This window comes from Rhododendron vialii, chromosome 3a (genome assembly GCF_030253575.1).
Source record: "Rhododendron vialii isolate Sample 1 chromosome 3a, ASM3025357v1".
NCBI classification, from domain to species: Eukaryota; Viridiplantae; Streptophyta; class Magnoliopsida; order Ericales; family Ericaceae; genus Rhododendron; species Rhododendron vialii.
The window spans coordinates 731,858-792,805 of NC_080559.1; the positions used below are offsets into that span (position 1 = coordinate 731,858).

General features: G+C 36.5%; 6 protein-coding genes and 1 pseudogene across 10 annotated transcripts; 4 read left to right on the forward strand and 3 right to left on the reverse strand.

Moving 5' to 3' along the window:
- Positions 1 to 7,179: 7,179 nt before the first annotated feature.
- Positions 7,180 to 11,347, forward strand: LOC131320745 (terpene synthase 10-like). The gene is made up of 8 exons (XM_058351577.1): positions 7,180 to 7,578; positions 7,666 to 7,924; positions 8,085 to 8,463; positions 9,118 to 9,336; positions 9,675 to 9,813; positions 9,907 to 10,155; positions 10,911 to 11,250; positions 11,287 to 11,347. The coding sequence occupies exons 1-7, from the start codon at positions 7,195 to 7,197 to the stop codon at positions 11,208 to 11,210; spliced, it is 1,929 nt and encodes a 642-aa protein (XP_058207560.1). The 5' UTR covers positions 7,180 to 7,194; the 3' UTR covers positions 11,211 to 11,250; positions 11,287 to 11,347.
- Positions 11,348 to 17,205: 5,858 nt separating this feature from the next.
- On the forward strand, positions 17,206 to 22,226 carry LOC131320746 (terpene synthase 10-like). 2 transcript variants are annotated; one of them, XM_058351578.1, is made up of 7 exons: positions 17,207 to 17,564; positions 17,660 to 17,918; positions 18,033 to 18,411; positions 18,737 to 18,955; positions 20,131 to 20,269; positions 20,367 to 20,615; positions 21,868 to 22,226. In XM_058351578.1, the coding sequence occupies exons 1-7, from the start codon at positions 17,256 to 17,258 to the stop codon at positions 22,162 to 22,164; spliced, it is 1,851 nt and encodes a 616-aa protein (XP_058207561.1). In that variant the 5' UTR covers positions 17,207 to 17,255; the 3' UTR covers positions 22,165 to 22,226. The 2 variants fall into 2 exon arrangements, with proteins under 2 accessions (XP_058207562.1, XP_058207561.1); XM_058351579.1 differs by lacking the exon at positions 18,737 to 18,955 and having other exon boundaries at positions 17,206 to 17,564.
- A 3,483-nt stretch (positions 22,227 to 25,709) lies between these two features.
- On the forward strand, positions 25,710 to 30,804 carry LOC131320747 ((-)-alpha-terpineol synthase-like). Of its 2 annotated transcripts, XM_058351580.1 has the most exons (7): positions 25,710 to 26,012; positions 26,112 to 26,370; positions 26,485 to 26,863; positions 27,191 to 27,409; positions 28,572 to 28,710; positions 28,808 to 29,056; positions 30,314 to 30,804. In XM_058351580.1, the coding sequence occupies exons 1-6, from the start codon at positions 25,779 to 25,781 to the stop codon at positions 28,808 to 28,810; spliced, it is 1,233 nt and encodes a 410-aa protein (XP_058207563.1). In that variant the 5' UTR covers positions 25,710 to 25,778; the 3' UTR covers positions 28,811 to 29,056; positions 30,314 to 30,804. The 2 variants fall into 2 exon arrangements, with proteins under 2 accessions (XP_058207563.1, XP_058207564.1); XM_058351581.1 differs by lacking the exon at positions 27,191 to 27,409.
- Positions 29,003 to 30,613, forward strand: LOC131319333 (myrcene synthase, chloroplastic-like). Its single transcript, XM_058349540.1, has 2 exons — positions 29,003 to 29,056; positions 30,314 to 30,613. Exons 1-2 carry the CDS (start codon positions 29,003 to 29,005, stop codon positions 30,611 to 30,613), a joined length of 354 nt encoding a protein of 117 aa, XP_058205523.1.
- Positions 30,805 to 33,376: 2,572 nt separating the features above from the next.
- LOC131320750 ((-)-alpha-terpineol synthase-like) lies at positions 33,377 to 37,233 on the reverse strand (annotated as a pseudogene).
- A 10,203-nt stretch (positions 37,234 to 47,436) lies between these two features.
- On the reverse strand, positions 47,437 to 52,229 carry LOC131320749 (terpene synthase 10-like). 2 transcript variants are annotated; one of them, XM_058351582.1, is made up of 7 exons: positions 51,958 to 52,229; positions 51,598 to 51,859; positions 50,844 to 51,222; positions 48,647 to 48,865; positions 48,406 to 48,544; positions 48,072 to 48,320; positions 47,437 to 47,956 (listed from the first exon to the last, which is right to left on the reverse strand). In XM_058351582.1, exons 1-7 carry the CDS (start codon positions 52,192 to 52,194, stop codon positions 47,660 to 47,662), a joined length of 1,782 nt encoding a protein of 593 aa, XP_058207565.1. In that variant the 5' UTR covers positions 52,195 to 52,229; the 3' UTR covers positions 47,437 to 47,659. The 2 variants fall into 2 exon arrangements, with proteins under 2 accessions (XP_058207565.1, XP_058207566.1); XM_058351583.1 differs by lacking the exon at positions 48,072 to 48,320.
- Positions 52,230 to 55,296: 3,067 nt separating this feature from the next.
- On the reverse strand, positions 55,297 to 60,734 carry LOC131320751 (terpene synthase 10-like). Of its 2 annotated transcripts, XM_058351584.1 has the most exons (7): positions 60,402 to 60,734; positions 60,043 to 60,304; positions 59,279 to 59,657; positions 56,534 to 56,752; positions 56,283 to 56,421; positions 55,935 to 56,183; positions 55,297 to 55,829 (listed from the first exon to the last, which is right to left on the reverse strand). In XM_058351584.1, exons 1-7 carry the CDS (start codon positions 60,627 to 60,629, stop codon positions 55,533 to 55,535), a joined length of 1,773 nt encoding a protein of 590 aa, XP_058207567.1. In that variant the 5' UTR covers positions 60,630 to 60,734; the 3' UTR covers positions 55,297 to 55,532. The 2 variants fall into 2 exon arrangements, with proteins under 2 accessions (XP_058207567.1, XP_058207568.1); XM_058351585.1 differs by lacking the exon at positions 55,935 to 56,183 and having other exon boundaries at positions 60,402 to 60,725.
- Between the last annotated feature and the right edge of the window lie 214 nt (positions 60,735 to 60,948).

The following is a 60,948-nucleotide window of genomic DNA, read 5'->3' on the forward strand; positions in this document are numbered from 1 at the left end:
AAAAATAATCGGAGTCGCTCATATTAATCAATATATTTTGTTTAAAGTTTCCATAAAAAATTAGCTTCATCTAACATCAATAAAAACATTTACGAAACATCCAAAATCACTTCAGAATTTAGGCTACATTTTGAAGCAATTAAGAACGTTTCATAAATGCCCTTATCAATGTCGAATGGAGCTGGTTTTTTCAAAAACATTAAACAAAATATATTGAACAAAATGAACGGTTTCGATTATCTTTTTTAGACCTGAGACGGGTCTAAAAGCGTTCTGTTTGTGCACTTACTGCTATACCAGTAGCAGCTACTTTTAACCGGTTGGCAAGTAGAAAGGTTTTCTATCGGATACGGAGTAACTTGCAAGGGAAGTAAAGCTTTGCTAGAGGTACATACACATAGGTATATATATAACGCGTATATACGCATTTTTAACTCATCTCGGTTCTTCAAAATTGATCTAATTGTTTATTTTGTTCAAAATAGGTTGTCTAGGACCGCTATGAAAAATAAACTCTATCCGAAATCAGTAAAGACATATACGAAATATCCAACTTTTCTTCATAAGCTAGGCCTTGATTATCTCTTACAGGGACCCTAAACAAATCATTTTGAATAAAATGAGTGGCTCGGATCAGTTTTTTAAGACTCAATGTGGGTGCAAAATGCGTATGTACGTGATGTATGTACTCATAGACTTTTCCGGGATAAGAGCAATGCTAATGCATTATTTCATCAGCAAATTACCTTTAAGGATAAAAAAAAAATGCATGTTAATTCCCATGAAGGATGAATTTATACTTTTATTTACCTCTAAGGATGATCTCGTTCTAAAAATTACCCTTTTACCCTTGAATAAATACAATTTCATATATTTACTGTTTGTTCATCACTCCCTCCCACCTCCACCCACCATTCATTTCCATCCGCTGACTACCTCCGGCCAGGCACCTGGACTCTTGGAGCATGTGAATTTCATCAGCTTTCAAACTCGTGAATTTTATTAGCTTTGAGCTCGTAAATTTCACTGAGTTTCATTAATTCTGAAATTTCAAACTCGTGAATTTTACTGGATTTCAAAACAAAACAATCACCTAGTGAATAGAAAAAATTAAAAAAATTATTTTTACCAAAATATTTTGGAAAATAACCACTTTTAAGCCCCCAAAAAAAGGTCACCTTTTTTTTTTGCTTTAAAGTGACTTTTTTGGGGGCTTAAAAGTGGCTATTTCCCAAAATATTTGAGTAAAAGTAAAAAAAAAATTACTTTTTTGATTTGTCTTGTCAAGACGAATCAATAATCCATAAAAATTTGGCACAAAACTAGCAAACACGAAAAAAATTGAATAATGACAAAATGTGCTCTTTTTCTAAAAGTACAAAAAGTGTTAGTTGAACAGGTCTTATTTTAGTTAGTGGAACACATCCTTCATCGATATAAATCAATAAATGTGATGGGCTCCATACAAACACTTTACACTTGCGTCTATGGAGTGTAAAATGCGGTGTCGATAAACTTTTTCGAGAAGTAATTGCAAGTAACAGCGGCCATCTTCAGTACGCGTTCGATGCATTGGTGTCGTCGGGACAAAGACTTGTGACCAAAAAAAATATGTTAGGCAATCCAGGAACTATCAATCTTCTATTTGGGACCATGACTGTGCAGTCTCTAAATAGTAAATATGTGGTATATATATAGGGCATATAGGCGTTATCTCATTATAATTTGAATTGTGTGCCATTATAATTTGACGCATTGTATCGTAACAACAACAACAACAAAAAGTTGGTTTGGGCCGGCCCAATGTAAACAGGCTTGGCCCAATTAGGTTGCATTTGGGTTCTTTTGGATTTGGTTTGGCGTGACTACTGCGTGAGTTTGAGTTGATTCAAACATTAGGAGTAGTTTGGGTCTTGTTGGCGTCTTGGTAACAGGATTTTTATCAAAATTGATGGGTAAAATAGTAGGTTAAAATCTTGTGAGTAGAAGTTCTTCCATGCATTTCTTTCCTACTGTATTATGCTAATTTCATTTTGAATCTTTCGTGATGAATGAAATTAATTTTACCTTATAAAAAAACAAGAAAAAAAGTTATTTTCCGAGAGCAGGAGTTTCGTTCACAGTAGATGGGGAAGACGAGGGTATTTGCTTCAATCTACATTAACCATTAACAGAAGTTATGGTGCATTTTAGTCCACAAACCATGGGGACGTTATGTAAGGCTCTAGTTGAACTCGGTTGTTCACGAGTAGATTGAGGCCTAGCTCGTTTTGGGCTCGACAAGTTTTGTTAATAACGAGTTGAGCTCGGGTTTTAAGTTTGAGTTAGTTGTAATTCGACTCGTTTATAAAAAGTTCATCTCATTTACAGAGACTTTGCTGGTTTAGTAAATGAAAAGATCGAGCTCAAACACCTCAATATTAAGCGACTCGAGCTTGAGCTCAATTATTTGGGCTCGACTCGATCGAGCTCGTGTTAGATTGGTTTTGAACAAGTTGAGCTTGAGCACTACGAAGTTTGACTTCACTCGACTCATTTGTAACCCTAATATGTGAATATTTTGTCGGTGAAACAATAAGGGGATAGTATTTTCCAATTCAGGTATCTGTCAAAAGTGATACTCCTATATATATATTCCCAATCCGTATCCAGCCAAATCTTCAATACAAATATCTTTCATCCTCTACTTTTTTCTATTTCCGGTACATGGGGACAGCATTTCATTTTCTTCTTTAATAAGAGTGGTGGGACTGGTAGAACCTGACAAACCCGTCGTTGTGGAGGGGTTAATTTGTTGTTTTAATTTGCTTCTTGGTTTCTTGTCTATGGCTGTTGATGAAAATGAATGCCTTATTCACTTCACTATTCTACTCAAAAAATATTTTTCAATTCAATCATTACACTTAATTTCTCATTCTATTTCTTTTCATTTTTTACCTCTCTCTCCAATCATTACTCTCATTTCTCTCTTCACTCATTATCCCAAAACACTACTTAAATCACAAACAAAACAAAGCAAATCACAAGGCCCCCGACCTGACCTCACAAAATCTATGCATGATCTTTAGCACGGGCGGAGCTAGTATGTGGGGAGGTGGCACGTGCCACTAGGAATGGCAACGGGGCGGGTTTTTGCATACCCCGACCCGAAAATCATTTATCGACCGTGGCCCTGCCCCGACCCTGACTGGGTTTTTTTGGAGTACTCCCGTTCCCGCCCCGATCGGGGAACTGGTTTACCCGCCCCGCCCCGTAAAAATTAAAGTATAAGTAAAAAAGTAGAAAAAAAAATGCTAAATAAGAATAAAAATTATCCAAAAAATAAAACTTTTGAAATTATTTTTGCGTTTTTTGGTATCGCGATTTTATCTAAACTTTAATTGCAATCAATATTTTAGATACTTCATTCCATTTCTTTATGTGTAGAATTTATTATAAATATTTTAAGAAATTTTTTTAAAAAATCCACTAAACACCAATAAATATCAATTTTTATTTTTTTTAAAAATTTAATTAGCATACTTGACAGTGAAGAGACATTATTTTTTGAATTAATGCTAAAAAAATGAAAGGACGTGTATATAAGTGTGTGTGTGTGTGCCGGTGCAGGGCACTTTCGTCACTAAATAGACTAAAATAGGTGCAAATTCGAACATCACCACAGCCCACTTGCCTCGAACCCGGGCGGGTTTGAAAAATTTTACCCTGATCCTGACCCGATACTCGAAAATGGGGTAGAAAACCCACACCGTTCGGGGTGTGGCGGGTACGATTGTCATCCCTACGTGCCACCCCCAGTTTAAAAAATAAATAAATAAATTTATATATTTTACACATAATAAGGTTAAATATAAAAACTTGAAAAATTATGAATAGCACCTTGGTAGAGTGGCAGTATTTTGTTTTCTGGAGCATTGCGCCGGGGTTCGAAACCCCTGCCACCCATGTGTGTTTCTGTTTTTCAAAAACACACACTCTCTCTCTATCTCTCACTTGTTGCACAAGTTTCTTACAAGATTTGTATTTTTTTTCTCACAAATCGGAAAGGGACTTGACCTATTTGGAAATTAAATTTTTTCATGACCCATTTGAACACATAATTTTGTTTGTAGACTAATGTGGTTTCGACTATGTATTTATAGGTATAAAAAAACTAATACTTTATACAAATACTGTAAAAAAGCCCACGATATAATCTAATTATATGACTTCACACTTATATTTTTTTCATATTTTTTCGCATAACATGTAATTAGATTTTTATTGAACGGTGCCACCCTCGCGTTTGAATTCTGGCTGCGCTCCTAATATTTAGGATAAGTACCGACAAACTAGGAACGGCAATTGGCATTTCATTTGATTTGATTTTGAAGGTGTGCGGTGTGTGGGCCTCACCCCATTTGTGAGTATGTGTAAAGGGTTGTTAAGCCAAATGACTATTTTTTTTGGTCCCTTTTTAAATTTTTTTGTATTTGCTAGTTTTTCGTTAATTTTTTGTGAATTATTATTTCTTCATAACGAGAGCAATCTAAAAAGTAAAAATTTACGAGCAAAACCTAAATTTTTTTAACAAAGGCAAAAATAAGCCAATTTTTTGTTGGTGAAATTCTGTATTGTCATTAATTCCCTCCAGACAGTACTTCTCCAGAACCTTCAAAATCAAATCAGATTTTGTCATATCAGAGTGGCTGTGATTTTGCCTACAGAATAAAATAAATAAACATGTGTTGCGTCTTAAACCGTTATTTGTTGAAAATTTATTCTATGCTCTAGAGCACCGTCATAGGTTGTTCCAAGTGTCTTCTTTAATTAACACATATGTTGTCGATCATACCTCAACGTGTGGTGGATAACTGAATAATTACTCGTGTTTGGGAGGTCTAATCTAGTCTGTGTCTTTTTTGGCTAAATTACCACTCATAAGAGCATCCTCAATTCACTCTCATAAGAGTACCTATGGGATACCGAGGGGCTCGTGGAGCCTACTCTAGGTCATGATTTGAGCCATTTAACAAAAAAATAAAAAAATTGAGTAGACCCGTAAAAAATCATCTCAATCCAATCTGTATAAGTGTTCGATCCAATCTTTTCATTTTTTCATTCAATTTACAGGTCGAGTGGACCTGCCTGCGGTTGGTACCTATCACTGTCGGTACCAATAGCCGTAGGACATTTTAGAATTAAGCACAGACAGGATTGATTCAAAATGGCAATAATGCAGTTGATAATCCAAACGAGCACCATTTTTAGCCAAAAAAATAATGCAGTTGGGGCCTATTAGGCCAAACAACCACAATTTTTTTAATCGGCAAAAAAATATTCGTAATATCTCAACTGACCCCTCGCCAGTCAAATTTTCTACTACTATACAAACAAATTAAGCTGCTAACAAAAGCTACAGTACATTCGTTACATGATTTTTATAAACGGGGCGGTTCCGGGGACACCCAAAAAAACACCTAAAAAAACACCTCATAGTTCCCGATCAAATTTTGACGATCCAAGCCGCTCAATGTGATCAGAACGTGATTTTAAGGGTATTTGTGAGAAATCAATAAAAAAAATGACTGGGAAGGGCTTGATCCGAACAGTTTCGAACAGTTTTTTATTAAACGGTTCAAATAAAAACTGCTCAAATCAAGCCTTTCCCGATCATTTTTTTTGTTAATTTCACCCGAGCACCTTTAAAAACACATTTTGCACACATTGAACAGTTCGGATCATAAAAATTTCATCGGAAACTATGAGTTTGAGATTTAGGGTGTTTTTTTAGGTGTTTTTTTGGGTGTCCCTTGAACCGTCCTGTTTTATAAATGCAATTTTTTTTGAATAAAGACAGAATCAAAAAGTTGTGGTTAACAACTTCTTATTTGTTAGTAGAAATACCCCTAAGTTAGCTTACAAGACAATTCACATACAAAAGAAAACCCAAGAAATTAAAACCCATTTTGGGAATAGTTTAACTGATCCGACCAATTTACCATTCTTACTTTGTGCGGGGCTCACAATATAAGACATGCACCAGGTCCTCACGTGGCTTTGATTATGTGAAGAAAAGCGAAAGATGTATTATTGATTGTATTATCAAATATAACCCTAACATGCCTTTATATAGGCTACATTGTTCTTGATCACTAAGAAATCTAAACCAAATAGGAAACATGCATTATAAAGAAATCAGCCCAACTAGGAAACATGAATAATATAACCTACAAAACATGGTAACATAATATTTCTAAATATTATGCTAACACATCCCCTCAAACTCAAGTGGATCTATCAACTTGAGTTTGAAAAAGCCAAGAGAAACCAGGAGCAGCCATGCCAAGCTAAGCCAAGCCAAGAGAAATCAAAAGACGCCAAGAAAGAGAAACAGCCAGGAGAACCAAAAACAGCCATGAGCAAGAGAAGCCATGCAGTAGAGATTTGAGATGAAATTCGAATGCACGAGCCGGTTACATATTATTATCAGTGCCCGGCAGACGGCGACGAAGTTTAGGCCGCCCGCCAAGAGCGAAAATTCCATAGGGCTTAGGTCTTATAACTCTGATATCATGTTAAATATGAGAAACGATGTATTTTTTATTGTATTATCAAACATAACCCTAACATGCCTTTATATAGGCTACATTGTTCTTGGCCACTAAGAAATCTAAACCAAATAGGAAACATGCATTATAAAGAAATTAGCCCAACTAGAAAACATGAATAATATAACCTACAAAACATGGTAACATAATATTTCTAAATATTACTTTGATTAAAATAAAAAAAGGTCCAAATCAGTGATTTAATACAAATCTTGTAATCAATTTGTAGCTTTTATTAAAATAAAAAAGGTCCAAATCAGTGATTTATACAAATCATGTAACCAGGTCCTCATGTGACTTTGATTAAAATATAAATGAAAAATATGACGGCACAGAATGTGTTTACACATTTCACAAACTATAGGGTGTTATATGTATACATATATAAGCGGTGTATCCACACATAACCCAAAAAGCCAAACCACATGAGTTCAACGTGAACTTTGCACTAGAATATATACATGAGGGGTCAGGAGAAACCATGCAAGTAAAATACGAGTATCTCTCTTGCCGACAATACAGTTGATCAATCATCAAAATTATTGCACCAAAACTAGCCGACCACTCCTCCTCAATAAAACATAAGCAGACAAATGCTAAATAGATGACCATGTATCGTATGACCTCATCATTCCCCAACACTCCAGCAAAGTACGTTTCCAACTATTATGCTCGAAATATCTTGGTTTTTAGTATAAAATTCTTGAGCAGCAACACATCATCTTTGCTAGAAACTAATCAGCGCAATATTATGGCTCTTGCACTTACATCCACAGTTCCTACCTCTCTTTACACCCACTTTAGGCTAACATCTCAAGTCTTTATCCCACCAGTAAAATCTATTTGTGGCCAAGTTTCGCACACCGTTCGATGCAATATCGGTGTCAACCAGAAGACTTCTAATGAAAAGATTGTCAGGCGATCCGCAAACTACCAACCTCCCATTTGGGACTACGACTATGTGCAATCGCTAAATAGTAAATATGTGGTATGTCAAGTTGTTATTGATGTTATTTATTTCTTTATTTTGTTTCATCTGGATGCATTGCTTACAAGTGAGAATATTGTTTTGTAGGGAGACAAGTATGTAACACGGGCAACGAAGTTGAAGGAAGATGTGAAGAAAATGCTTAAAGAAGTAGCGGATCCACTGGATGGACTTGAGATCATTGATGACTTGCAAAGGCTAGGAGTGTTTTACCACTTTGAGGAGGAAATCAAGAGAGTCCTTGAGAGCATATACAACAGCAAACGTGATGGGAATGAAGATGGTTTGCATGCTACATCTCTCAAGTTTAGACTTTTGAGACAACATGGTTATGATGTCCCTCAAGGTACTAGCAACGGTGTCCTCAATTTGTTCACCAAGTAATAACGACTACTAGAGAGAGAGAGAGAGAGAGAGAGAGAGAGAGAGAGAGAGAGAGAGAGAGAGTAATGCTTTTAGCTAGCTTTGCATCTTAATGATATATAATTTGCCAACTTTGAGTGCAGAGGTATTTGACAATTTTATGGACGAGACGGGGCATTTCAAGGCTTCCCTCTGTGATGATATAAAAGGAATGCTATATTCATACGAAGCCTCATTCCTTTCATTTAGGGGTGAAAGCATATTGGAGGAGGCTAAAGATTTTGCTACAAAAAATCTCAAACAATACCTTGAGAGAAAGAACATTGATCAAGATCTTGCCTTGTTGGTCAGCCACGCCTTGGAGCTTCCACTACATTGGAGGATGCCAAGGTTGGAGGCAAGGTGGTTCATCGATTTGTGTGAGAAAAGACCAAATATGAATCTTACGTTGCTTCAACTTGCTAAATTGGATTTTAATATGGTGCAAGCAACTCACCAAGAAGATCTAAAGCATGCATCAAGGTGAGATACGCTTTCACACACACAACTCTGTCATCATATAGGGAATGAAATCATGCAAACATACACATGCAATACGCGGTTGAGGATGCATGGGTAGACCAATGGCTAGGCCATTGAGGCGTTTGACTTAGGCCTCCTAGGGAAGGCCCCATTTTTGTTTAGGTGATCCAAAAAAGTGTAAAACTTTGTCCTTTTAATCGCTTGTTTACTGCTTCGGCCTCAATCTGACGAGTGATTTTTCAGTGCCGAGCGGGTATATTCTACGTGGTACACGTTCGGCGCATTCGAGCCATTTAATACACTTTTGAACGGCTCGGATTGAAACCCTTTCTCTTCTCTCACCCCAATACTTTCTCTCTCTCTTTTTTCTCTCCAAATCTGAGCCGTTCAAACTTGCAATGGACGGCTCAGATACGTGAGCGGACATCACGTGGTACCCCTGGGCACTGAAATTTTTTCCCAATCTGACACAAGCTTTTATGAGAAATTAGATTTCCTTAATTTGACGTGCGTGTATTTATCAATCCACTATGTTTGATGCGAAATCTGTTGATGGGTTTCAACTTGGACCACATGTAGTATAATACTATGTTCTCATGTGTTTCTTCTATGTTATTGTTCCTTATATATATGATGGTTTCGTATTTGATTTAGGTGGTGGAACAGAACCGGTTTGGGAAACAAATTGAGCTTTGCTAGGGACAGGTTGATGGAGAATTTCTTATGGCCCATTGGACAAAATTTCAAGCCTCAATTCTCAAATTTTAGGAGAAACATGACAGTTGTCAATGCTCTTATCACAGTCGTCGATGATGTCTACGATGTTTATGGCACACTAGATGAACTAGAAATTTTTACTGATGCCATTGAAAGGTTGGTTGCAGAGGTGTACATATTTGAATATGATCAATATATAATTGGATGCTTCTTAGCTTTCTTAAGATTAATAGCACTCAGTCTCGTACAGTGTATTTTTTTTGAGGTTTTTGAATAATAAAATAGTGTTTTTTTTGCATAAATTTCCAACTTAGCACTTACCAATTTAGATATCTTACTTAGTTATTTCAATTGGTGCAAGAAAATTTAAAAAACATATGCACGTATCTCATTATTTTTGTATGCAAAAAATGATATGAGTTTCACAAAATAAAAAATATATATTTGTACGATCGTGAGAGTAATTATGAAGTACTTTAATTTGATACTTTCAGGTGGGACATCAGAGCAATGGAACAAATTCCAGACTATATGAAGATATGTTTCCTCGCAGTCTTCAACTCGATTAATGAAATGGGTTACGAGACTCTTAAGGAGCAGGACGTTCACATCATCCCTCACCTCCAGAAATCGGTATCAAACTGCTCCAGGAATTACTTCTTTCTCATTCTTAGTTAGATTTCAAATAACTTCTTAATTTTTAGCCATGCTACTCTGATTTCTTAGTGGACAGATATGTGCAAATCTTATTTGAAGGAGGCAGAATGGTACTACAGCGGATACACACCAACCATTGAAGAATACATGAGCAATGCATGGATTTCAATTGCAGCTCCTACGATGCTAACTCATGCTTACTTTTTGTGCACAAATCCCATCAATATGGAGGGTTTGGACTGGTTAGTGGAATACCCCAATATAATACGGTGGTCGGCCACTATTTTACGACTTGCAGATGATTTGGGAACATCACCGGTAAGCACGCTACAATATTATTCCTTGCACCATCTTATAGCTTTTGCATTATTTTCAGGGACATACCCATATGGGGTCCCATGGGCGACTCGACCTGGTAAAATTATACTACTAATATCGTTAATTATTTCAATTATAGTCGGTAAATTTATGATAGCGTTTCAATAAATCTGTCCCTGGTTATGTTAAGTTAATTATTACAAATTAGTAGCGTGTTAAGTTTACTAATTATTACAAACTTATCTGTTAAGTTTAATAATTTGCGTGCCTCCAATAATGCGAATATATGGATCCGTCCCTGGTCATGTTTTTTGTTCTTAAAAAAAATGATTCATAGGCTCCACTTGCGGACCCGTCCTAGAACTTAGCCAGTTGTTTTGTTCAGCCCTCTGTATAGATCACTCACGAAAGGAATAAAAGATCAACTAGCTAGCCTGATACTTTTAACTGGAAAAAATGACTTGTGACTTCAAAATTGTCTGACAAGAGAACTTTTTAAACTTAGGCCTGCAATTTCTTGAAGATAATTACAAGAAAATCACATCATTACAACAATATGACCGGTTTAGATTATTTTATCTATTAGATATTTTGTTATGATACAAAGAGACCAATGCTTCGAATCACTGGGATGAGGCACACCACGATGGGATCCAAGTGCCCATCCTGTGAACTAATTAAGGACAATCCATCCAATAGATACCTATAGCTTGCCTTTTCCAATGTTGATTCTTTCATCTTTTGTACTTTTTCAGGATGAGATGAAGAGAGGTGACACTCCAAAATCAATACAATGTTATATGCACGAAACTGGTGCATCAGAGGAAGATGCCCGGGATCACATCAAATACTTGATTGGGAAGACATGGGAGAAGATGAATGAAGACCGATTTGCAGATTCTCCTTTCTCCCAAACTCTTGTTGAAATTGCAATGAATCTTGCTAGGGTGTCCCAGTGCATGTACCAATACGGAGATGGCCATGCTGCTCAAGGTTGTGAGACTAAAGATCGAGTGTTATCTTTGTTTATCAATCCCATTCCGCTTGAATATTAACAACAACACTATTTAGAATAATGCTTGGATATGCGGACAGGTTTTTTTTTTTTTTTGGTTCGTTGGAAATTGATAGGTTAATGCTTGGATGCATGCATCGATCTGTGTCTAAGTGAACGTATCGGCTTTTATTGTGATGTAATGTGTAACCTTATATAAGGCAGCCTTGTATATGCATGTAAAGAGAGAAATTTATTCACGGAGGCGCAATCTCAGTCATCCATTGACGCAATTAATGGCTGAGATTCGTTATCAATTTTGACCGATCACAATTAATTGTTACTGGTCACAATTGATTTTCAATCCGAACCGTCCAAAAACACTTTGGACGCATGTGATTGGCCTCCGTAAAACTAGAGAAAACAAACTAGAGGAAAAACAGGTGCCCCCTCCCCCTCCCTCTCTCTCCTTATTTTGTTTCCTTCGGCCTCCTGCAACGGGGCCCTAAACCAGTGGGTCTATCCCACAAAATTCGCCTTATTATTCACAAAAAAGCCAGTAACATACAATAGCTGCAAATTTACTCTGTGTGCTAGTGGTGAATCCATCACGGAATCGGAAACCTGTAGTGCAAAGGTGCACTACAGGGACTGCAAGACACATTCAAGTCGTCCAATAATGTTTGCAAAGTTCTGGATTTAAAATAAAGTCCAGGGATGAGAAAAAGTCTTTTCCGAAAGAGTTTATTTTTTAATTCGAACCGTTCAAAGCACTTTTGGACGGTTTGGATGTGCTCTGCAGGATGCATTACAAAAAGTGCCCGGCAAAATCCCCAAATCTCTTCTCACACAGAATATTATGGATCCTACCCCAATATGTGGTGGGTAGATACTTGGGGCACTGAATAATTACTCGTGTTTGGGAGGTTTAATCTAGTCTCACTTCTTTTTTGTTTTTGTGGCTAAATTAATTACCACTCATAAGAGCATCCTCATTGCACTCTCTACAAATAGCTCCTAAATTGAATCCTAAAGTGTACACAAAAGCATAACTGGGCTCCAAATTTCACTCCTGAGCTTTTTAATTTAGAGATTGTATGTGCACTCAACAGACTAGCAAGAGCATTCTCTATTTTGTGAACAAAACCCTTATCTTTTGAAAATTCCATAATAATTAAAAAATATTTAAAGATTGTAGATCCCACTTAGGACTAGCTACAATGCCACCTAATTAAATTTAACAAACGTGGTAGGAGCCATCCTCGGAGACTTGTTTGCCCATTGGCAGCCACAATTAAGTAAATGGTTTGCTAAATATTAAGAGCTAGCCTCACTTAGGAGGCATTTAATTAGGGCATTGAGGATGCTCTAAGGCGTTTATAAGGTTGCTAAAGCCATAGTGGATGCCAAATTTGACAAGGACGTTACTTTTTTAAATTTGTCATATCATTCAAAAAAAAAATTCTCCCTAATGGTGACCTGAGTTCGAGTCCCACGGGGAGCAAGTTTGGGGTTCAAAGCTATAGAAAGCCTTTGAACCCCCCATTAACTAACATACTAACACCCACTTACTCAAGCTGATGTATACCGTATGACAAACAAAAAAAAAAAACCTGCACAAAAAATAAGATGAATTTAATTAATTAATGGTCTAGATTCCAGATCTTGCTACTGAACAGGTGTAATAACATTCTTGTTTTTTATAACTTTTTTGGCACTGACACAAGACACAAAATTTCTTTGCCATTTTATTGTCATCGGGTGCACTTAACTTTAGCCAAAATGTCACCGGAAATAGTCCAAACAGCATAGCTCTTAGCACAAAGAGGAAAAAATGTTTTAAACATCCCAACACAGACTTACAATTGAGATTTATTTATAATTAAGCACAAACAAGATTGAGTGTGTGTTCCATTAACTCAAATAATTACTTATTTTTTTGAATTGAATGTGATATATTGTGAGGGAATGATCTTTCTCAAAAAGCGAAAAATAAGTAGTTAACAAATAAAAACTTTACCGGAATGGGCCTGAGAGTCAAGATGATGACGAAATATTGTGGCAATTTAAGAAATTGCCACTATAAAAGTAACTATTTAGTGACAACAATACTATAAAAGTAACTATTTAGTGACAACAATACAGTTTGTACAAGGTTGGCCAACTAAGAAAAAATGCATGAGTGTCAGGACCCAACTATGACGATCCACATCTTTTTTGTTGTCCAAAAACATAAACAAGCTGTTTAAGTCCAAAAATTTGAAGTAATTGGGCCCTAAAACCAAAATAATCTATAACAATATGTTAGTAATTTTTGTCCCAACCCGGTTCATGCCTAGGACATTATTCAACTTATGATCGTAATTTCCAATAAAAACTTAATTCATAAGATTTTGTTTAGTTGGAGAAAGTTCAATCTACCATCAGATAGCATTTTCTTAAAGGGCAGTGGCTCCTGGATTGTAGGCGTACTAATTAACATATTAGGGAAAAATTAGCAGCAGTAGCAACAGTAGTTAGTAGTAGTAGTAGTAGTAGTATGCTAATAAGAAGAAGAAGATGAGGAGGATAACAAACAAAAAAGAAGAAGAGAGGTTAAATAGTGTGTGCCCACATGCACACACTATTAACTTTCTAAGAAAATTTGATATTTTATAGTTGATTACGAAAGCTCTTGAATTTGAAAACTTCAAACAGGTCCAGGCGGATTATAAATTTGAGAACTTGAGTTTTTTGTGTGAAGATGATACATATAATTAAGGCATTCATATACAAGGAAAAATTAATTTGTGCTCACTGAAAAAAGATAAGAATTTTTTTTATTCCCAAAGAAAATTTTATGCAATCATAAAAATAGAAATGTGAAATCATAGAATACAAAAGTTGATAGAATAGAAACACACCAGTAGTATGCTAAATGTGACTTAATTAAAAATATGTACATACACATATCTATCCTATGTACTAAGCAAATGCATCTTTTAAAAATAAAATAAAATTCTCTCTATTTTGTGGCATTCTCTTACTCCCTATGTCCCAATTTAAGTGTCCACTACGGTTCTGCGTGCAATTTTCAATGACTTATATCTCTCAATATATATTATGTTTTATATTTTTAAAATCATTGTCTTATAGAAATAATTGAGATCTATCAAACAAGATCTATATTGCATATTTTTAGCAATATACATTAAGAGATATAATCAATTGAAAATTACACGCAAAACTGTAGTGGACACTTAAATTGGGACGGATGAGTAATAAAATTCATTTTCTTCTTCATTTTTTAAAATACAAAAAAAAAAAAAAAAAATATATATATATATATATATATATATATATATACACACACACACAAATTATCAAGTAAGAGATCCCTCACTTTGTTAAAATGCGGGACTTTCATTTTCCGATCAAATTTTGAAAATCCGAACCGTTCAATGTGTGCAGAATGTGATTTTAAGGGACCTTGCGAGAAATCAGCAAAAAAAAAAAGACCGGGAAGGGCTTCATCCGAGCAGTTTTTTTTGAACCGTTCAATGAAAACTGCTCGGATGAAGCCCTTCCCGGTCATTTTTTTTGCTGATTTCTCGCGGAGACCCTTAAAATCACGTTCTGATCACTTTGAGCGGCTCGGATCATCGAAATTCAATCGGGAAGGAAAGTCCCGCATTTTAAAAAAATAAGGGATCCCTCACCGGAACCTGACTGATATATATATATATATAAAGTTAGTAGAAAGAAGCTTTCAAACCCTTACATCTGAACCATTCTCTCATCAAAACTTTTACGTTTAATATTGAATCACAAATAATAAGTGGTAAATAACATAAGCAAGTCTTTGCCCGTAACTATATATGCATAACAACAAACATATTTTTTTTCTTGCTTAGGACGTTTGTTTATATTTTGTATTATATATGTATCTTGTGTTATCAAGAATTATTGATTTTAGGGAAAGTGTAAGTAAGACTGACTATTAATTTGTTTGTCTACTACGGTTCATTTTCGTTGGTTCCTGCTGCTATTTGTTTGCTTTTATATATTGGGTATGGAGATATATGATTGTCGACAATAACAAAGTTGGAATGCTTTTTTTTTATTGTGATGTCATCATGCCCTCGATCTCATTATCTTTATTCGTACGGGTAAACTTACACATTGTGGAAGCATAAATATTGTATTTCTAGGCTTGCCTACTGGAGTAGAAAATTTGGCGCCCACTTTGGCGTAAATTGGATTTTGCAGAAAGAAAGGATGGGGACAAGGAGCCCCTCATTTTGGAAAGAGATGTACCATACTTGTACCTCTTTTGCCTTCTATTAATACAAGTTGTGTTGTTTGGTTACCATTTTTTGTAGTTCTTTTTTCTTTTTTGCCATGGGAGAATAAGCGGGGTGTTAGTATGTTAGTCAATGGGGGTTCAGAGACTATTCATAATCTTGAACCCCAAACTTGCTCCATGCGGGGCTCGAACACTGGCTACCATTTGGGAGACACACGAGTAAACCAACTCAACTAAGCTTGGTTTCTCAATTTTTTTTTTGTAGTTCAAGAATGAAGTTTTGCAATATTGCCACTTAAGGGAATAGTCAATGACGAGGGAGTATTTGAATGGCTGAATTTGGTGCACGTTGTTGGGTTATAATGGCCGGGAGGGTTTCATTCTACCACTACATCCAATTACACATCCAATTATACATTTACATTCACAATAAAGGTGGAACCCACACACACTACACACCCAATGTGTGTGAGACCTACCCCTATCGTGAGTGTGGGTGTGGTGTTGGGTGTGGTGTTAGAATTATTGTTCCACATTTGAGTTTGTCGGGAAGATAATAACTGGGAATTGATTTGCCACTCCCCATTTTGCAAATCCCATTCTCCTTTCGTTTCTTTTTTGCCTTTATCCACTTAAATTTACTATTACCATTTATTCAATACACTTTTTCACCCATTCAAATGACGACATTATAAATTCAGGTGGATAAAAACAAAAAGGGAGTATGGAAGGGGCAGAAAGTCTAGGCTTACTGCACAGTTTGACCCCATGCGCATGGAGTCCACTCTGGGTCCCACAAAAATACATAAGATCAGAATATACCCATAAATAAAAATAAAAATTATTGGGCACGATAAAAAATCAGCTTCAACGGATATCGGTAAATATTTTTTTTTAGATTCGTAGGATGAAACTCAACTCCTCAGTTTCACTCCTATGAATCCTGAAAAAATAATTATCGATATTTGTTGGAGCTGATTTTTTACAAGGTGCCATAAAAAATTCTTTTGAAATTTATGGGTATTTTTTCGTATTTTTGTGAGACACAGAGTGAGCCCCACGCGCGTGCGGTCAAACCGTATGGTAAGAGTAGCACAACTGTAAAAAGGAAGTGTGAAAATCATTTTTCTTAGTAATATTCGATATATGAAAAAATTTGTCTTGGAAGCAGGGGATAAGTACGAATGGTACTGGGATGATTGATCAATTCTGAGTTTCTATTATATGTGAAGGTGTTACGAATTCTTAGCAATGGCCTCTAAGCCAGAAACTCGACCTGCACCTAGCAATCAACGGTCATGCAGCCTATGAAATTCACTAAACCTACGGTCGCGATCAAACTTGAGGTACCGGAAATATAGAATATGCATTCCAAATTTCGATCTGAGTATTTTCTTCATTATCTTTACTTATCAGTACCGTAATTAGAAACTGAAAGAGTAAAAAACACACAAGGCCAGATAAAAGTTGACAAGATGCCAATTAAACACCTAATACTAGAATCCCAAAACACCAAAAATAATTATCCTCGAGCTACTATCTTCCTTGTTCTTTTTCCCTGGACACAATTGAGAACATATTTAGGTCCCGTTCTGCTATGATTTTTTTATTTTTTAAGTACTTATTTTTCTATTTTACGAGAGCGATCGACCATTCTCTCATAATACACCACTTTTAATTCAAAACGTAAGTACTTATTTTAGTTAGTAAAACGTACAATACACCCTTAACTCCTACTATCATCCTCATGCGGCTCTTTCCTAGGCACAATTCAAATTAATGACAGCTCACGAATTCCCTTCCCCATAAATTGCCTTCACCATGCTTTTAACAACCAGAAAAGCGACAACCACAACGTACATCTTTGCTAGATTAGAAACTAATCAGCGCAATATTATGGCTCTTGCACTTACATCCACAGTTCCTACCTCTCTTTACACCCACTTTAGGCTACCATCTCAAGTCTTCATCACACCAGTAAAATCCATTCGTCGCCAGGTTCCGCACACCGTTCGATGCATTGGTGTCAGCCCGAATGCTTCCGATGAAAAGATTGTCAGGCGATCCGGAAACTGGCAACCTTCCATTTGGGACTACGACTACGTGCAATCGCTAAATAGTAAATATCTGGTATGTCAAGTTGTTATTGATGTTGTCATTTAATTTATTTCTTTATTTTGTTTCATCTGGATGCATTGATTGCAAGTGAGAATATTATTTTGCAGGAAGACAAGTACGTAATGCGGGCTACGAAGTTGAAGGAAGATGTGAAGAAAATGCTTACAGAAGTGGTGGATCCATTGGATGGACTTGAGATCATTGATGACTTGCAAAGGCTAGGAGTGTTTTACCACTTCGAGGAGGAAATCAAGAGAGTCCTTGAGAGCATATACAACAGCAAACGTGATGGGAATGAAGATGGTTTGCATGCTACATCTCTCAAGTTCAGACTTTTGAGACAACATGGTTATAATGTCCCTCAAGGTACTAGCAACGGTGTTTTCAACTTTTCACTACATAACACCGACTACTAGAGAGAGATATATACTCTTCGATTTGTATCTTAACCATATAAAATTTTGCTAACTTCGATTGCAGATGTATTTGAGAATTTTATGGACGAGACAGGGCATTTCAAGGCTTCCCTTTGCGAGGATATAAGAGGAATGCTATATTTATACGAAGCCTCATTCCTTTCATTTAGCGGTGAAAGCATAATGGAGGAGGCTAAAGATTTTGCAACCAAAAATCTTGAACAATACCTTAAGAGAAAGGACATTGATCAAGTTCTTGCCTCGTTAGTCAGTCATGCCTTGGAGCTTCCACTACATTGGAGGTTGCCAAGGTTGGAGGCAAGGTGGTTCATCGATATGTGTGAGAGAAGACCGAATATGAATCCTACGTTGCTTCAACTCGCTAAACTGGATTTTAATATGGTGCAGGCAACTCACCAAGAAGATCTAAAGCATGCGTCAAGGTGAGACACGCATTTACACACACATACATACAACTCAGTCATCATATAGGGAATGGAATCATGCAAACATACGCAATACACGGTTAAGGATGCATGGGCGGACCAATGGCTAGGCCATTGAGGGCTGACTTAGGCCTCCTAAACACGGAAGGCGCCATTTTTGTTTTGGTCCATCTAATGTTTTTAATTGCTTGCTTGCTTACTGCTTCGGCCTCAATCAGTTGATGGGTTTCAACTTGGACAACGTTTAGTAATATGTTCTCATGTGTTTCTTCCATATATGTTATTGTTCCTTATATATACGATGGTTTCGTATTTGATTTAGGTGGTGGATCAGAACCGGTTTGGGAAAAAAATTGAGCTTTGCTAGGGACAGGTTGATGGAGAATTTCTTATGGCCTATTGGACAAAATTTCAAGCCTCAATTCTCAAATTTTAGGAGAAGCATGACAGTTGTGAATGCTCTGATCACCACCATCGATGATGTCTACGATGTTTATGGCACGCTAGATGAACTAGAAATTTTCACTGATGCCATTGAAAGGTTGGTTGCAATGGTGTACATATTTGAATATGATCTATAGTTGAATGCTTCTTAGCTTTCTTAAGATTAATAGCCCTTAGTCTCGTACAGTGTAATTTTTTTTTTTGTTGTTGAGGTTTTTGAATAATAAAATAGTGTGTTTGTGTGCATAAATTTCCAACTTAGCATGCACCTAGTACTGGCCCTGATATTTGGGTTGCCCAAGCCCGACCTCAAACTTGGTTACCCACTTAGTATTATTTTATAAAAAAAAGAAAAACAAACTAGTAAATTATACAAAAAGAAAAACAAGGTTTTATTGTGCTAAAAAATTCAAAATCAAAATGTAATCCGGGTTACGGCGCGGTGCTTTATGATGAGAACGATCCAATTCAAAGAAAACAATTTCTTCTTGTATTTTTTGAATCAAATTCTTCAATTAAATCATCATACTTTAATTTATCTAAGAACTCGTTTTTAATTGAAATCATAGCCAATTCACTTAATCTTTCTTGTAACATGGTAGTCCAAAGGTAAGTTTTTATTGACTTCAATTTCGAAAAGCCCCTCTCTGCCGAAGCAACTGTAATCAGTATAGTCAACAAAATCCGATAAACAACCTATACCATTCGAACTCACTAGTAATTTTTTCATTGCATCTTTTCGTTGCTTGAGTACTTTTCAATTAAAAAACCCGGATTTTTGTTTCCCAAACCTCACTCTATTCTTGTCATTTTCATTCTTGATCATAGTACCTATAATACAAATCATAATTTATTCTATGAAACTAAGATGGGTGGAAAATCAAGATAAAATGTAAGCTATGTATGTAATGAGTATAATTTTTATTGATTTACCCACGTAGTGTTGATGATTATACAAATACATTTTCGATGATTATTCCAAAGGCGCAATATTATTTAGTGTTAATGAATATTAAAACCCCTAACAATGTAAGCAATCCATCTAACTAATTAATGCTTTAACACAATATACAAATCCCAAAATCCCCCTAATTTTTGGAGCAATTAATTCGTAACACGTACAAAGCAAACCAAACAACCCATAGTTAATTTTCTTAACAGTACTAACTATAATAATACATCTAAATGACTTACCTGTAATTACTTGTGAAATCTGAGAATAATTTGCCTTTTGTTCGTGAGAGTAATTGTAAAGTACTTTGGTATTTTCAGGTGGGATATCAGTGTAATGGAACAACTTCCAGACTATATGAAGATATGTTTCCTTGCTCTCTTTAACTCGATTAATGAAATAGCTTATGAGACTCTTAAGGAGCAGGACGCTCACATCATCCCTCACCTTCGGAAAGTGGTACGTATCAAACTGCTTCAAGAATTACTTCTTTCTCATTCTTAGTTAGATCTCAAATAACCTATTAACTCTTGGCCATGCTACTCTGATTTCTTAGTGGGCAGATTTGTGCAAGACTTATTTGAATGAGGCAAAGTGGTACTACAGCGGATACACACCAACTCTTGAAGAATACATGAGCAATGCATGGATTTCAATTGGAGCTCCTACTATGCTAACTCATGGTTACTTTTTGTGTACAAATCCGATCAATACAGATAGCTTGGATTGGTTAGTGAAATACCCCGATATAATGCGGTGGTCGGCCACTGTTTTACGACTTGCAGATGATTTGGGAACATCATCGGTACGCACGTTACAATATTATTCCTTGCACATCTTAGCTTTTGCATACGTAAAGTCTAGTGGACTAGATGGCGAACCAGAGAGTGCTTAGCTTATCCGATCCATAGGCTCTGTTATGTTCAGGGACCTACCCATATGGGTCCCATGGACTCATGCTTCCACTCAGGCCCCGTTCGGCTAAATAAGCTAATTGGCTTATTTTTTTTATCCCTATTTAACTTTTTTTTCGTATTTGTTAGTTTTTCGTCAATTTTTTTGGGGATTATTACATCATCATGACAAGAAGATTCTAAAAAGTAAAAAATTATAATCGAAATCTTTTTTAATAAAGACGAAAAAATTGGCTTATTGACTTATTTTTGTCTTTATTCAAAAAAATTAGGTTTCGATCGTAATTTTTTACTTTTTAAATTTCTCTTATCATAGATTTCTCTTATCATGACGATGCCATAATCCCCAAAAAATTAACGAAAGACTAACAAATACGAAAAAGATTTGAATAAAGACAAAAAAAATAAGCCAGTTGGCTTATTTAGCCGAACGGGGCCTCAATCTTGTAAAATTATATTACTAGTAGTGTTAATTATTTTAATTATAGTCAGTAAATTTATGATACCATTCCAATAAAATTACTTTAGATTTCCTTTATGCAAATATTTATAAACTATTTCGTAAAGTGAACTGGTAGCTCTGGATATAACTCAGTTTTTGGCTTGGTAGTTTTTAGAGTACTAAATTTTCACACCTTGTTTTTGGGCACGCACACTTTTTTCCGTTAATTATAAAATGGAGTTACATATCTAGTGACCAATAAATTTTTTTACCGACCAAAAATATATTACATAAGAAATAATAAACATACATGTTAAATTTACTAATTTGTGTGCCTCCAATAATGGGAATTTTTTAATCCGTCCCTGATCATGTTCTTATGTTTTAAAAAAAATGATTCATAGGCTCCACTTTTGGACCCGTCCTAGAACTTCGAGCCATTTAATTTGTTGAGCACTCTCATATAGATCACTCACGAAAGGAATAAAGATCAACTAGCCTGATACTTTTAACTAAATAATGTCACAATTTGTGACTTAAAAATTGTTGGCAAGAGAACTTTTTAAACTAAGACCAGCAATTTCTTGAAGATGATTACAAAAAACCACATCATTATAACAACATGACAATCGATCCCATAGATACGTATAGCTTGTTTTTTTTGATGTTTAAGATTTTTTTTATCTTTTGTACTTTTTCAGGATGAGATGGAGAGAGGTGACAATCCGAAATCAATACAATGTTATATGCACGAAACTGGTGCATCAGAGGAAGATGCCCGGGATCACATCAAATACTTGATTGGAAAGACGTGGGAGAAGATGAATGAAGAGCGATTGGCAGATTCTCCCTTCTCCAAAATTCTTGTTGAAATTGCAATGAATATTGCTAGGGTATCCCAGTGCATGTACCAATACGGAGATGGCCATAGTACTCAAGGTCAAGAGACTAAAGACCGAGTGTTATCTCTGTTTATCAATCCTGTTCCACTTGAATAGTAACATCCCTCCATAGATATTTTCCTAATATAAGAATATGTTGGTTGTAATGAATAAATGTGGAGCATGGTTTTCATGCTTATGACATGTGTATTGGCTTTTATTGTGATGTAATGTGTAAACATTATATAAGGCAGCCTTGAATATATGCATGTAAAACTAGAGAAAACAAACTAGCTAGAGGGAAAACAGTCCTCTCTCTCTCTCTCTCTCTCTCTCTCTCTCTCTCTCTCTCTCTCTCTCCTCTCTCTCTCTCTCTCTCTGTCTCTCTCTATATATATATATATATATATATATATTTATATATTGTGTTTCCTTCGGCCTCCTACAACGGGCCCTATCAGGACTATTAATTCTCTGTAGTGTTTTTAATTTTTTACCATCGTCCCCAGCATACCATTATTCAACCTCCTCCTCCGAGTAATTATTCAGTTACGTTATTGGGCACCGCCAAGTGGTGCCCCAACACGCTTTCCCACCATATATACCTTCTTGCAGGGTCCGTACACTTATTACAACTCCACATTTGTGCGCTCATGTTTGTGTACGTCCAAAATGGGTGAGGGAGTAGATTAATTCTCCCCTGAAAACTGAGTACTCCACTAGTTAGTGATCGATTGCAGATAATCGTAGTCCCAAATGGGTGGTTGGTAGTTTACGGATCGCCTAACAATCTGGTGTTCACAAGTATGACGGCTACTAATTAACAGCCGTTCATTGAAGTATACGTAGAACTAATCGATCGGTTATGGACTGATACTCGTGAGTAAACTGATTTGAGCTGGTAGCCTAACGGGAGAGTAAAGAGAGGTACGGAAATGCCAAGGCCAAGAGAAAGAGCCATTGCGATCATGTGTTGGTGTTAAAGTGTATTAATATTAGAAACCACTTTTGTATTTGTGGTAAAGGTTCATTATATTGCTCCATATTTTGTATTTGTAAACAGCGAGATTGTCCAACAAAATGTAAGGGTGTGTTACTGTGGTGGAGCTTTGGCCTCAACTTGCGCAGGGTGCATGGTTCAAACAAACACAACTTCTTAGTCAGGGTGTTGTATCTGAGAGGGTACAAGTCATATTTGGAGTTATGTTGCATCGGTAAGTAGTGGTTCAAATTTCAATCAGTCGCAGTAGATGACTTGAATTTCCTTAAAGATGATGAGATATCTGCATGCATGCACCTCGGTTCGATATTTTTGTAAATCAAATCCATTATTATGATAATTGCGTAATATATATCCAATATGTTTTACTAGGTGTAAGTGGATATGTGTACTCATTGAGATTTATTAATGAGAATGGATGAGACTGATGTGGAGTAGGTGAATTGGGCTAAATAAAAACCAGATTTGTCCGAACTGTGTAAAAATTAATCTTGTGTGTTCTCGTGATTTGATTATGGTTTGATTTATAGGCTCAATATTTACATTTTTGATAAAACCACCAACATAATGTTTAAATTTGAAAACAAATAAAGCTGCAAATATCATTCATTACATGATTTATATAAATCATTGATTTGGACCTTTTTTATTTTAACCAAACCACGTGAAAGGACCTAGTTCCATGTCTTATATTGTGAGCCCCGCACAATTAAATAAGAATGACAAGTTGATCGGATCAATTAAACTATTCTCAAAATGGGATTTAATTTTTTGGGGTTTTCTCTATAAATTGTCTTGTAAGTTAACTTAGTTGAATATTATAAGTTAGGGAAAATTTTATCCCTCTATTTTGCAAAATGCAAAGTAAAATGTACGTAAGATTTTAGAAATAATCCCTCTAATTTGCATAAATTTCAATTTAGTCCTTCGTGAGAATGAATGACAATTTTATTCTTCATTTCTGTTTGTTTCATTGACGCCATCAGCGAGAGGAACAAAACTAAGACATGATATAAAGTATAGGGTTAAAACTAACCCAATTAGTATTAGAGGGACAAAAATAAGAATTCATGCAAACTAGATGGATCATTTATAAAATTAACCCTAAAAGTTATGGGGTTTTAAATACTGTTAACAGTTACTTAACGTATCGATTTTTGTGCCTTTTAGTACTGTTGCACCCTGACATACCAATGAGACGATAAATCGCATGCGTGTCCATCAATTTGTGTTGTGCATCGTTTGTTTCTGATTCACGAACCGGTTCACAGTGCAGATATTCCACTACCACTTCTAATATAATAGGCCCTTCAAAAGTATTTTAATCACGAATTAATTTTAAAAAATTTACAACTGTTTTCAACTAATTCCACTATGTATTGTTCGATGCTCTTGATACAATTATGGCACTATCAGTCACATTATGTTTTTTTTTTTGCTCGGCAAAACGAAGATTTATTGACTCGAAAAGGGTACATCGAGAGAGGAACTCCTTAAGCACAGAAGCTTAAGGAGAAAAGGAAACAAAAACAGAATGACAAAAAAACCATCCAACAGATAATTGGACCGCACCACTCCAAAAAAAAAATTGAAATAAAAAAATTATACTTTCACCTCCCTCATTCCATCAAGATAACCCTTAAAATCTTCCACCGAGTGTACCTTAATATCAAACTTCATCTTGACCCACATTGCTACTCTGGTCTTAATTAGCTCCACTAGATCCTCCTCTCGCCAAGAACCATTGTTGAACACCATACCATTCCTAGCCAATCATATGGACCAAATTGTTGCCTGGAACGTTGTCTCCCACAAAAACTTCTCCAAATTTTTGAAACCACTACCCAACCACCAAGTAAAGAGATCTAACAGTGAAGCAGGGCAGACTCAATTGAGATGCCACCAATCAAAAAGCAATGACCAAACACCCCAAGAAAATTGACAGTGAAGAAAGAGATGCTCCGGCATTTTTAAGTGTAAAGAGCAGAAGGGACACAAACTCGATTGGCCCCCAGGGATCAAATTTCTATGGAGGAGAACCGACCTCGTTGGCACTCTGTCTTGAAGGTGTTATGAATTCTTAGCAATGGCCTCTAAGCCAGAAACTCGATCTGCACCTAGCAATCAACGGTCATGTAGCCTATGAAATTCACTAAACCTACGGTCGCGATCAAACTTGAGGTACCGGAAATATAGAATATGCATTCCAAATTTCGATCTGGAGTATTTTCTTCATTATCTTTATCGGTACTGTAACTGGAAACTGAAAGACTAAAAAACACACAAGGTCGGATAAAAATTGACAAGATGCCAACTAAACACCAAATATTAGAATCCCAAAACATCCTAAATAATTATCCTTGAGCTCCTATCCTCCTTGTGCTTTTTCCCTAGACACAATTAAGAGCATATTTAGGCTCCGTTCTGTTAAGGTTTTTTATTTTTTAAGTATTTATTTTTTGTTTTACGAGACAGATCATTCTCTCATAATACATCATTTTTAATTCAAAAAATAAGTACTTATTTTAATTAGTAAAACGTACAACACACCCTTTAACTCCTACTATCATCCTCGTGCTCTTTCTCTTTCCTAGACAACAATTCAAATTAATGACAGCTCGATCACGAATTCGCTTCCCTATAAGTTGCCTTCACCATGCTTTTAACAACCAGAAAAGCGACAACCACAACGGACATCTTTGCTAGATTAGAAACTAATCAGCGCAATACTATGGCTCTTGCACTTACATCCACAGTTCCTACCTCTCTTTACACCCACTTTAGGCTAACATCTCAAGTCTTCATCACACCAGTAAAATCCATTCGTGGCCAGGTTCCGCACACCGTTCGATCCATTGGTGTCAGCCCGAAGACTTCCGATGAAAAGATTGTCAGGCGAACCGCAAACTGGCAACCTCCCATTTGGGACTACGACTACCTGCAATCGCTAAATAGTAAATATGTGGTATATATGTCAAGTTGTTATTGATGTTGTCATTTAAATAATTTATTTATTTTGTTTCATCTGGATGCATTGCTTGCAAGTGCGAATATTATTTTGCAGGGAGACAAGTACGTAACACGGGCTACGAAGTTGAAGGAAGATGTGAAGAAAATACTTACAGAAGTTGTGGATCCATTGGATGGACTTGAGATCATTGATGACTTGCAAAGGCTGGGAGTGTTTTACCACTTTGAGGAGGAAATCAAGAGAGTCCTTGAGAGCATATACAACAGCAAACGTGATGGGAATGAAGATGGTCTGCATGCTACATCCCTCAAGTTCAGACTTTTGAGACAACATGGTTATAATGTCCCTCAAGGTACTAGCAACGGTGTTTTCAACTTTTCACTACATAACACCGACTACTAGAGAGAGATATATACTCTTCGATTTGTATCTTAAACATATAAAATTTTGCTAACTTCGATTGCAGATGTATTTGAGAATTTTATGGACGAGACAGGGCATTTCAAGGCTTCCCTTTGCGAGGATATAAGAGGAATGCTATATTTATACGAAGCCTCATTCCTTTCATTTAGCGGTGAAAGCATAATGGAGGAGGCTAAAGATTTTGCAACCAAAAATCTCGAACAATACCTTAAGAGAAAGGACATTGATCAAGTTCTTGCCTCGTTGGTCAGTCATGCCTTGGAGCTTCCACTACATTGGAGGTTGCCAAGGTTGGAGGCAAGGTGGTTCATCGATATGTGTGAGAGAAGACCGAATATGAACCCTATGTTGCTTCAACTCGCTAAACTGGATTTTAATATGGTGCAGGCAACTCACCAAGAAGATCTAAAGCATGCGTTAAGGTGAGACACGCATTTACACACACATACATACAACTCAGTCATCGTATAGGGAATGGAATCATGCAAACATACGCAATACACGGTTGAGGATGCATGGGCGGACCAATGGCTAGGCCATTGAGGGCTGACTTAGGCCTCCTAAACACGGAAGGCGCCATTTTTGTTTTGGTCCATCTAATGTTTTTAATTGCTTGCTTGCTTACTGCTTCGGCCTCAATCAGTTGATGGGTTTCAACTTGGACAACGTTTAGTAATATGTTCTCATGTGTTTCTCTTCTATATATGTTATTGTTCCTTATATATACGATGGTTTCGTATTTGATTTAGGTGGTGGAACAGAACCGGTTTGGGAAAAAAATTGAGCTTTGCTAGGGACAGGTTGATGGAGAATTTCTTATGGCCTATTGGACAAAATTTCAAGCCTCAATTCTCAAATTTTAGGAGAAGCATGACAGTTGTGAATGCTCTGATCACCACCATCGATGATGTCTACGATGTTTATGGCACGCTAGATGAACTAGAAATTTTCACTGATGCCATTGAAAGGTTGGTTGCAATGGTGTACATATTTGAATAAGATCTATAGTTGAATGCTTCTTAGCTTTCTTAAGATTAATAGCCCTCAGTCTCGTACAGTGTATTTTTTTTTTTTTTTTGTTGAGGTTTTTGAATAATAAAATAGTGTGTTTGTGTGCATAAATTTCCAACTTAGCATGCACCCAGTACCGGCCTTGATATTTGGGTTGCCCAAGCCCGACCTCAAACTTGGTTACCCACTTAGTATTATTTTATAAAAAAAGAAAAACAAACTAGTAAAATATACAAAAAGAAAAACAAGGTTTTATTGTGCTAAAAAATTCAAAATCAAAATGTAATCCGGGTTACGGCGCGGTGCTTTATGATGAGAACAATCCAATTCAAAGAAAACAATTTCTTCTTGTATTTTTTGAATCAAATTCTTCAATTAAATCATCATACTTTAATTTATCTAAGAACTCGTTTTTAATTGAAATCATAGCCAATTCACTTAATCTTTCTTGTAACGTGGTAGTCCAAAGGTAAGTTTTTATTGACTTCAATTTCGAAAAGCCTCTCTCTGCCGAAGCAACTGTAATCAGTATAGTCAACAAAATCCGATAAACAACCTATACCATTCGAACTCACTAGTAATTTTTTCATTGCATCTTTTCGTTGCTTGAGTACTTTTCAATTAAAAAACCCAAATTTTTGTTTCCGAAACCTCACTCTATTCTTGTCATTTTCATTCTTGGTCATAGTACCTATAATACAAATCATAATTTATTCTATGAAACTAAGAGGGGTGGAAAATAAAGATAAAATGTAAGCTATGTATGTAATGAGTATAATTTTTATTTATTTACCCACGCAGTGTTTCGATGATTATTCCAAAGGCGCAATGCAGTATTATTTAGTGTTAATGAATAATAAAACCCTAATAACAATGTAAGCTATCCATCTAACTAATTAATGCTTTAACACAATATACAAATCCCAAAATCCCCCTAATTTTTGGAGCAATTAATTCGTAACACGTACAAAGCAAACCAAACAACCCATAGTTAATTTTCTTAACAGTACTAACTATAATAATACATCTAAATGACTTACCTGTAATTACTTGTGAAATCTGAGAATAATTTGCCTTTTTCTTCGTGAGAGTAATTGTGAAGTACTTTGGTATTTTCAGGTGGGATATCAGTGCAATGGAACAACTTCCAGACTATATGAAGATATGTTTCCTTGCTCTCTTTAACTCGATTAATGAAATAGCTTATGAGACTCTTAAGGAGCAGGATGCTCACATCATCCCTCACCTTCGGAAAGTGGTCCGTATCAAACTGCTTCAAGAATTACTTCTTTCTCATTCTTAGTTAGATCTCAAATAACCTATTAACTCTTGGCCATGCTACTCTGATTTCGTAGTGAGCAGATTTGTGCAAGACTTATTTGAATGAGGCAAAGTGGTACTACAGCGGATACACACCAACTCTTGAAGAATACATGAGCAATGCATGGATTTCAATTGGAGCTCCTACTATGCTAACTCATGGTTACTTTTTGTGTACAAATCCGATCAATACAGATAGCTTGGATTGGTTAGTGAAATACCCCGATATAATGCGGTGGTCGGCCACTGTTTTACGACTTGCAGATGATTTGGGAACATCATCGGTACGCACGTTACAATATTATTCCTTGCACATCTTAGCTTTTGCATACGTAAAGTCTAGTGGACTAGATGGCGAACCAGAGAGTGCTTAGCTTATCCGATCCATAGGCTCTGTTATGTTCAGGGACCTACCCATATGGGTCCCATGGACTCATGCTTCCACTCAGGCCCCGTTCGGCTAAATAAGCTAATTGGCTTATTTTTTTTATCCCTATTTAACTTTTTTTTCGTATTTGTTAGTTTTTCGTGAATTTTTTTGGGAATTATTGCATCATCATGACGAGAAGATTCTAAAAAGTAAAAAATTATAATCGAAATCTTTTTTTAATAAAGACGAAAAAATTGGCTTATTGACTTATTTTTGTCTTTATTCAAAAAAATTAGGTTTCGATCGTAATTTTTTACTTTTTAGATTTCTCTTATCATAAATTTCTCTTATCATGACGATGCAATAATCCCCAAAAAATTAACGAAAGACTAACAAATACGAAAAAGATTTGAATAAAGACAAAAAAAAAAAAAAACCAGTTGGCTTATTTAGCCGAACGGGGCCTCAATCTTGTAAAATTATATTACTAGTAGTGTTAATTATTTTAATTATAGTCAGTAAATTTATGATACCATTCCAATAAAATTACTTTAGATTTCCTTTATGCAAATATTTATAAACTATTTCGTAAAGTGAACTGGTAGCTCTGGATATAACTCAGTTTTTTGCTTGGTAGTTTTTAGAGTACTAAATTTTCACACCTTGTTTTTGGGCACGCACACTTTTTTCCGTTAATTATAAAATGGAGTTACATATCTAGTAACCAATAAATTTTTTTACCGACCAAAAATATATTACATAAGAAATAATAAACATACATGTTAAATTTACTAATTTGTGTGCCTCCAATAATGGGAATTTTTTAATCCGTCCCTGATCATGTTCTTATGTTCTAAAAAAAATGATTCATAGGCTCCACTTTTGGACCCGTCCTAGAACTTCGAGCCATTTAATTTGTTGAGCACTCTTATATAGATCACTCACGAAAGGAATAAAGATCAACTAGCCTGATACTTTTAACTAAATAATGTCACAATTTGTGACTTAAAAATTGTTGGCAAGAGAACTTTTTAAACTAAGACCAGCAATTTCTTGAAGATGATTACAAAAAACCACATCATTATAACAACAACATGACAATCGATCCCATAGATACGTATAGCTTGTTTTTTAATGTTAAAGATTTTTTTTTTCTTTTGTACTTTTTCAGGATGAGATGGAGAGAGGTGACAATCCGAAATCAATACAATGTTATATGCACGAAACTGGTGCATCAGAGGAAGATGCCCGGGATCACATCAAATACTTGATTGGAAAGACGTGGGAGAAGATGAATGAAGAGCGATTGGCAGATTCTCCCTTCTCCAAAATTCTTGTTGAAATTGCAATGAATATTGCTAGGGTATCCCAGTGCATGTACCAATACGGAGATGGCCATAGTACTCAAGGTCAAGAAACTAAAGACCGAGTGTTATCTCTGTTTATCAATCCTGTTCCGCTTGAATATTAACATCCCTCCATAGATATTTTCCTAATATAAGAAAATGTTGGTTGTAATGAATAAATATGTGTTTGAATGAGTTGTTTGATGGAGCATGTGAAGTGTAATAACTGATATTGGAGCATGGCTTTCATGCTTATGACATGTGTATTGGCTTTAATTTATTGTGATGTAATGTGTAAACATTATATAAGGCAGCCTTGTATATACGCATGTAAAACTAGAGAAAACAAACTCTCTCTCTCTCTCTCTCTCTCTCTCTCTCTCTCTCTCTCTCTCTCTCTCTCTCTCTCTCTCTCTCTCTCTCTCCTTATTTTGTTTCCTTCGGCCTCCTACAACGGGCCCCTAAATTAACCATTTGAATCAGGAATCAGGACTATTAATTCTCTGTAGTGTTTTTAATTTGTTAGCATCGTCCCCAGCATACCATTATTCAACCTCATCCTCCGAGTAATTATTCAGTTACGTTCTTGGGCACCGTCACGTGATGTCCCAACATCCTTTCCCACCATATATACCTTCTTGCGGGGTCCGTACACTTATTACAACTCCACATTTGTGCGTGCATGTTTGTGTACGTCCAAAATAGGTGCGGGAGTAGATTAATTCTCCCCCGAAAACCCTGTCTCGATACGAACAAAAAGGCCAATGGGCGTGTAACTAGATTAAATCTCACGTGAAAATTAAGTACTCCACTAGTTAGCGATCGACTGCAAACAAATAATCGTAGTCCCAAATGGGATGTTGGTAGTTAGCGGATCGCCTAACAATCTGTTGTTCACAATTATGATGTTGGTAGTTTGTGGTCAAGGTTCATTATATTGCTCCATATTTTGTATTTGTATACAGCGAGATTATCCAACAAAATGTAAGGGTGTGATAACGAGGTGGAGCTTTGGCCTCTACTTGTGCAGGGTGACTTCTTAGTCAGGGTGTTGTATTTGAGAGGGAACAAGTCATATTTGGAGTTATGTTGCATCGGTAAGTAATGGTTCAAATTTCAATCAGTCGCAGCAGATGACATGAATTTCTTTATAGATGATGAGATATCCGCATGCATGCACCTCAGTTCGATATTTTTGTAAATCCAATCCATTATTATGATATAATTGCGTAATATATATCCAATATGTTTTACTAGATGTAAGTGGATATGTGTACTCATTGAGATTTATTAATGAGAATGGATGAGACTGACGTGGAGTAGGTGAATTGGGATAAATAAAAACCAGATTTGTCCAAACCGTGTAAAAATTAATCTTGTGTGTTCTAGTGATTTGATTATGGTTTGATTTATAGGCTCAATATTTACATTTTTGATAAAACCACCAACACAATGTTTAAATTTGAAAATAAATAAAGCTGCAAATAAAAGCTCCTCATTCATTACATGATTTATATAAATCATTGATTTGGACCTTTTTTTATTTTTAATCAAACCACGTGAAAGGACCTAGTTCCATGCCTCATATTGTGAGCCCCGCATAATTAAATAAGAATGACAAGTTGGTCGGATCAGTTAAACTATTCCCAAAATGGGATTTAATTTTTGGGGTTTTCTCTATGAATTGTCTTGTAAGTTAACTTAGTTGAATATTATAAGTTAGGAAAAATTTTATCCCTCTAGTTTGCAAAATGTAAAGCAAAATGTAGGTAAGATTTTAGAAATAATCTCTCTAATTTGCATAAATTTCAATTTAGTCCCTTTGTGAGAATGAATGACAATTTTATTCTTCATTTCTGTTTGTTTCATTGATGCCGTCAGCGAGAGGAGCAAAACTAAGACGGGATATAGACTATAGGGTTAAAATTGACACAATTAGTACTACAGGGACAAAAATGAGAATTCATGCAAACTAGAGGAATCATTTATAAAATTAACCCTAAAAGTTACTCCCTCCGTCCCTTATTTATAGTCCGGTATTTCATTTTGGGCTGTCCCTTAATAAGTATCCATTTTGTAAAGTTAGTGGGTAAAAGTTGGTGAATTGTCTATTTTATCCATAAAAGTAGATTCCATTTTAAAAAGTAAGTGAGTAAAAGTGTAATGATGATGGGTAAGTAGGAAAAGTGGAGGAAGAAGTTGATGTGAAAGGTATAATGATGATGTCTTTTTAATAAGTTGGAATTACGAAGCAGAACACTTAAAAAGGGACGGAGGGAGTATGAGGTTTTAAATACTGTTAACAGTTACTTAACGTATCGATTTTTGCGCCTTTTAGTACTGTTGCAGCCTAACATACTGATGAGAAGATAAATCTCATGCGTATCCGCCAATTTGTGTTGTGCATCGTTTGTTTCTGATTCACGAACCGGTTCACAGTGCAGATATTCCACTGCTACTTCTAATATAGGCCCTTCAAAACTTTTTTAATCACGGATTAATTTTAAAAAATTTACAACTGTTTTCAACTAATTTCACTATGTATCGTTCGATGCTCTTGATATCATTATGACACTATCGGTCACATTACGTTTCCCAATACCGCTATTGAAAATCTTGACTGATGAAGTAGACTCGTCAATAGCCTGCGGAACGCGTTAGGATATGAGAAGAATTTCATGAATCTAAACTATAGGAATGAGAAACAACTTGAATTCGATGTAACTGTATTCTATAATACAATCATCTGCTGCAGCTACTGTATATTTTTTTTTATCGGCAAAAGTGATATTTTATTTGGTAAAACTTGACAAATGGTACATCAAGTTCAGAGAGGGGAGAGGAATCCAACCAAAGATTGGATAGAAAAAAAAAAACTTTAAGGGCCGAAGCCCAAACACCCGTAGGCCAAACCCAAAGAGAAAATACAGGCGTAAATCAGTTTATACAACCACCAACTAACAATCTTGTGCGTTAACGTTGATGGTTTTGTTTTCTTATACGAGGGGAACGGGATTGATTAGCAGTGACAAGACTCGATCTTTACTGTCAACACCTTGAGCAGCATGACCATCCCCGTATTGGTACATACACTGAGCCATCCTTCCAAGATTCAGCGCAAGTTCGACAAATGTATGGGAGCAGGGAGATTCCACGCCTCGTTCTTTATTCATCTTCTTCCATGTCTCACCAATTAAGTATTTGATGTGTTCTTTGGCTTCTTCCTCTGATGCACCGGTTTCGTGCATGTAACATTGAATTGATTTCGGAATGTCGCCTTTCTTCATTTCATCCTGTGATCAGTAAAGAAGAAAAAGGGTTTGACGCTTGGGAGAGGTACATGTATATACGTATATTTAGAAAACACTAAGATGGTGTGAGGGATGTAGCATGCCCACCGGTGATGTTCCCAAATCATCTGCAAGTCGTAAAATAGTAGCCGACCACCGTATTATATTGGGGTATTTCATTAACCATTGCAAGCCCTCCATGGTTATGGGACTTGTACTTAGAAAATAAGCATGAGTTAGCATCACGGGGCCTGAAATTGAAATCCATGCATTGTTCATATATTCTTCAAAGGTCGGTGTGTATCCGCTATAGTACCATTTTGCCTCCACTAAGTAACATTTACATAAATCTGCCCGCTGAAGCATTAAGTATAGTAATGTTAATAAATAAAAAAGAAAGCTATTATGAAGAACAGCCTAAATCAAAGTTTGACTGAATTAAGTAATTATGATTAAGCTAATACCGTTTTCTCAAGGTAAGGGATGCAATGAACACCTTGCTCCTTAAGAGTGTGGTAACCCATTTCATTTATTGAGTTGAAAAGTGCAAGGAAACATATCTTCATATATTCAGGAAGTTGTTCCATCGCAATTATGTCCCACCTGAAGATACCGAAATGAGTTTTATGTGCAATTATGCATGCATAGTATAGTTTGCATCGTGACCACTACAACCAACCTCTCTACTGCATCGGTAAATAGCTCAAGCTCATCCAATGTACCATAGACATCATAAACATCGTCGATTACCGTTATCAGGGCATTGACTATCGTAGCCACTCTCCTGCGATACCCAAACTGCGGCTTAAAGTCCATTTCAACAGTCCATAAGAAATTCTCCATCAATCTGTCCCTAGCAAAGTTCAACTTTTCTCCCAAACCGGTACCTTTCCACCACCTGTACTGGATATACAAGTCTTAGACTTAGAGCTGGTCGGATGGGAGAAACAGAACGCAATTACCTCATGTTACCATGTTTAAGCCTTAAAACACAGCATCCATCGACATGTGAAGAAAACATTCAACTTTGGACCAGGCTCCATATATATTGGTTTGGACCAGAATCCTGATATACCGGGCCGGAGCTATGTTGGGGGAAACCTTAAAAAACTGAGCTAAAAAATCCCCCTTTTTCTTTGATCAAATAAGTGAGAATTCAAAATTGCTCGCACACCATAGTTTTTCGTTTCTCTCTCCATTTTTAAAAGCAAATTGAATAAGCCAAACAAGAAAGTTTGTCGGTGCTAACAAAGAAATATTTATTATTTTCTTAAAATGAAAACATGTAATAACTCAAAAATAAATATTTCATTATCAAAAGGCACTATAGGTAACGAAAAACAGATCTAGTCACCAAGTGGGAATCCTTGACAACCTTTAGTCAAGAAAAAAAAAATATCGTCACTCATACTAATTTTTTGTGGTCCATACTATTTGTGACAAAAAAAATATGCAATCTGTAACGATTTTTATTTGTCACCAAATTTCTTATAGTGCACTCATGTATAATTGAAAGTGAAGAACAAAAGGTCAAAAAAATGACAATACCAAAAGAGACCGTCATGAGCAGTGGCAAAGCCAATATAGGCCCACCGGAAGCACGTACTCCCACTGCCTTATTTTTTTAATAGTTCAAGTTTTTCTTGAAACGAAACAGATATTGATTTTTATATAGTTCAATCAGCTCATTCAAATACACTCATATAAAGGATATTTGGTTCAATAACTCAAGAATAGGATGAATATTATAACATTACTATCTACTTTATTTACGATTCATACTAGGTGGGTGAACAAATTAAATACTGCTCTAAAATTTGAGATTCGCATTCGTTTTTGGTGATGTAACATGCAAGCCACCATCATACTGTCAAAAAACATCAAGTTTTGGGTTGGTGGGATGGGATGTCCAAGATTCACTGTTACCGCAATTTTTATTTCAAAGTGCCCCCGCTGTGGATGCATATTTCTAGCTATGCCATTGGTCAAATGGCATGAGAATCATACAAGTACTGTCTGAAATATAAATCTCACCTTGACATATGCTTTAGATCTGCTTGATGAGTTGCTTGCACCATGTTGTAATCCAGTTTAGCAAGCTGAAGCAACGTTGGATTCATATTGGGTCTTCTCTCATACACATCAATGAACCACCTTGTCTCCAGCCGTGTCACCCTCCAATGTAGTGGAAGCTCCAAGGCGTGACTCACTAACAAGGCAAGATCATGATGAATATCCTTTCTCTTGATCAGGCTTTGTCTGAGGTGTTTAGCTGCGAAATTAATCTCTAGCCTCCTCCAATGTGCTTTCACCGTCAACACAAAAGTAAGAGGCTTCATACAAATATAGCATTCCATTTATATCCTCGCAAAGTCAAGCTTTGAAGCTACCTGACTCGTCCTTAAACCTGTCAAAAGCCCCTGCAACGGTAGATATAGAAATCTCAAAGCATCAATGTCCGACACATTAACATTTATCTTTTCATTAATTTCCTTCATTCTTTGCTTTTCTAATGAAGCGGTCAAGTTGAGGATTATGTTACATAGTTTAGACTCGGGGATGGGTGTCGGGTACGGGTATCTGCCAAAGAATGGGCATCGTCTCAAGGATACGGGTAGAAGGGGAAATACTAAGTAGTCATGATATTTCGAACGTTTCTTTTTCCTGGAGATAAATGGCGTTTATCAAGTGCCTTAGAGCATTTCATGTATTATATAGAAGTTGTAGAGATCGTCTCCGATAATAGGTTTGAAGTCCAGTAAAATTCTCAAGCGTGTGACAAGGGCTCGAAGGAGAATCCACTGCAACACAGGTTGGGGAAATTATTGAAGTACCTGGAGGAATATTATACCCATGTTGCCTCATAAGTCTAAATTTGAGAGCTGTGCCATGGAAATCCTCTTTGTTCCAGTTAATATTACAACTGTTGTTGGATATGTTTTCCAAGACTCTCTTTATATCCTCCTCGAAATGGTAAGACACTCCAAGCCTTTGCAAGTCATCAATCATCTCAGGTCCAACGACCGGATCTGCTACTTTATCAAGCATTATCTTCACATCTTCCGCCAACTTCGCAGCCCGTTTTGCATACACATCTCCCTACATCAATAATATAGTTGTTCTCAAGCATTGATTCTAAATAAGCACAATGTAAAAAATCGACAGCTGGCACTAAAAAATTAACGACACATAGATACCGCGTATTTACTATTGAGTGACTGCACGTAGTCGTAGTCCCAAATGGGAGGTTTGTAGTTTGCGGATCGCCTAACAATACTTTGCTTGCAATTCTGCATGGGCACTTGGGCAGGCTAACAGCCATGCATCGAAAGGTACGTAGAACTCGGCCATGAAAGGCTACTCGTGAGGCGCTGATTTGAGAAGTTAGCCTGGTAGGAGAGAGTGAAAAGAGGTAGGAACTGAAACGCCAAGGGCAAGTGCGGCCATTGCTGTGATAAGTTTCTAAGAGCATCCGCATTGTAATAAACAAATGAATATGAATAAGCAAATTTCACAACAATGTTCAAAAAATACCCCACATTGTAATAACCAAAGTTACAAGTCTTTTAGTAAATAATCAAATTCCACCCATTTCATAACCAAACTTAACAACTTTTACCAATAACCAAACTCAACAATTAAACTCAAAACTCAATAACTCAAAAACACCCCATATTGGAATCATCTCATCGAGACGAATAATTTGGTGTGGTCGGGTGCGTGATTAAAACTCGTTTGCGATTGGACAAATGTGCATTGTGTATTATTGGAATTTTTTTGGTTAGGGATACAAAAATAACCAATGTGGAGGTAGAGGTTGTTAAGTTTGATTATGAATTAAATGGATAATCAAATGTTGGCGTGAAATATTTTGATTATTGATTAGTACCATTGCGGATGCTCTAACAAAGCTGCTATAATAGTTTGGCTTAGTCTGTGAAAACGCCATATAAATAGGGAAAAACTATAATACACACTTTTTATTTAGGTGTGTATCATATGCACTCCCAAAATATTATGAATCATAGAAAAAAAATGTTACGAATCGTATTGCTAAAAAGTTACGATTTTAATATAAGAGTTTCGAATCTTAAATGTTACGAATTATATTGTTAAAAAGTTACGATTTTGTATAAAAGTTACGAGATGTACCAAAATGTTATGAATCATAATGACAATGTTACGAATCGTATTGCTGAAAGGTTATGAGTTCTAGAACAAAGTTACGAAACACACTAAAATGTTATGAATGAACCATAAAATAGATGCATGTGATCATACACACTTTTAAGAGGTGTGTATTGTAGACTTTCCCATATAAAGAACATTCCCATGTAACTGTTGAAACTAAAAACCATGTCTCCAGTTACCCGAAAAACTTCTTTACGGAGCTTTCCGTAAAAAAAGATTTACGGAACCCAATCGCACGCGACCAAAGTGTTTTTGGGCAGTCTGGTTTAAAAACCAATTGTGATCGACCGGTAACAATTAATTATGACCGGTCAAAATTGAAAACAAATCTCAACCATAAATTACGCGAATGGATGGCTGTAATTGTGCCGCTCCATGAACAACCTTTTTCACGAGACCTCCGTGAATAAGTTTCTCTCCCCCAGCTACGCTCGATTAAATAAACCTTTTTGGAACATTGCCACTGAAATTAGGGGCTGAGTCCAGTGATCTTAATGTGAGCCCCTCACAGATAATGAAAAGTTGGTAAGATCTACCTCCCTGCAGCATAGGCGGCTCGGCATATGCTTATAGGTCAATTGAACACCCTAAGCTTTTTTTATTTTTGAATATTACATATAAAAATATTATCTCAGATTTCATTTGAACACTTACTCTTATGCTATGAACACCCATTAATTTAGGTAAATTTATTATTGAACACCTAATATATTAGCTCATGATCAAAAATAAGGTCCACACTCTTAAACACGAAAATTACGAAAATCAAGATAGAAAAAAAGTATCTATCGGTATCATGCTCTGACATCTTTTTGAACAATGCAAAGCTATTCCACCCACTGTTTTCTACAAAAACTATTATATATGTCAGTTTAATCTCGGTTCAAAATACAAAAATTCATTGATAATATCTTATGCATTTTTGTAATTTTGTTCGTATTATTCACACTAACATATAAATTTGTTTGCATATATATTAGTTAGTATAGATAAGGTAATTGTTGAACACCCTAATAAATACTGAAAGTAAGTATATAGTGACAACTTTTTATCTTTTCACAAAGAAATTGTCACTAAATGTTTGGCAGGAAAACAAATTTTGCATCACCATTTATTGGTGACAAGATTTTTGTGGCCACATAAATTTGTGAGAAAACCACCATCTTGTCACTAAATCAACCTGAAAATATGATTTTAGTGACATGATTTTTACCTGTCACAAAAATCACTTATGATATAGGGACAATATCTAGTGGTTTGTCATTCTAAGTAAGTACTTTATATTACAAACGTTGATATCATACAAATATTTGAATCTTAGCATATGTGACTTATAGCCCAAACCACACTAAGCTTGATGATAGGTCATTAAGGGAATAGATAAATTCATCAAAGAATCTCCATTTGTGGGGGGAAATAATCAATCTTTGCTTTTTTGAGGTTTTTTTAAAAGTTTCGTTTTGCCGAGCAAAAATAAATAAATAAATAATCAATCTTTGCTTTTTTGTTAAGATGTAGACACCCTATTTTGGACTTTTCAAATTAATTTACTTACAGTATTTGATTCCCCGATGATAAAATGGATCAAGAACACCCCGAAAATGTTAGTATGTTTGAGCTTTGAGCATTCCAAAACCCTTTCAGATCCTTTCAAAATTCTCTAAACCAAAACCAAAAAGCCTCAACAAAACCCAATTTACATACGCCGGTAATAAACTGGCGTGCGTTGGTCCTCTGCCACGTGTCAGTCATCGGTCAACTTTGACCGTTGACCAAGCCCGAACTGGAGTACGCCAGTTATTAACTGGAGTACGCCAGTCAAACTTGTGTTTTTAAGCATGCAGAAGCCATGGGTAGGGGTCTACAGCACTTGGGAACCTTCCAATCCACTGAAAAAGCATTCTCCGCCGGGGGACATTTTCTTACACCCATCCCTTCACCTTTCTCCTCTCATCCAATGAGAAGGAAGGCTTAAGGGCTAAGGCTCCAGTCCCTTTGACTGGCCTTAGCCCCTCTCTCTCCCTCTCCTCCTATATAAACCCCCTCTCTTCATCCTTGCAAGGGGGTTACAAAAACAAAGAGTTCTTAAGTCTCTTTCTCTATCTCTCTTCTTTGGTTTCTTGCTTTCTCTTCTTCCACCACTTGAAAGAGTAAGTAAGCAGCCCCTTTCATACATCATCCAAGCCCAAACATTCATCATCCATCCCTCAAACCTCAAGCTCAAGCTCAAAACACACCATCAAACTCAAAAGCAAAAGGTATACACCTTTGAATTGGTTTCCTGTTCTGATCTCTGAGGGGAGCTGACAGGGTCAAGGCTGGTAATCAATACCAGTCCTGGCCCTAACGCTGTCAAGGCTTCAAAAACAAAAAAAAAATCGTTTCTGACTAGAATCGGCGTGCGCCGGTCATAAGCCCGCGTACGCCGGTCCGCGGCAGAACGTACAGTTTTAAATTTGATCTATTTGGAGTCTGTCTGGAACTGGTGTACTCCAGTTTCAAGCCCTCCAGAACTGGCGTACTCCAGTTGTGAAATGGGGTCCAGATCTTTGTTTTATGCTTTATTTCCTGTCTATTCATCACCTTATTGCATGCTAAAAACTAGTCTACTACTTTTTGTATTTAAAACTGTTTAGTTGTAATATTCAATATTTGTCCATATCTGTTTTAGAAAGCCTCTGGGATGCTTTCTGGTCATGTTTCAGAACCCAGATGATGCAAAGCCAAGCACTGGGTAAAGGGTGTAACTGCCGTACGGTCTCATACGATTGGCGTACGGCAATTATGCCAAGATCCAGTGGCTGGCCCTTGCATCTTAGCTTAGTCTTGGCCTCTTTTAGGTTCCCACGCTGTTTATGGGGTGTTTTGTTTATTTTCATGGCTTAAAGCCGTTTCATCTGTCTGTAATTATATAACCGCTGATATATTGACTGCGTGGTTTGTTCTGGGTGTGCACTGGTCCATTCCAGAGCCTAGAGGGTTGCAAACAAAGACTGTGAGTTCATGGTAAGTGGAGTACGCCAGCGATGAGGTGGCATGCGCAGGTTGCGTTAGTGTGCAGTGGCCTGGCCGGTGCATACTGGTGCGATACCTGCTCACATCCCTTCAAAGCAGCATACTCCATCTTACTCAAACTGCTCTCGGTGCTTGTTCTCAATCTATGATTATTATTGCAAGCAAATCATCCATAAAGCATTTTGTCACATAAATTGTAACTTGTTACCGTTTTAATCCCCATTAACTGCTCCCCCGCCCTAACTGGCTAAAAAAGATGATCAAATGAGAGAAAAATGCAAAAGTTTTATAAAAATGCCTGAGTAGAGACCAATCTCCGGATTGGGCGAGAGGGGTGCCATAAAACCCTTCCCCTCTCGTAACCTGGCTCCCGAATCTCAGATATCGAAGGTGACGACGGTCCAATCTACAAGCCTTTTTCAAAAATCAAACAAACGTGGCAAACGTTTTCGAGTTCGGTTCCTTGGGTGTTTCACCGCTAAAACCCGAGTGGCGACTCTGAATCGAGGCGTTTCGCCACGCTTTTCCGAAAAAGGGCCGCACCCGATTTTATAAAATAGAAAATTTTGGGGCGCGTGCCCACATAAGAATTGACCCGTCACATCTTCTAGGAAGTGTACAAGGGCGGCCAACTAAGAAAAAATGCATGAGTGTCAAGACCCAACGATGACGATCCACATCTTTTTTGTTGTCCAAAAACATAAACAAGGTTTAAGTCCAAAAATTTGAAGTAATTGAGCCCTAAAATCAAAATAATCTATAACAATGTGTCATTTTTCGTCTCAACCCGGTTCATGCCTAGGACATTATTCAACTTATTATTGTAATCTCCAATAAAAGCTTAATTCATAAGATTTTGTTTAATTCGAGACGGATCAATCTACCATCAGATAACATTTCCTTAGAGGGGCAGAGGCTCCTGGATTGTAGGCGTACTAATTAACATATTAGGGAAAAAATTAACAAGAAGAGTAGTAGTAGTAGTAGTAGTAGTTGTTGTAGATAAGAAGAGGAGGAGGAGGAGGAGAACAGACCAAAAAAATTGAGATTAAATAGTGTGTGCCCACATGCACACACTATTAACTTTCAAAGAAAATTTGATATTTTATAGCTGATTACGGAAGCTCTTGAATTTGAAGACTTCAAACAGGTCTAGGGGGATTATAAATTAGAGAATGCAAATTAATAGTCAGTCTTACACTTACACTTACACTTTCCCAGATCCAGGGAAAATGTAACCTCTCTTTATACAAAATCCTATTTTGCGTTATCAGGAATAATTGGGAAGCGGGGGCTTTGCTGTGCCTCATGGCACAGCACCCCCAACCTACACCCCCCAAACACCCCCAAACGGTACCGTTTGGGATTAAAAAAAATCCTTAAGTTTTCAATTTGCAATCCTAAAGAACAGAAACGTGATTATGAGAGCCTTAGAGATAAAATTTAATTATGTCTCTTTAGAATAATTTGATCAGAATAATAAGATCTTCACACTGGTTCAAACTGATTGAAAATTGGAGCAGTAAATTTTTTAACCATATTTTTTAATATATAAACGGTCTAAAAAATTAAAAAATTAATTGCTCTAATTTTTAATCTGTTTGAACAAGTACGAAGATCTTATTATTCTGAACATATAATTCTAAAGGATCGTAATTAACTTTTCTCTCTAGAACTCTCATAATTAAGCATCTGCTCTTTATTTACGATCTTGTGGAGCAAAAACGTGATTATTAGAGCCTTAAAGACAAAAGTTAATTATGTCTTTTTAGAATAATATAATCAGAATAATAAGATTTTCGCACTTGTTCAATAAATTAAAAATTAGAGCACTTAATTTTTAGACCGTTTATATATTAAAAAATATAGTTAAAAAATTTACTGCTCCAATTTTCAATCAATTTGAACCAGTGCGACGATCTTATTATTCTGATCATATTATTTTAAAGAGGCATAATTAAATTTTATCTCTAAGGCTCTCATAAAGAGCAGAAACGTTTCTGCTCTTTAAGATTGCAAATTGAAAACTTAAAGAGTTTTTTTAATTCCAAACGGTACCGTTTGGGGGTGTTTGGGGTGTGGGTAGGGGGTGCTGTGCCTCATGGCACAGCAAAGCCCCTGCTTCCGAATAATTGATGTTAGGGAAAGTATAAGACTGACTATTAATTTGATTGTCTACTACGGTTCATTTCTGTTGGTTCATGTTGTTATCTGTTTGCTTTTATATTTTGGGTATGGAGTGATATATGATTGTCAAGAGTAAGGGTTTCAACAAAATTGAAATGCTTTTTTTTTTTTTTTCGTTGTATATGATGCCATCGATCTCATTAATCTTTATTCATACGGGTAAACTTACACATTGCCATGGAAGCATAAATAATGTATTTCTAGGCTTCACTACAAGAAAATGTACGGCGTCCGCTTGAGGGTTGAATAGGATTTTGCATAGAGAGAGAAAGGATGGGGACAGTAGCCCCTCATTTTGGAAAAATGTACCATACTTGTACTTCTTTTGACTTATTAATTAATGCAAGTTGTGTTGTTTGTTTAAAAAGAGAAAAAGTTCTTTCCAGATCAACCTAACAAGGGGCTGTCTAGACAGCCCAGTGTGGGTCTCCTTCGTGCATTTATTTAGAAAATTTAAACTGTGCATCTTGTAGAGCCTGTAAAATAATGTATTTACGTAAACAATCAGTTTGTCCGGACATTAATAGGTATGTCAAAATTTGAGTTTATACACAAAAAAATGAATGGCTGTGAACAATTTAACTTTAAAAACAGTTGGCAGATCACGGTCGTCCATTTTTTCGTGTATAAACTCAACTTTTGACATACTTATTGATACCCGGACAAGCTGATTTTTATTGTAGATACATTATTTTGCGAGCCCTGGAAAATGCACAATTCGGATTTTTGCAAAAAAAACGTGCTAAGGGGGCCCACACGAGGCTGTCCGGACAGCCCCTCTTGTTCCGTTGATCCGGACATAACTTATTCTCTAAAAAAAAAATCTTATTAAAGAGGATATTTTGTTGTTCAAGAATGAAGTTTTGCAATATTTGCCACTTAAGGAAATAGTCAATGATGAGGGAGATAGCAGATAGGAGCTAGTAATAAACATTTGATATTGGTAGCTGATTTTGTCACTCCTTTATTTGTAATGCCACTCCCTTTTTTGTTTTTATTAGAGTGAATTTACTAAAAACAACCTTGCATTTGGAAAGTGGAAAAAAGCTAGCATCATAAAGTACAAGAGTGTTTTATCAAATTCACTCTAAAAGAGAGTGGTGTTAACAAATAGAAGAGTGGCAAAATTATTAGCCACTAATATTTTTTGAATGGCTGAATTTGGTGCATGTTGTTGGGTTATATTGGCAGGTGGGGTTTCCAAATTTGGGTTTGTCAGGAAGATAATTCTAGTCCCAAACGGGAGGTTGGTAGTTCGCTGATCACCTACCAATTTGTTGTTCACAAGTATGATGGCTACTAACAGCCATGCATTGAAGAATACGTAGAACTCAGCTATGGACTGATACTCGAGAGAAAACTCATTTGAGCTGGCAGCCGAAGGCGAATCTATACTCATATATATTGGGTTGAGCCGTAGCCATGTCAACTTTGAAAAAACAAAAACTTTACATATAAAATTTAGCGATAATAATTTTAGCCAAACATATCCATCCACCAACCCATTTTAATCCTGATTACATTCCTGGTTCTGCACTTGTGGTAGCCTAACGGGAGAGTAAAGAGAGGTAGGAATGCCAAGGCCAAGAGAAAGAGCGCGCCATTGCAATGTGTTGGTGTTAAAAGTATTTTACTATTAGAAAATTAACCAAGATTTTTCGAGCATAATCATTGGAGACACACTTAAACTGCTGATCTAAGTGGTCATAAATATATATATGGTCATCTATCTATTTAGGCTTTAGCATTTGTCTGCTTAATTATATATGTTTTATTGAGGAGGAATGGCTAGCTTTGATCAACTGTATTGTCGGCAAGAGAGAGATATTTTACTTGTTGCATGGTTAATTTCCCTTGACCACCTCATGTATATATTCTAATATTTATGTACGCATCGCTCTGTTGCCCATATGCAGAAGCAAGCCCAAGGCTTTGAGAGCCCAAGGCAGAGTGATCCAGGTTCTTTATATATATTAATTTCTCCACATTTTGTATTTGTATAAAACAAAATGTAAGGGTGTTGCTCTGATCATGTGGTCGAGCTTTGGACTCAACTTGTGCAGGGTGGTTCGAGCCAACACGACTTATTAGTCAGGCTGTTGTATTTTGGAGGGGACATCAAGTCATTTTGAGAGTTCTGCTGCATCAGTAGTAGTTCAAGTTTCAACCAGCCGAAAATGGCTTGAATCACCATAATTTGAATAGAGAGATATCCGCGATATTTTTATAAATCCATTATTATGATAATCGTGTAATATCTACTATGATGATTTACTTGATAGAAGTGGGATAGGTGTGCTTATTGAGATTTATTAATATGAGGATGAACGAGGTTGCCGTGGAGCAGGTGAATTTGGCTAAATTAAAATTAAATTTGTCCAAACCACCTAAAAATCTTATGGTTTCTCGTGGTTTGAATTATTGACTCAATATTTAAATTACATGATTTGTATAAAATATAAATCACTGATTTGGACCTTTTTTATTTTACAAAGCCACGTGAAGGACATGGTGCCTTATATTGTGAGCCCCACAAAAATAAAAATGGCAAGTTGTCGGTCGGATTAGATAAATTATTCTCAAATGGATTTTAATTTTTTGGGGTTTTTTTTTGTATGAATTGTCTTGTACGTTAACTTAGTTGAGTGGTAAAAGCAATGGGGTTTTCAATATCAACAGTTACTTCTTCTTCTTCTTTTTCTTTTGTTATTCGTTAATTCTAATTTACATTAATTATCTTAGGAAACTTGAGGAAAGAGAAGGGGGCTTATGGAGATCGAACTCTACCCATGTATATGGGAGAATGTAAGAAAGGCCAACTATACTTTACTCCACTTGCAAATATCAACAGTTACTTAATTAGCGTATCGGTTTTTCATCTTCCAATACAGTTATAAGAGTGAATTGATGTACCCTTGTTCCTAAGAGCATTTCGAACGGGAGCAATCAAACTGTGGAGCTCCACATGTCCGCATTGACATCTTTAAAATTGAAATCAAGTGTCAAATGCAAAAGTGACTTTTTGAATTACGAAAATTAGCACTTGGGTTTTTCTTTTTCTTTTTAAGATTTCGAGAGCAAATTTGACACCATGATTGGAGAAAAAAATGTTATGGGCATCAAATTTAAAGGTGTCAAAGTGCCACATCAGACTTCAAAAAAATTGACATCTCCAAATTTGAAGCAAAAGTTGGAGATGCTCTTACAGTGAGAGTATAGTTTTTTTATTTTTATTGACAGTGAGAGTATAGTTTGTGAGTGTTAAAATTGGTAAAACCGAACAAGTTATAAAATTTAAAAAATTTAAAAAACCGACCAAACATAGTGTATCTTTTCTATATGTACGTATTCGTCGGGTTTGGTTTTCAATTCTAGAGAATTAAAACCGGTTCGGTTTCAATTTGGACACACTTAACACCGTTACAATATTAAGCCGAACCAATTTGTGTTTCAATATTCTAATATCCGTTTTGTAGTTCACTTTTGATGGGATTATTAGATAGGATGGTTTCCAGGAACGGAGCCAAGAATTTCACTCCACAGGGACAACCATGTATGTGAGACAAAAATAAAAATTAACATGCATAACAACATGCATACATTAAAACTAAAAAAAAGTACAAAATAGTAACGACTTACTTCAGTCTAACTAGTAAAACGATTGGGTAAAAAAGTTCCTATTTTCTCAAAACTGACTTCAAAGTCTTAATGATGGGAGATTTTTGTGGGTGAAAAATTGAGAGTTTTATTAATGAGTCTCTCAAATGAAGCCTAATGATGCTGTTTTTCTTATTCTTTTCTATTGTATTTTTTATTCTGAACTTTCACGCGAATAGTTTATTTATTTCCTGAGCGAAGCTGAACCAGCGATCGATTGTACAAGAGTTTGCACAACCATTGTGCGTATAGCATTTTTGGAACGATTTCACCCTATTTCGGCTCCCACCAACGTTTCTGGTTCGATGGTAAAAATACACCAAAATCGGACCAAACCGAACTGTTTCTACCCTAGCTGGTAGATGGATGACCGTATAATTCGTACTGCCGGTACTGGATAGTTCAATACTTGGTGAGTTGAACCTAACAGATGCATTTGCAGTACTTGTCCTAGTAAAATCAATGTACCCCTTGAAAACCCAACATAAGAAAAAGAAAACACAGAAGGCGGCGGCAGCAGCAGCAGCAGCAGGAGGTTCGTTTTCTTGAACATAAGCAACAGCAGGTTGGTTGATTATTTCAACTTTTCCCTTCCCAGCACATAACCCATTCATTTTATACCTTGAAGTCAAACCCAAAGAGAAAATACAGGCGTTAATCGGATTCTACAACCACCAACTAACAATCTCGTGCGTTGCTAGGACAAACCATAGAATTCCTAGATAGGAGGAGACAACATGAATTATTTATCAGCTACTTATATAAGGAAAACATCCATATATGGAGTTCAAAATTATAGCCATTGTCCCGGTCCCGGATGGTTTTGTTTTCTTATACGAGGGGAACGGGATTGATTAGCAGTGACAAGACTCGATCTCTACTGTCAACATCTTGAGCAGCATGACCATCCCCGTATTGGTACATACATTGAGCCATCCTTCCAAGATTCAGCGCAAGTTCGACAAATGTATGGGAGCAAGGAGATTCCACGCCTCGGTCTTTATTCATCTTCTTCCATGTCTCACCAATCAAGTATTTGATGTGTTCTCTGGCTTCCTTCTCTGATGCACCGGTTTCGTGCATGTAACATTGGATTGATTTCGGAATATCACCTCTCTTCATTTCATCCTGTACGATCAGTAAAGAAGAAAATGGATTTGATGCTTGGGAGAGTTTCATGTATATACGTATATTTAGGAAACACTAGTAATTAGATGGTGTGAGGGATGTATAGCATGCCCACCGGTGATGTTCCCAAATCATTTGCAAGTCGTAAAATAGTAGCCGACCACTGTATTATATTGGGGTATTTCACTAGCCATTGCGAGCCCTCCATGGTTATGGGACTTGTACTTAGAAAATAAGCATGGGTTAGTATCACGGGACCTGAAATTGAAATCCACGCATTGTTTGTGTATTCTTCAAAGGTCGGTGTGTATCCGCTATAGTACCACTTTGCCTCCAGTAAGTAACATTTGCATAAATCTGCCCACTGAAGCATTTTTAATCATAGTGTTAAACAAAAAGATATTCTGAAGAATGGCTTCAATCAAAGTTTATTTAAATTAAGTAATTACCATTTTCTGAAGGTAAGGGATGATGTGAACACCTTGCTCCTTAAGAGTGTTGTAACCTATTTCATTTATCGAGTTGAAAAGAGCAAGGAAACATATCTTCATATAGTCAGGAAGCTGTTCCATTGCAGTTATATCCCACCTGAAGTTACCAAAATGAATTTCGATTATTGATCATGTTGAAGAAAACTAGGAAGCATGCGCAATTGCGCATAGTATATGTCACGACGCCACAACAACCAACCTCTCAACTGCATTGGTAAAGAGCAGAAGCTCATCCAATGTACCATAAACATCATATACATCATCGATTGTTGTTATCAGGGCGTTGACTATCGTAGTCACTCTCCTGTGGTACCCAAACTGTGGCTTGAAGTCCATCCCAACAGTCCATAAGAAATTTTCCATCAATCTGTCCCTAGCAAAGCTCCACTTTTCTCCCAAACCTGTACCTTTCCACCACCTATACTGGATACAAGTGTAAGACTTAGAACTGGATGGGAGAATTAAACAGAACGCAATTACCTCATGTCACCATGTTTAAGACTTAAAACACGGCATCGATCAACATGTGAAGAAAATATTCAACTTGCAAGCCAGCTGGTCTATTTTCGATCAACATGTGATGGAAAATTTCTAAATTGGTAATGACAGGCTCTCCATATAGATTGGTTTGGACCAGAATTCTGATATAACGTCTAATAACTCCCTTTCATTATGTCAGTCACCCAATTTTTACTCCAACATTTTATACCTTTCTTTATACATTAATACTTTCGTTTGTCATCACTGTATCACTTATAAGGTCATCCCCAACCAGGGACGGAACCAGAATTTTATAAACGAGGGGGCCAAACTATGAACACGATTTTGAAATTTTAAGGTTCGGAAAGCTAATAGTTTGTTTGGTTTAAGTTTTGAAGGAGGTCAGATAGAATGAGGAATGAGATAAATAATTAAAAGAAAAACTTATGGGAGACTGTGGCGCAGAGAGAGAATTAAATTGGGTTTTCAGACCCAAAACGAACACATTTTTAAAGGATCTAAATTTCTAAAGAACACTCAATACAAAATACAATATTCAGGTGTTCTTAACAAACAAAAAATAACAAATATTAATATTAAAATTAAAATTAAAAAACAAACCGAAACAACGCTTCCCCATACATCCACATCTAGATCCGTCTCTGTCCCCAACTCTTTTTTTTTTGGTAACTCAGAGTGCATGTCCAGGCCATCTCCTACCCTTACTCATACTTCTACTCAAATTTGAGGAAAAATACAAGTAAAAAGCTTCATTCGGTATAAACTCCAATAGACTCTAACCTAAATACAAATTTAACCTAAGCTTAATGACGAAGTTATAAAGTTGAGGGCACAAAATAGCACTCTGATATTTGAGTAAATGTTTGAATTTGCTTCATTTAAGTAAAATTTTCAGTAAAACTAATTTTCTTATAGGTTGAATTAAGGGTTGGAGTGAGTTTTTAGATAATTTTTCACTCAAAAATTTGAGTAAAACAAGGACAAAAGCTAATTATTCTTTTGCTGAAAAAAAAAATTTCAGGTGTTTGAGCCAATTTAGGCCTCCCTTGATGGCTGGACTAATCCTGAGAGACTAATCCTACTTACCACCAACGGGGACCTAATGAAAGTCATAGAAAAGTTTCGCATGGAATGACCCCAAAAGAGCTGATATCAACTAAGAGTTTTTGAATCACAAACCTTAGGATGGAGCAAATCCTAAGTTTTAGGCCAACCTCTTGAGGTTAAAAAGGATAAAGATCGTAGATACTCTAACTAGCTTAAACCTGTTATGGTAAAGTTCTTTGTAAGGTGTGGAAAAAATCTTTTGTTTTAAGAATTACCTAACAAATTCTTTTTGGGTCTTTTGTCCCCTACATGAAAGAGGCACTTTCTTATCCATATCTGTACTGTAGGCCTCCAAATATGCAGACCTTAAAAAAATGAGCTAAAAAACCCCTCTTTTTCTAGCAAAGCCAAATAAAAAGTTTCTCGGTGCTAACAAAGAAACTTTTATTATTTTCTTAAAATGAAAACAAATACTCCCTCCGTCCCGATTTATTTGTCATCTTTTTGACTTATACATATCCCAAATTAACTGTCCAATTTCAAAATTAATGGCTCAAATTATGCAGATTTTCCAATCAATGGATTAGATTTGGTTTTTTTAATAAGTTGAAAATCCGAGATTTAACAAACAAATCGGGACGGAGGGAGTAATAATTAACTCTGATGTTTGAGTATGGTTGTGACTTGTGAGCATCATATAAGTTTTGCTTTTTTTATAATTATAAATTATTAAAAAAACATCACCCACGTATAATTGAAAGCGAATAACAGAAGGCCAAAAAGCTGACGATACAAAAAGAGACCGTCATGAGAATCATATATACAAGTGTTTGAAATATAAATCTCACCTTGACGTATGCTTTAGATCTGATTGGTGAGTTGCTTGCACCATGTTGTAATCTAGTTTAGCAAGCTGAAGCAACGTCGGATTGATATCGGGTCTTCTCTCGTACACATCAATGAACCACCTTGCCTCCAGCCGTGTCACCCTCCAATGTAGTGGAAGCTCCAAAGCGTGACTCACTAGCATAGCAAGATCATGATGAATATCCCTCCTCTTCAGGCTTTGTCTGAGATATTTGGTTGTGAAATCTCTAGCCTCGTCCAATATACTTTCACCCTCAACCGAAAGGTAAGAAGCTTCATACAAATATAGCATTCCATTTATATCTTGGTGAAGACAAGCTTTGAAGCTCCCTGACTCGTCCATAAACCTCTCGAAAACCCCTGCAACAGGGCTGAAAGAGTCATATTTCTAAGAATGTTTCTTTTCCCTGGATAAATGGTATTTATCAGGTGCCTTGGAGCATTTTATGTATTATATAGAAGTCGTTGTAGGCATAGTCCCTAATAAATTTGATTTGATTTTTTTCAAAACAGAGGAACAGCCAAGCCAGGTCACTATATGGACTCGACTACGCAACCCAAACCTCTGGAGAGCTAGTGCAGCCACACCGGCCAGTTACTTCAGGATACTCATCCGGTGGGAAAACGAACCCAGCCAAGGCTTGTCGGTTGGAAGTCCAGTAAAATTCTCAATCGTGTAGCACGAGCTTGAAGGAGAATTCACTGTAAAACAGGTTGGGGATATTATGGAAGTACCTTGGGGAATATTATATCCATGTTGCCTCATAAGTCTAAATTTGAGAGCTGTGCCATGCAAATCCTCTCCGTTCCAGTCATTAGAACTGTTGTTCGATATGTTTTCCAATACTCTCTTTATATCCTCCTCGAAATGGTAAAACACTCCAAGCCTTTGCAAGTCATCAATCATATCAAGTCCAACGAATGGATCCGCTACCTTGTCAAGCATTTTCTTCACATCTTCCACCAACTTCGCAGCCCGTTTTGTGTACACATCTCCCTACATCAATAATACAGTTGTTCTCAAGCATTGATTCTAAAGAAGCACAATATAAAAATCGGCAGCTGGCACTAAAAAATTAACTAACATATACATACCACGTATTTACTATTGAGTGACTGCACGTAGTCGTAGTCCCAAATGGGAGGTTGGTAGTTCGCGGATCGCCTAACAATATTTTGCTTGCAAGTCTGCAGGCTAACAGCCATGCATCGAAAGGTACGTTGAACTCGGCCATGAGCATATACTCGTGAGGCACTGGTTTGAGATGGTAGCCTCTGCCTGGTAGGAGAGTAAAAAGAAGTAGGAACTGCAACGCCAAGAGCAAGTGCCATTGCACTGATAAGTTTCTGACAAAGCTGCTATAATAGTTTGGCTAAAGGATGTGAAAGCGCTGTATATAAATAAACATTCCCATGTAACTGCTGAAACTAAAAACCATGTCTCCAGCTACACTCAAATAAATAAACCTTTTTGAAACATTGCCCACTGAAATCAGGGGCTGGGGCTGATCAAAAAAAAAAAAAATCAGGGGCTGGGTCCTGTGATCTTAATGTGAGCCCCAGCCCCTCACAGATAATGAAAAGTTGGTGAGATCTACCTCCCCACAGCATAGGCGGCTCCACACATGTGCTTATAGGTCAATGGAAAGCTTTTTTATTTTTGAATATACATATAAAAAATTTATACGGAGTATAAGATTTTATTTGAACACTTACTCTTATACTATATATGAACACCTATTAATTTAGGTAAATTCACTATTGAACACCTAATATATTAGCTCAAAAATAAGGTCCACACTCTTAACAATGAAAATTACGAAAATTAAGATTAAAAAAAAAAGCATCTATCAGTATCATGCTTTGACTTCTTTTTGAATGATGCAAAGCTATTCACCCCACAGTTTTCTACTAAAACTATTATTTATGCCAATTTAGTCTTGGCTCAAAAAAAAAAAAAAATTCTTCGATATGCATTTTTGTATTTTTGCTTGTATTATTCACACTAACATAAAAAAAAATTTGCATATATGATTGGTTAGTAGAGATAAGGTAATTAATTGTTGAACACCCTAATAAAATTTCTAAAGCCAGCACTGTCCCACGTCAATTACTAATTCTTCTCAAGGGTAAGTTGTTTCTGTTTTCACGTGTACACGCGCGAGTTCTATTTATCCCACACTCGCAATGTGTTGATGTTAAAGTATTTTAATATTAAAAAGCAAGATTTTTCGAGCATAATCATTGGAGACATAATTTGCTGGAGTGGTCGTTATATATGTTTTATTGAGGAGGAGTGGCCGGCTAGTTTTGGTGCAATAATTTGGATAATTGATCAACTGTGTTGTCGGCAAGATTGTTATTTTACTTGCATGGTTTCCCTTGACCACCTCATGTATATATTTTCTAAGGGTGTTACTGTGGCGGAGCTTTGTACTCAAACTTGTGCTCAACTGGTTGATTTACTTTTCAAAACAAAAAATATTTCCTTGTCAAAAAAAACTTGTGCAGGGTGGTTCTAGCCAACCAACTTATTAGTTGGGCTCAGCAGCGTAGCCAGAAATTTAGGTCAATGGGAGCACCATTGAGCATGGTTTTTGAATTTTCTATCTTTACTTGTAGTAAACGACCATAAAATGAAAAAAAAAAAACAAAGAGAACTTAATACATAAAATTTGCTACAATACACACATATTTAACGAGTCTTTATAGAAAACAAGTACGTAAAAGAGTATTTTTTTGAAAACTTAACAAAGATACTAAGGAGGTAAGTTATAAGACAGAAAATGTGTATAATTTTTTAATTCAAATTGTGATGGCATTTATAATTTGGGGTAAAAGTAAAATTATTGAAAATTGAGGTGGGGGCGCGTGCCCCCACTGGGCACCATGTGGCTCCGCCACTGGTTGGGCTGTTGTATTTTGGAGGGGACAAGCCATATTGGGAGTTCTATAGCATCAGCAGTGGTTCAAGTTTCAACCAGTGGCAGATGGCTTGAATCTCTTTGAAGATAGCAAGATATCCGCGCCTTAGTCCGGTATTTTTTTAAATCCATTATTATGATAATTGTGTAATATCCACTATAATTTACTTGATATAAGTGGATATATATATGTGTGCTCATTGAGATTTATTAACATGAGGATGAATGAGGCTGGTGTAGAGTAGGTGCATGAATTTGGCTAAATTAAAATTAAATTTGTCCGAACCACGTAAAAGCTCCAACAGAACGCATGTTCACGTTTGAAAACACGAGGATGATGAATGAGGGTGCCGTGGTTTGATTTATTGGTTTAATATTGACATTTTTAGTAAGACCACTAAGTTTGAAAACAAATTAAGCTGATAATAAAAGCTACACATTGATTACTTGATTTGTATAAATCCCTGATTTGGACGGCCTTTTTTTATTTTAATCAAACCGCGAGAAGGATCTGGTGCCTTAAATTGTGAGCCCCACACAAATATGGCAAGTTGGTCGGATGAGTCAAACTATTGTCAAAAATGGGTTTTAATTATTTGGGGTTTTTTTTTATGAATTGTCTTGTAAGTTAACTTAGTTTTTTTTTTTTTTGGTCATATGGTATACATCAGCGGAGGTTAGCGGAATGTTAGTATGTTAGTCAACGGAGGGTTCAAAAGCTATCCTGCTCCCCGTTGAACTCGAACTCAAGTCACTACTGAGAAGAGAAATAAGACAACCAACTTGACCAGCTCAATTTCTCAAACCAATCAAAGAGTATTCAAGTCAATCATTTTGGCTGCGGCCAAAACCGTTTTTATGTGTGCCAAAACTCTAAAGCATAAAAACCTTGTACCTTGCACATGGTACAAGACTTTTATGCACTATAATTTTGACACATATAAAAATAATTTTGACATTATTATTTCTTTTAAGTTAACTTAGTTGAATAGTAAAAGTTATGGGGTTTTAAATAGTATTACTTATAACAGTTACTTAGCGTATCGGTTTTTGCATCTTCAAGTACTGTTATATACTTGTAAAAGTGAATTGATGTACCATTGTTCCTAAGAGCGTTTCCAACAGGAGCAGTCAAAGCGTACTTGAACCGTTCATATGTGTTTTAGCGGTCCGGACTAAAAGAAAATTTTTTTGGGGAAAGAGTTCAATTATTTTCCGAAAAAGTTTGTTTTTAATCTGAACTATTGACTGTAGAAATGGATGGCCCAGATGCGCTCGGCAACGCTCTACGAATTCGTCAAAATGTGGAGTTCCACATGCCAGAATTGACATCTTTTAAGTCTCTCAGATTTATCTTCAAATGGAAGTCAAATTCACGTCGACAACAAACTTGCTTCAAAATTGGAATCACGTGTCAATTGCAAAAGAGGACTTTAGGATTACGAAAATTCGCACTTGGGTTGTTTTTTAATTTTTTTTAAAGATTCTGAGAGCAAATTTGACACCGTAATTGGAGAACAAAATGTTGAAAATTTTCTCTTGAAGTCAAACCCAAAGAGAAAATACAGGCGTTAATCGGATTCTACAACCACGTATCAACTAACAATCTCGTGCGTTGCTAGCTAGGACAAGCCATAGAATTCCTAGACAGGAGGAGACAACATGAATCATCTGCAACTTATAAGGAAAACATCCATGGAATTCAAGATTACAGCCACTGTCCCGGTCCCGGATGGTTTTGTTTTCTTATACGAGGGGAACGGGATTGATTAGCAGTGACAAGACTCGATCTTTAGTCTCAACACCTTGAGCACCATGACCATCCCCGTATTGGTACATACACTGAGCCATCCTTCCAAGATTCAGCGCAAGTTCAACAAATGTATGGGAGCAGAGAGATTTCACGCCTCGTTCTTTATTCATCTTCTTCCATGTCTCACCAATCAAGTATTTGATGTGTTCTCTAGCTTCCTTCTCTGATGCACCGGTTTCGTGCATGTAACATTGGATTGATTTCGGAATGTCACCTTTCTTCATTTCATCCTGTACGTTCAGTAAAGAAGAATAAGGGTTTGATGCTTGGGAGAGGTATACGTATTTATGTATTAGGAATACACTAAGATGGTGTAAGGGATGTAGCATGCCCACCGATGATGTTCCCAAATCATCTGCAAATCGTAAAATAGTGGCCGACCATCGTATTATATTGGGGTATTTCACCAACCATTGCAAGCCCTCCATGGTTATGGGACTTGTACTTAGAAAATAAGCATGAGTTAGTATCACGGGAGCTGAAATTGAAACCCAGGCATTGTTCATGTATTCTTCAAAGGTCGGTGTGTATCCGCTATAGTACCACTTTGCCTCCACTAAGTAACATTTACATAAATCTGCCCACTGGAGCATTTTTAATAGTAGTGTTAATCAAAAAGATATTCTAAAGAATGGCTTAAATCACAATCTCTTTAAATTAAGTAATAATGATTAAGCTAATACCATTTTTTGAAGGTAAGGGATGCTGTGAACACCTTGCTCCTTAAGAGTGCGGTAACCCATTTCATTTATCGAGTTGAAAAGGGCAAGGAAACATATCTTCATATAGTCAGGAAGCTGTTCCATTGCAGTTATATCCCACCTGAAGTTACCAAAATGAATCTCGATTATATTATTCATGTCAGAAGAAAACTAGGAAGCATGTGTGATTGTGCATAGTAGTATATTTCACATGCAACGCTAGTACAACCAACCTCTCAACTGCATTGGTAAAGAGCTCAAGCTCATCCAATGTACCGTAAACATCATAAACATCGTCGATTGTTGTTATCAGGGCATTGACTATCGTAGCCGCTCTCCTGCGGTATCCAAACTGTGGCTTGAAGTCCACCTCAACAGTCCATAAGAAATTCTCCATCAATCTGTCCCTAGCAAAGCTCAACTTTTGTCCCAAACCTGTACCTTTCCACCACCTATACTAAGCTAGATACAAGTGTTAGACTTAGAGCTCATGGATGGGAGAAACAGAACGCAATTACCTCGTGTCACCATATTTATAAGCCTTAAAACACGGCATCGATCGACATGTGAAGAAAACATTCCAACTTTCAAGCCTGGTCTATTTTCGGCATACGTATATATTAATTGATGCCTTGATGGTGATGGTAAATTACTAAATTGGTAATCACAGGCTCCATATAGATAGGTTTGGACCAGAATCCTGATATAACCAAAGTTGTCAATCCCGTACCGGCTAGCGTACGTTTTCACTACTGGAATGATACGTACCGGTACCGAACTGTATCTCGGTACCATTCAGGATTTACCGCAATTAATATTTTATATATATTTAATATATATCTACCTGGTTGCAAAATCATTTTCGTGAAACAAATGGCAGCAAAAAATTATCCAAAAAGACTCAAAACAAAGTTATGAAACAGATTACGATTCCATCGTGATCTTAATCGAAGAAAATCATATATAAGCCCATAAGTTTCTTTTAATTTGAGAATTTTGTTGTTTTTTCTTTTATATTTTAAATTTTTGAAAGAGAAAAACGTGAGAGGTGATATCATGGGGATGACTAGAAAATATTTGTATTGATTGAGAATCCTCTTTTTGTTTTTCTTTTTTGGTTCAGCCGGCTTTTTAACTTGTGTCATAAAAAAAATTAAAAAAAAAGAGAGAAGGTAATTTTGTACTGTCCAGAACGCCGAAAAATGTCCAAAACAGACCGGTATCTTCCGGTACATCCGGTATTGGCCGGAACAAGCTGGTATTTCAACCGGAACGGGTCTTGAGTCTTTGTGTTCCGTTTAAGCACCGAAACAGTATGTACCAACCGGTACGAAACGGATTTCACAACTTTGGATGTAACGTCTAAAAACTCCCTTTCATCAAAGAATTTGGAACACCAATGATAACCACTACTTGAGGAATGAATACTTTATGTCAGTTACCCAATTTTGACTCCAAAATTTTATACCATTTCCTTTATACATTAGTACTTCCGTTTGGCATCACTGTATCACTAATAAGACCATCTCCAACCCTTTTTTTTTTTTGGTAACTCAGAGTGTTTGGGCCATCTCCTACTCCTACCCTTACTCATACTTCTACTCAAATTTGAGGAAAAATCCAATTAAAATCTTCGTTCGGTATAAACTCTAATAGACTCTGACCTAATTATAAATTTAACCTAAGCTTAATGAAAAAGTTATAAATTTGAGGGCACAAAATAGCACTCTGTAATTAAATGTTTGAATTTGCTTCATTTAAGTAAAATTTTCAGTAAAACTAAATTTGTTATAGATTGAATCAAGGTTGGAGTGAGTTTTAAGATAATTTTCACACAAAAATTTAAGTAAAACAAGGATAAAGGCTATTTTTTGTGAATAACTCAGGTGTTCGAGCCAACTTAGTTGACACGCCCCCCGACTAATCCTAGGGCACCAATCTCATGAACGTTCACTCACGAGGACCCCCAATGAAAGCCATAGCAAAGTTCAGTATGGACTTAATGGACCGAAAAGAGCTGATAGCACCTGAGAGTTTTCAAGCCTCAGATTTTAGAAGGGAGCAAATCCTAAGTTCCAGGCCAACCTCTTGTGGGTTAAAAAGGATAAAGGTTGTAGGTTAGCTTAAACCTGTTGTTTTAAGCTTCAAATAGCAGAATGACCTAATAAGATCTTTTGGAGTTGAGTTTTATTCACCCTTCACTTAAGAGGATGAACATTACCCTCATTTTTATTAGTTGAAATAGTGTGGATCCCATAATAAAGTGATGTCATGCTTACCAAAAAATTTATTGCAAGGAGTAAGACCTACACCATTTCAACCAATAAAATAGAGGATAATATCATCTTCTTTTAAGAAATGTGAACAAAATTGCATTCTTTGGATCTCTTGTCCCCTACATGAAAGAGGCGAGCATCGGTGCTAACAAAGAAATTTTTATTATTTTCTTAAAATGAAAACAAGTAATAACTCAAAAACAAATGTTCTCGTGGGTCACGTTAGTCTCCTAAAAGGTAAAACGTACTCTGATGTTTTGAGAATGGTTGTGGCTTGTGAGCATCGTCCTATTAGTTTTGCTTTTTTTCATAATATTAAATCATTGAAAAGGTATCACCTGACACACATGTATAATTGAAAGCGAAGAACTAAAATACTTCTTCCGTTCCGTCCTAACGTATTTGTCAAATTTCGACATACGTATCTTTTAAAAAATTATCTGTATCTCACAATGTATAATGTTTTACAGAATTTCGAGAACATCATATTTTAGATCTAATTGAAATATATCAAATAAGATCCATATTGCATACAAAAAATATTATAAATTGAAACATATAGACAATTTTGTAGAAGGTCCCAAATAGTAAAAAAAGATAAACAAATCGAGACGGAGGGAGTATTCTGGAGTACCAAAAACTAAAGGCCAAAAGAGACCGTGATGAGAATCATACAAGTACTCTGTGAAATATAAGTCTCACCTTGACGTATGCTTTAGATCTGCTTGGTGAGTTGCTTGCACCATGTTGTAATCCAATTTAGCAAGTTGAAGAAACGTTGGATTCATATCAGGTCTTTTCTCATACACATCAATGAACCACCTTGCCTCCAGCCGTGTCACCCTCCAATGTAGTGGAAGTTCCAAGGCGTGACTCACTAACATGGCAAGATCATGATGATTATCTTTCCTCTTCAAGCTTTGTCTGAGGTGTTTAGTTGCGAAATCTCTAGCCTTCTCCAATGTACTTTCACCCTCAACACAAAAGTAGGAGGCTTCATACAAATATAGCATTCCATTTATATCCTCGCAAAGACAAGCTTTGAAGCTCCCTGACTCGTCCATAAACCTCTCAAAAACCCCTGCAACAGGGCGGAAAGAGTCATATTTCTTAGAATATTTCCTTTTCCTGGATAATTGATATTTATCAGGTGCCTTAGAGCATTTCATGTATTATATAGAAGTTGTACGCATAGTCCCTAATAAATTTGATTTTTTTTTTTAACGGAGGAACAGCCCTACAGCCCAGGCCACTATATGGATCTGACTGCACAATCCATAACCTCCGGAGAGCTAGTGCAGTCACATCAGTCACGGCCCCTACTTATTTCAGGGTACTCACCCGGTGGGGAAACAAACCCCAGCCAAGGCTTGTCGGTTGGAAGTCCAGTAAAATTCTCAAGCGTGTGACAAAGGCTTGAAGGAGAGAATCCACTGTAAAATAGGTTGGGGAAATTATTGAAGTACCTTGAGGAATATGATATCCATGTTGTCTCATAAGTCTAAATTTGAGAGCTGTGGCGCTCAAATCCTCTTCGTTCCGGTCACTACAACTGTTGTTCGATATGTTTTCCAAGACTCTCTTTATATCCTTCTCGAAATGGTAAAACACTCCAAGCCTTTGCAAGTCGTCAATCATCTCAAGTCCAACGACTGGATCCGCTACCTTGTCAAGCATTATCTTCACATCTTCCACCAACTTAGCAGCCTGTTTTGCGTACACATCTCCCTACATCATTAATACAATTGTTCTCAAGCATTGATTCTAAAGAAGCACAACGTAAAAATTGGCAGCTGGCACTAAAAAATTAACGATATATACATACCACGTATTTACTATTGAGTGACTGCACGTAGTCATAGTCCCAAATGGGAGGTTGGTAGTTTGCTGATCGCCTAACGACATTTTGCTTGCAAGTCTGCAGGCTAACAGCCTTGCATCGAATACGTTGAACTCGGCCATGAGCATATACTGGTGAGGCACTGATTTGAGATGGTGGCCTGGTAGGAGAATAAAAAGAGGTAGGAACTGCAACGCCAAGAGCAAGTGCCATTGCACTGATAATTAAGTTTCTAACAAAGCTGCTATAATAGTTTGGCTATAAAGTCCGTGAAAACACTATATAAATAACATTCCTATGTAACTGTTGAAGCCAAAATCCTCTATCCAGCTACACTCAAATTAATAAACCTTTCTGAAACATTGCCCACTGAACTCAGAGGCTGGGTCCAGTGATCTTGATATGTGAGCCCCTCACAGATAGTGATAAGTTGGTGAGATCTACCTCCCCACAGTCAAGTTCTAGTTCTTTTCAATGGTAAGTGTTAAGATTTTATCCCGCATCACTCATCTAAGTCACCCAAACTTGATTA

Bases quoted from the DNA above. Each gene is read 5' to 3' on its own strand.
- LOC131320745 (XM_058351577.1), top strand. From the start codon at position 7,195: ATGACCATGTATCGTATGACCTCATCATTCCCCAACACTCCAGCAAAG. The intron at 7,925-8,084 runs GTACTAGCAACG...CTTTGAGTGCAG, and splicing joins TGGTTATGATGTCCCTCAAG to AGGTATTTGACAATTTTATG. The intron at 8,464-9,117 runs GTGAGATACGCT...TATTTGATTTAG, and splicing joins GATCTAAAGCATGCATCAAG to GTGGTGGAACAGAACCGGTT.
- LOC131320746 (XM_058351578.1), top strand. From the start codon at position 17,256: ATGCTTTTAACAACCAGAAAAGCGACAACCACAACGTACATCTTTGCT. The intron at 17,565-17,659 runs GTATGTCAAGTT...ATTATTTTGCAG, and splicing joins CGCTAAATAGTAAATATCTG to GAAGACAAGTACGTAATGCG. The intron at 18,412-18,736 runs GTGAGACACGCA...TATTTGATTTAG, and splicing joins GATCTAAAGCATGCGTCAAG to GTGGTGGATCAGAACCGGTT.
- LOC131320747 (XM_058351580.1), top strand. From the start codon at position 25,779: ATGGCTCTTGCACTTACATCCACAGTTCCTACCTCTCTTTACACCCAC. The intron at 26,371-26,484 runs GTACTAGCAACG...CTTCGATTGCAG, and splicing joins TGGTTATAATGTCCCTCAAG to ATGTATTTGAGAATTTTATG. The intron at 26,864-27,190 runs GTGAGACACGCA...TATTTGATTTAG, and splicing joins GATCTAAAGCATGCGTTAAG to GTGGTGGAACAGAACCGGTT.
- LOC131319333 (XM_058349540.1), top strand. From the start codon at position 29,003: ATGCGGTGGTCGGCCACTGTTTTACGACTTGCAGATGATTTGGGAACA. The intron at 29,057-30,313 runs GTACGCACGTTA...GTACTTTTTCAG, and splicing joins ATGATTTGGGAACATCATCG to GATGAGATGGAGAGAGGTGA.
- LOC131320749 (XM_058351582.1), bottom strand. From the start codon at position 52,194: ATGGCACTTGCTCTTGGCGTTGCAGTTCCTACTTCTTTTTACTCTCCT. The intron at 51,223-51,597 runs GTACTTCCATAA...GCCCTGTTGCAG, and splicing joins TGGATATAATATTCCCCAAG to GGGTTTTCGAGAGGTTTATG. The intron at 48,321-48,405 runs GTAATTACTTAA...AAAATGCTTCAG, and splicing joins TCCCTTACCTTCAGAAAATG to TGGGCAGATTTATGCAAATG.
- LOC131320751 (XM_058351584.1), bottom strand. From the start codon at position 60,629: ATGGCACTTGCTCTTGGCGTTGCAGTTCCTACCTCTTTTTATTCTCCT. The intron at 60,305-60,401 runs GTATGTATATAT...TTAATGATGTAG, and splicing joins CACTCAATAGTAAATACGTG to GGAGATGTGTACGCAAAACA. The intron at 56,184-56,282 runs GTATTAGCTTAA...AAAATGCTCCAG, and splicing joins TCCCTTACCTTCAAAAAATG to TGGGCAGATTTATGTAAATG.